Genomic DNA, 72,089 nt, shown 5'->3' on the forward strand with positions numbered 1-72,089 from the left:
GATCCCAATGTAAAGTCATCTTTCATTTGGGATTCCTTCGACTAGGTGATAACTTTCCCTTTGATGAAGTCTACTCTCATTCATTTGTCTTCCAAAGAAAAATAGATACCAGGTTCTTCTTTAGTTTTGGAACATACATCACTTCATGAAGAATAACAGATTCCCCAAAGTTCAAATCAAATTTAACATATCCAGATTCCTTTATAGGATATTCAGTATTGTCTCTAAGAATAATGTTCAAACTTGTCTCCATCTCAACTAGATTTGAGAGGAAATCTTTTCAGTAACAATAGAGAAAATCAATAGCATCAACAAGAGACACCAATTTGGTCAAAGACAAGGGAAAAATCCCATAAGGGGGGAACCCTTTCAAATTCTTCTTCTTATTAGATTGCCATAAAATGTTCAACAAAGAGTACAATAATCTAATTTCAACAATGAGTCAAATTCAATTGTTGACTATCCAATATAGAAAAACCAAGAATAACCAATGATGAGCCTCCAAATTCAATTATGGTCAACTAACAAAGTCTACAATTTCTATCCAAATAAATATAAAGCAAAGTGTGCCCTAACAGACAAAGTCAACAGTCAAATCAACCCTCCAAGAGCTCAACAATGAATGCAATCACACTATGAATTTCTGCAATCATACAAAAATTCTTGTAATCGGACACGAATTCCTGTAATAGTAAATTCCTGCAATCATACGCTAATTCCTGTAATATAAAATTTCTACAATCATACACGAATTCTTGTAATAGCAAGCAAATTATTGTAATCATGAATTCCTGTAATTTGTATGAATCAGTGAGAGGAGTAGAGAGAGGATGTATGTGACAATGATGAGTGTGTCCAAATGAGGTTGATGTAACATGTATTTATAGGCATTGGAGGAGGGCTAATTGGCCTCTTAGGCCAAACTTAAATTTTGTGCCAACGTGGGTCTTCTCACCAAAAATATATTTTTCCTTAACCAAATTGAGTGCTTCCAGAGACAATTTTGGGTCTCTTTGAATGAGGAATAATATCTAATGGAGGGAATTTTTCCTTGAGCTACCAAACTAACACTAACAAGCACACGGGCATCTTTAAACAGAGTGGGCCAACAATATCTTTCACTTAAAACCTTGTGTGCAGTGGTATCTCGACCAAAATGTCCACCAACAGGGCCAAAGTGGAGTTCACAAAGTATTTTTGAAGCATCTTCCTTCTCTAGACAATGAAGTAACACCCCATTATAACTTTTTCAGAAAAGAGCATTATTTATGAGTTGATAAGGTGTTGATCATTAGGGGAATTTTTAGGTCTAAAATGGGCCTCCTAAGGAAATTATAAAATAATAGTGGAAATAATAAAATAAGATTAGACTACACCATCAAATTTTAGAGGGAAAAAAGAAAAACCTATTTTTTCAACTTGTATTTTCAACTTATCTCCCTATGGGTTTACTCCAATTTTGAGCGGAAATACTCATTGGATGGAAAATTTGGTTCCTCATCCAAGCAGAACACATGTTTCATACTTTTGATGGACCCTACTAACGAAAAATGAGAAATACATGAAAAACATGATTGCAATAACGTTTTTTCATGTATTTCTCATTTTTTGTGTAGCAGTGTCCATCGAAAGTATGCAACATGGGTACTCCTTGGATGAGGAATCAAATTTTGCATCCAACAAGTGTTTCCACTCAAAATTTGAGTAAACCCATAGGGAAATAAGTTGAAAATACGAGTTGAAAAAATAGTTTCATTATTTTATTATTTTTTATTATTTTTACTTTTTTACTCCAAAAATGGTGAATCATCCCCCATGGTTCACATCATCATCTTGAATCCTACTGGTTCTTATAAAGTTTATTTTGGCTGTATATTTTTCTTAGGAGGCCTATTTTAGACCTCAAAAGTTCTCTAATGTTTAGCCTTAACACTCTTCTGTGAGTTGCATTGAGATGAGAGGGGGTTGTACCATGTTCTAAATAAAATCTAATGTCTGAATACCATGAATTAGGATTTTGATCTTGACAAAAGAATTCATTTTGTATTAAAAATACTTCATTGTTTAGAGATGGATCATTTGGAAAAGTGGAATGGTCGCTAGGAGAAGAAACATATTCAACGACCACTTTAAAAATACCTTGACCTTTGATGATTTTTGTAGGTTTAATTTCAAGGTCAAATTATTGTAAGGTTGTGATCCAGTGAGCCCTTTTCTTCCCAAGCTCCTTTTGAATTAAAAGGTTTCTAACTGTTGGGTATGGAACTATAGCTTTAGTTTTAGACTTAAGTAGATAGAAACATAAATGGTTAACTGCTTTATACATAGTAAAAGCTTGTTTGTCCACTGGTGCATAATTAAGATTTGCTCCCTTAAAAGTGGAGCTCATGAAAGAAACAAGGATTTTGGTATTAGGATCAACCTTTTGCATGAGTATAATAACATAGGCAAAGTTTGAAACGAGTGTATACAAAATAAACTCTTTGGAAAAATCAAAGCTAATTAATGTAGGAGCCTCCGTGATAGCTTGTTTAATAATGCTGAAGGATTGTTTTTGTCATTCTCTGCATTTAAAAACAATAAATTTCTTTACTATGTCTTGAAGAAGTTTTACAATTTCTGAAAAGCTAGGAACAAAATGTTTGATGAAATTTATCTTTCCCATGAAAGATTGCATGGCCTTTTTGGATTTTGGTGGGTTTAAATCACTATTGACTTGCGTCCTTTTGCCATTGATTCTGATTATGTCTTTATATACAATACATCCCAATAATTTCCCTTCAGTAACTGCAAAAGTATATTTTTTTGGATTAAGGGAGATTCCAATATTTCTACATCTTTCAAACACATTTTTTAAGTGCAAAAAGTGGGTAGGCCTCTTTTTTAAGAAAACAATAATATTGTCCAGTTATATAACTATGGATTTGTTAATCAAACCTCTAAAAGTGATATCCAACATCTAGTGGAAAGTTTCACTTGCATTTATCAATTTGAAGGGAATTTTCTGAGAGGTAAAGGTACCCCAAGAAGTTCATAAGGTGGTCTTTAATTGATCAAAAGGTGCTACCAATCTAATTGTAGCTTGAGAAACCATCTAAGCAGGATAACATCTCAAAGCATGGGACAAGTTGGATAATTTTCTCCATAGGTTGTACTGGGTAATGATCATTTTTAGAGTCCTTTTTTAGATTTCTAAAGTCAACACAAAAATGAGTGTCACCATTTTTCTTTCTTACATGTACCAAATTTGCAACCCATTGAGTGTGTCACATCAGAAAGATGATTTTAGTTGATAGGCGTCTACTTAATTCGTCTTTAATTACATATTCGAGAATTGGGTGCATTTTCCTAAGTTTCTATTGAAAGGGTTTGGTTTAGGGTGTCATTGGAATAACATGTTGCATGGTATTTGGATCAAAGGCCTTGAGATAATCACAAGTCCAAGAAAATTGATCTTTGTACTGCTTGAATAGATTAATGAAACCAAAACTTTCCTTAGGAGAACAATTTACTCCTAAATTAATACAATGTGAATTATCTTTTGACCCCAAATTTATGACATCATTTTCCACAGTAGAGCTATTAGTTTTCCAATCTTTTTCCCTCTTAAATTTATCATGCAATTCATATAAATTTTCCAATCTAACAATAGATTTAGGGATCAATTTTACCATCTCAAAGAGCTCATCTGATGACCGATGTTTTCTTATATGATGAAAATCCCACAAATTCTCATTGTGAGTGGTCTCATCAATAAATACGTCGTTAAAAGTGCTCTCCATATGCATAAAGTTAATTATCTATTTCTCATCATCAAACATGCTCTAGTTAGTGATGTTGTCAGGTATGGATCGTCTGAAAATCGATTCAACTGAAAATGAATTAGGTTCAAATTTTTCAGAATGGATAAATCTAGAAGATACATTAGCTAAAAAATATGCTTCTTGATACGTAGTTCTAGAAATATAATCAATATTGAAAGCACAAAACTTTGATATTAAATCCCATACATACAATTGATAAGCCTTCAAGTGAGATGAAAGGTAGTGAATATAATATTTTACCTGTCTAACAATTATCTTAGAATCACCATAAGCTCTTAGAAATTTAACCCTAATATCCAGAGCTTTCCGGAGTCCTTGAATAAGAACCTCATACTTTGCAACATTTTTAGTACATTGAAATTCTAATGTACATGTGATAAAACTTTATTTTCATTAGGATCCAAAAGCATACATCCAATACCAACCCCTTCTTTGGACTTAGAACCATCAAAATGCATTGACTATATTTCATATTTATCAAGATTTGTTACATTATTGTTAACGTGAACTTTATGATCCATTGTAACTAATGCATTGACTATTTCTAAATGATATTGCTGTTCTAAATTCAATACTAGAGAAAAATCAACAACAAAATTTCCAAAGAAAGAGTCAACAACCAAGAAATCATCCATCCTAACCGACTTATTTGAATCTAATGATACGTTTCATGTATGAATCCTTGCTATTTTTTATTTTATTAGGTTCTCCTTTGTAGGGTAGTTGTAATTAAGTCAAATCGGCAACCATAAATATGATAAGGTGTTGTAGCCAATCCCTACCCAAAAATATTCCATATACCTTAGGAATGTCAGCAATCAGAATAACTAGAATATAATTGACTCTACGGTCTTCTGAAAATATAATTGGAACACCATTAACTCCCCTACTACTTTAACATAAGTTCTATCCAATTGTACAATATTTGTTTCAGAAGGTTTCATATGTTCATTAATCTTCTTACAAATCAAAAGTCGCATCACATTAGAAGAAGCACTTGTGTTGACCATACAGTTGTGGACATTACGGTTACATATTTAAAGATTTAATAAAAAGGTGGGGTTTTCTTTTTCTAAGTAGAAGATTTTCTTACGGGTCATTTCAATATTTGAACATTTTCCAAGGAAGACTTGCCAAAAAAAGCTATATATTTACCTACAGAAGCTTTCAAGCCAACAATATGATGTTGAATTTTTTTTTTATTTTTTATTTTTTATTTTTTTTTTTTTAATTTTTATTTTTAATTTTTATTTTTAATTTTTTTTTTTCTTTCTGAATTATAGGAATTTTCCAAAGCTCATAGAAGGAGTTATTAACTTTTATTTTCTTAACGTCATATATTGGATCATATTCTAGATTTAGAAGAACACATTTTTGAGTTATAGGTGTTTTTTTATTTACATTTTATATGGTGTAGATGGTGTTTGGCCTTCAGCTAAAGATTTACTCTAGGTGAAAACAGGGCTAAGATCTTATTCAAATAAATTCAGTGAAAAATCAAGCTGTTGAGTTTCATCTTGATTTTCAAAATTAGGTTCAACTTCCTCTTCCTCATTGTTATATGAGGTTATATCAAGATCGCTTGTGAAATATTGAAACATATCCTTGAGTCCTTCAACATTCAAACCTTCATTAAGGGGACGTGATTTATGAGGAGGTGGTCTCCTAAACGATTACTTAAAATTTCCCCTGTTGCGGGATCATCCTAATCAAGCCAAGGGGTTGCAGGATCATTTTGTGGGTTGTCTTCATTCTTTTCAAGATTACCCTAGTTATCTGTCATCCAAGGATATCCTTTAGATTCTGAGGAATCCAAAGATCCTTCTCCATTGGAGAATTTGCCTGAGGAAGAGGGTGAACTAGGTGGGGAAGGAGGAGAATAAAAACCTCCAATCGTAATCAGTTGGTTGGACTCACCAACAAATATCTCAGATGTAGATTGGTTTAGGTCAATAATTGTACCAGTAATAATATCGTGCAACCTATCGTTTACTGTAATGCCAGTTTGAGGTATGCCTTCATGTGGATCTAGTATCGTGGGTTCTTGTAAGTGAAGGTTAAGAAGAGTGACTATATTTTAAGCACAATGGCTTCATGCAATGAACCTCTAACATAGCACATGGATTTGTGGCATACTAAAAAATATCCTTAATTTGACTACATATTGGAAAATACCTCTAAAAGTCATATTATTTAACCCCCTACCAATACAAACCCAGTACTCCTTCCCAATTTAAAAAATCCCTAATTGCACTAGATATTGTAGGTTTCCAATATTTCACTAGCATTTTTTATACTCTTTTATATTTTTTAATTAACTTTAAGCTCCATTTTTTATACCTATCAAGATTAAAACCCTTTGCCCCTATTATATGCTCAATATATTGTGTTATTTTTTCCTAAATATATATTCCCCAATATGAAACCACGTGGTATGGTATTGCTCCCCTAGTGAAGCCCCCATGGTTTTAAGATAATCTTCTTTCAAGGGAAGAAGTTCTTTCGAATCTCTCTTAAGTTATAGAAATAAGTTCATGAGATTGGTGAAGAACCTCGTCAATTTCAACTTGTGTATATGGTTGAGTTGAAGTAGTAGGCTCACTATTGTTCTGCTCGGGTTGTGGCTGAGAGCTAAGTTAAGTCTTAGCAAAGGGAGGATCGACGTGACTCCTGGTGACTATAGGTGAGTTAACATTTTTGCATTTGTGACTACCTTTTTCCATTTACATTTAAATGTTCCCTCCTTCTAGCGCCATTTTTTTGACGCAAGCCTTTGTAAACCGAAGTCAAAAAAGAGGAAGTGACTCAAACCGAGGCTCATTAATAGCCCAAGTCGTTTGGAGTAGTCACTCCTATGGGTTTATAGGATCCATTCGCCTTGGATCCTTTCTTCTTACGAAGGAGTGAATTCAGGAAGGACTAATCCTAATATAAACTACAATTATCCTATATTAATCTAAATTAATCCTACACTAAATTATAGTTAGAATAAACTACAATTAAATTATCAAGCTAGCTATACAAATGAAATTATGGGAATCAAACCACCTAAATATAATATAAGTATGACAACAAAAGGTTGAATGTTTCACTGTTAATGGACTATGATATACTAAATAATTCTAATTTATATATTGCATTTATAAATTAGAATTAAGAAATATAATATAGTAACTACTATTACAGAATCAAGATATGATACAAAATATACAAACTATATTACATGAAGTAAAGTAGGCAAGAACATAAAGTAAATGTCTCAAAATAAAGATGCATTGTCAATAAAATTTGTAAGTAGTATTTATGAAATGGAACTAAATTATGTTCCTAAATGCAACTACAAATCAAAACTATTTCTCAATGAAAATAATAACAGGACAAGTAACTGTAAATTTACAAGTTCCTTATCTTGGAAGACAAACACAGATAAACTATCTTTACTTTTATATTTTACATTAAGAATAAATGTAAAGGATAACTAATATATAATTCTAATTATTGCTTGGCCAAGATAAATAAAAGGTAAAACTGTAAAATATCTCTTTTAAATTCATATACTTTAATCATTGGTTTTATGAAAACAATCAGTAAATACTACTAGCTAAAGTAATGATATGAATGAGACAGTCGTCTACTACAACAACATTACTATCAATTTGAAAGGAAGAAAAGACATTTTTTGTCAACTTGAATATCTGAAAAGAAAACTCATAGAAGTTCAAATTAAACCAATGCCTTGATCAATACTACTTCTTAGGACACGGGTCATTGAAGAAGAATATCAATCAAGTGAAATGATTACAAATTGAAATAATGTTTTATCAACAAAGAAATGTGATAAGAACACTTGTTTTCTTTAAGAATAAATCATCAAGAAACATCATCTTCTAGATCTCAAAAATAATTTGTAGGAGAATAAAGAAGATGTTCATATGACCATGAAACATAATGACAAAACAACCAAAACGAGTGCAATGAAATCAATGAAGTTGTATTAAAAGTATTCCACAGTCAAAGATTTACCAACGTTTCCTTGTCCCAAAAAAAATTCCCTTCCAGATCCCCCTTTTCATCAAAATGAGGGGTATATATACGCATAGGCTCACAACCTTTTGAGATAAAATAAAAATTGTCTTTTTAACAGCCAATTACAAAATTAAAAGAAAATTCTTGTAATTTTAGGCGTTTTGGAAAAATGACCAAATTGAAATGAAACGGGTGGAAGACAGAGTTCCCATACAAAACTAAGAGCAGGAAGATGATGATAGAGAGTATCAAAAGTTGTGAAGTTTGAGACATCTTTCTTGCACGTGTGGAATACCTCCCACATAAGAAAACTAAAATTAAACAAACTCATAATAAAACTAAAATGAGTCTTCTACAAATTATCTTATTTTGTAGCTACCTTTTATTTAAAAATAGAAAAACATATTGAAAGAAAACATACCTAAAAAGCTTCACATACATAGATAAAAACAAATTCACTATTTATCTACATCATATCGCTATAATTATGAATAAATAGTTACTTTGAGATTCAAATATTTAATTATGATATTTGTGTGCTTTGACTAGGTTTTACCCTCGACATTGGGTGACTTGCTCTTTGGAGTTATCCTTCACGTCGAATGAGGCTCTCAGCTAGTTATTATCATAGGTTAGTTGGTTGATCCAATGTTCCAAACGAGGGAAAATAAACATGTATTATTGTTTCCCATACATATTAGAAATTAATTTATCTGAATGAGGGGTACCCATGGAAAAATCATCACAATTAGTTATGTCAACATGATCACGAGGAGCTTTCCCATATTGGGCCTTGTTCTTTTTTTACGATGGATCAGGATTAGTTTCCAAATCAACCAAGGGAATGCCCACAGGAGGACTTTTATGCCTAGTCCTTTTGGTTTGATTAATTCTTGTTTGAAGTTGCTTTGTATTAACCATATCATGTTTAATTTGACCAATTGTTTGTTCTTGTGTAGACTGGGCATACTTTGGTTCGGGCCAAGGAGAATATATAAAGGGTTTTAAATTATGGTTTCTTGCCACACTTTTGGTAAAGCGAAGGGAGGTTGAAATTTTTGAAATTCTAACCTGACTATCGTTTAGAAGAGGTGATCTTAGTGCTTGGACAGATGCCTCGCTCTCGTCTTGTCAAAATTCATTGTCCAGTGATGGAGTTGAACCAATAGGAGAGGGGTTAGGGGCCATTGTAGTAGAAAACTGAGTAAGAGTAAATGAAAAATGCTTACGATGGACATTTTGAGCAATAAAATAATCCTAGTTATCACCCATTTAAGCCAAATGATTCTTAACTAGCATGCAAATCAAACTATGGTGGAATATGGTCCTTTTAGGGTTCTTCTGGTCGGTTTGATATGCCTATGATATTTTCATTAAACTCTTCATCAAATAATATGGAAATTTAATATGTTGGCCTAAGAAAACCATTAAAAAATTGATATAATACATAAAAATATGTTATATTTCCCTTCACAAGTTATATACGAACGAATCAAATGCAAAAAATCACGTCATTTAGGTTTCAAAGATGATATGAACATATTTTTGACATGGTACTCACAGTCCTTGCTAGCTAGGAACTTCCTCCACAAAACGTTTTGAACTACAACATTCTTAGACCAACATTAGCCTTTAAGAGGAAGGTGTGTTGCTATTGCTAGAAATTCCAAATTAATTTTAATTTCCAAGTTTCCCACACGGGATATCCTCCCATTAAAATAGGAAACAAAGGCTTTAACGACCTCATCACTATGTCCCTAGAACAACAATGAAAATTCCCACCAGCTAACTTGGCTGAACAAAGCCAAACATTCTTCGTTGGCTTCAACAAGTTCTTCCCTAATGAGCTCGATTCGCATTACATGCGGCATGTTGGGGGTGAAGACTAGAAATAGATTAAAACATGGTTTAGGAAAACACAAAGACCAACAATAAAACCATAAGTTGCAGTGCCCTTGGGACTAAAATGACAAGAGATGAAATGGAGTTTTTTGGAGAACCCTCCTAAAAAAAGGAAGTAATGAATTCAACTACTTTCAAGTACTAGTTCGAGTTAGGGCATGATGGCCTAGGGATATTAGAAATGAGTGGTGGTTGTGGGACAATGATCCATATGACAATTTGCATCGCCACGGGTTGACACTTGGGACTTATGATTTAAGATCAATCGATGAATATATGTGATAATGTAACACATCACCAAAACTAGTACTTGCGACACGTTCGAATCCATGGTATGTTTCATATAACTATGAAATCCTCCAATGTATTTGAGTAAAGTATCTTGTGAGGAAAAATATATACCCAAATTCAAAGATCTTTTCCAAAATTCTTCAGTATAAGATTGCACATTTTTCCCTTTAGCTTGCCTAAATTTTTTCCAATCCATAGTAGCTTTTGCATGTATGCTAATGGATAAACTACCTTCTTATTGCAACAACAAAATCATTTCAAGGGGATAAAACCTTACCTGTTTCTTCATGTCCTCTTGAGTTTTGGTTTCCCACCAAATTAATGCTACACCTTCCAATATAAGAGAAGTAAGCCAAATCTTGGTTTCGTCATCCTTGATTCTTTGTATCCTGCAATGCACTTCAATATGATGAATACAATTATCTAATCTCTCTGCATTTACCTCTCCTTTGTACATAGGAAATTCAAACTTAATGTCAAGCTTAAGCAAAGGAGTTTTACCATGACCCCTTGGGGAATTTGGATGTGTTTGTGAAATGGTAGAAGAAGTTGAAGATGAGGATGAAGATGAGGATGAGGATGATGATGGAGGTTAACATGGTGGTTTTTCACCATTCCCTCCATTCCCTTTTGGAGGCTTGTCTCCTTTTCCTCTATCTCTTTTTGAAGGCTTTGAGCTCTCTCCATATAGTCTAGAATTCATCTCCTCATACAAAACCTTAACCATCTCTTAAATCTCAAAGAATTCTTTTATGAAAGTCTTCTCATCTTCAAGAATCTCTTTAGGACCTTCTTCATGTGCCATGACTATTGAAGCTTCAAGAGTGTTTTTTCTCCTTGAAACAATTTGAGATCTTGGCTCCACATGTTCTCCTTCTCCTCTTTTGAGCTTCAACATTGTAAGCATCATAAAAAGACTTGAAAACAAATCAAATCTTCACAATAACCTTGGGCTCTGATACCAAAAGGATCTGAATGTGTGTAAACTTAAAGATTTTAAACAGTTTACAAGTTAAATGTATATGTGTTTTGGGTGGAGGATTAGTTTACTAAACACATAAACAAGTAAATTTTAACCAAATTTTACAGCCAAACAGAGACAAATAAGCATATATGAAACACATAACACAAAGGATGATAAACGAGTTCAACCCTCTCTTGGGATACATTTCCCGGTCCAACTTCCAAAGTAGGGCCTCTTTCATTAAAAATGCTCAAAAGTGTGTTTACATGCTTTACACATTTCAAATAGGATAAGGATGTCTCCAATGGATCCAACACTATCAAAAACCCCCATTTTAGTTCTTTCTACACCTTATTTGGCCAAAAATTGAGAAAGTTATCACTGTTTCTTTATTTTCCCAAATTATGCTGCTAACCATCCTCCAATTCAACCTAAACTTGGCATGAGCGCCCCAAACATTGAACCAACGTGCAAACCTAGCCTATTTTCCTTGTCAATGGGAAAACTTGTAGGATGGTTAGTCTGCCCATTAAGTCCCTAGTGTCGAAAATCATGGTCACATGATGACCATAAAGACTGCATAGGGGTCGATCATTCCAGGCTCTATCTAGCCCCTAGATCTAGTGCGCGACCTTAGTTTTATGCTATGATGGTGACCGTGGGTTGGCCCCTCTCAATTTCCATGCCCCTTTCACTTCCATCGGTGGTCATTTGTTGGTCCCTCCATGCGGTAGCACCCCAATGCCTTCGTGCATGTGGTTTCGTGGCAGCATGTGCTCGAGGGCTAGCCCCTGTGGGATGGATCCTCTCCTCTGGCCTTTGGTTATATGCTTAAATCTGACTGTTTGTTGTGGTCGCGACCATAACTTAGCCTATCCCTTGGCCCCCCGCCTATGATCTCGTGGTGCTGGGGTGGCCAGAGGCTAGGGCTTAGCCCATTCCCCTCCCCACATTGGTGCATTTCATAAATTTTAAATGACATTTAATGCCCATAGTTAATAAGAACCAATGTAGGCGAGGTGATGGAACACTTGGCTCGTCTATTTGAGGTCCGGTGTTCGATTCCCCACGGGTTGTTCGAGCTTCATACAAAATTTTGGTTAGCCATGAGGAGGCCATGTGTCAGCCACTCGTTGGCCCACGTGGCACTCTCTCATTGGGCCACCACACCAAACCATCAACTAATAGAAAATCACCAAATGGAACCAACCATGTTGTGCTAAGTGTCGAACATTCATTGGCCAATGGAGGACCAATCAACCTAGCAAGTCCTGGCCCATTCACCGTACGGACTGCTGACTGGGCATCCCTGCAACCCAAATTTCAATTTTTTTAATTTTTTCCCAAAATGAATAGAACGTGATTCCAAGAGCATCCGATGCCAGATTTGAGTGAAATGAGTTGCGTTGGATTCAAGGCAATGAGATCTACGCTTTCGCACTAGTTTTGACCTAGTCGTAGCACTTTGAATTTTGAGGATTGTTTTGATCCACTAAATCAGTCTATATGATGTTATTGGAGGTTGGCTTGAAAATGCATCCATCCCACTAAGGTGGATTGATATTCCGATGAATTATCTAGCCACAAACTTGTAGATTTATTGACATTTCATAATAGAAAGGTTTGTTTTCACGTGAGTAGAAACCTTCAGTCAGATATCTCTTAGGAATTAGGGTTTTATAGTAGGTCGTATGATCTAGGTGGATCTAGAAAGATTCAATTTTTTAAATTCCCAAATTTTAGAAACATTGTCATCAAGATGAAAATATTGTTGATATGAACCGAATGGCGCAGACGACACTCAAATCCAAGCCCATATGACCAACTTATTATCGACAGAAGTTTTCAAGTAACATGGAGATGTGAGGCCCAATCTGTGTATGTGGCAACCAAATGGCCACTAAACCGTCGACACATGGCACACTAGAGTTTACTCCTAGCCCTGGATGCTCATTGATACAAACCCTATGGCACAAACAACACTCAAATCCGAGCCCGTATGACCAACTTATTATCGATAGAAGTTGTCAAGTAACATGAAGATGTGAGACCCACTTTGTGTATGTGGCAACCAAATTGCCATTAAACCACCAACAATGGCATGCTAGCATTTAATCCTAGACTTGCACGAAAAAACAAAAACAAAAACATATATTAAAAGTATAATAAAATCATAAACATATCAAAGAAAAATATTTTTAATATAAAAAATTGGTTACTTTAACAACCATATCACAAAAGTCATATGGTCAATATAAAAGAAAAAACAACGAATTATGTGTGGGGATAAACTATATTTATGGTAAAATAATTGTTACAATAACCATTCCACAACATTTATGTTACAAAGTTCGAAACTGTTTCCAAAATATAATGCAACGCTGACCGCGCCAACGCATATATGATGTAACTGTGCAACAAAACATATATCCATTAGTTCAAAATAATCGTTAGACCATGAAGAAACATTAACCATTTCCATTTCAATAATTTTGCGCCAAAACATTTTGTTAAAGCCTTCAACTAATTTGGTTAACCATCGAGCTCCCATGTTAAAATTAGGGTGGGCAGGTTTTGAACCCAACCCACTCCCCACTTAATCCATCGCGCTACTGTTAGGCCAACCACCTACTTGTTGTTATGTCTGTCGAAGAATATATACTTAAACATTGACCTTCCATTTGAAGCAAGGGGGAACCAGTGGACCATTGGACTGGAAATGCGAAACTTGGAAGCGCAAAACCATGAGGAATGGGACAGTGACCACAATATAACCTTTCCCAAGTAGAGATTCATAACCATGAAACTAGGAATATTAAGATGTTGAAATGATTCCCTTAAGGTCTAGAGATACTAGTGACAAAATTTGACAAGTGGATAGTCATTTTTGCACGTTTTCTCGCAAGGGTTCCAACCGTGTAGTCAGAATCTCCATCTGAGCAGCGAAAATGTAGGTGTCCAACAACTAAATTTCTTTAGAGAATCTTGGGGAATCTAAAAGATTCCTTTAGAGGTTGGTTTTTTCCAGTGTCAGAATGATGCCGACTTTATTGTTATTTTTCTCAGAATTTCACAAGGAGCATAGTGGTGTGCTCATAATATTCATCTGAGCATTGTATGTTCCAACCATCTTCAAGAAGGAATCTTTGGGGAATCTTCAGACCCAATATTTGATGGTGTCAAAATTGGACAAGTTTAAAGCCAATTTTGCACCACTCATCACCAAGAATTCAGTGGTGTAGTCCATTTCAGCAGCTGAGCTTTTCATTTTTTGGCCATCCTAAAAAGTGGAGGTATATGATGCAGTTATGCTATGTCTTTCTTCTTGATTTGCTGAGATGATGTTTTTATTATTAAGATCTATGATTACTATTATGTCGAGGGATACATGTATTCCATACTATGTGAGATTTTATTAGCTTTTCATGTTGAAGGAAGACCCCTTTTCAGTGAGAGTTCCTACAGGGAGAACGTCTCGGGGAGAGACATGCCACTCTTGTTGAGGGAATTTTCCCATATGAGTGAGAGTTCCTAAGAACATCTCCTCGAGAGACATGCCACTCTAATTGAGAGTATTCATCCTTATAATGAAAAATAACATACCATGTACAACATCATCATTTGCAACATTTAACGAAGCATCTTGCCCACTCTTGACAACAAGGCTTAGAGACGTAACCCATACTGGGTGAAATCCGTTGTCAATGTTTCTGTGTTCATTGATTTGATGATTGTTTCTGTGTTTTATCTGCCTTAAAGCATGCACATGTGGTTATTCAATACTCCTTTATATGTGATTTTCTTAACATCACAAAAGTAAAAGATCTTAGTTAATTCTGGTAGCTGAAGAGATTCAAATCACCGTAGGTGAGAAAATTTCTTAGTCCTTTGAGTGTATTTAAAATCCATCACAGTCAAAACCATTTATATCCTCTAGTTTGTAGTCTCAACCAAGCTCAAAACTTTTTAAAAGAAGGTAGAGGTTGTCTACTAGTCTGAGATGGAACACATTGAGAATAATCCAAACAAAAAAAGAAGCCATGGAAGAAGTTGACCACTACCATAGCAAGTTCTCTGCATCCATCAAGTCTGGGGTTGAGAAGATAAAGATATTGAGAAGGTTGATGAAGAGTTTATAATTAGAATCTTGACACAAGAATCTCTAAAAGCCAAGACACAAAATTCTTCAGAATGGTTGAGCATAAGGGCACGCTAAAAGCTTCATTGACTAAGAGCCAGTAAGTCTACTTCTTGGTAGACTCTATTACTGAAGAAGATAATTAACTTTCCCATGTGTCAATTCTTTTAGCTTTGTGGTGTCTAGTTTTTAGGTCTAGTTCTTTGGACTTTTCTTATAACATACCTATGTTTGATACAAACATACTCATTGCTTTTGAATCTGACCTTTGCATATTGTATGAAGTTATGTTGAAACTACTTAGTACTAGTTCTCTATTATGCAGATTCTATGAATCTATAGTATTTTTGTTATGGCTAGTAAGCAACTATCACTCAATAGAGACTAGAGGAAACCTAAATTGGAATAGATTAATTATCTCCAATTATAACTACATATGATAACATAAAGTCCCAAAAAATGTAATTATAGAAATATTCCCTAGAGTGCCTCCGATAGAGGAAGAAAAGGAACCTCCTTGCCTCTTATTGGAAAAACCCGAAGGCGATGAAATATTTCATACACAGAGCTACACATGCATAGTGTCAAAGAGTTGGATATATATATATATATATATATATATATATATATATATATATATATCTAAAGTGTTGATAAGTATGTTAAACTTGACAACATATAAAAGACCCATTGTAGTATAGTTAAGGCCCCAGGCCATAGTGACAATAACAATAAACCTAACCAAGGTGGAGGAGAGACTTTCTAGCCTCCTAGCCTATTGAGGTTGGTATGTTAGGAATTATCACCTTGCAAATTAATTTTTCTTTTTGGTAATTAGATTAAACTTAAATTGGGATTAGTCAAAACAATGTATTACAACAAAAAGTTTCACATTTAAATTACACAAAATTTCAAGAAAACCACATTCCTCATCTAGAGTACATGTCAATGGTTACTTCATTTACCATCGAGGAGGAAAAAAATACAGTGGATATGTTAACCATTACACTCCAATAAAACTCTCTTCTCTATTGATGTTTTCCTTGTTCAATTTCTAATGGAGTTGCGAGCACTCAGCAAGATTGTTGTGGAATTTGTGATAAAAATGTTTTTACCTTTTTAATTTTGGGGATGGTTTGGTTTTGGCCTGGACTCAATGTAGATGGCTTGGTTTGGGCCTAGACTATTTGATTTGGGACATTATAGTACATTTAAGGCACCATGTGATAATTACAATAACAATTAAAAGCCACATCCATTTAGTGTTTTTTCAAACACTCTTAGGGTAGAAAATGACTAATTAAAAATAAAATTTAGAAACCATGCAAGGGTTTTTCAAATTAGAAATACACATTCACCATGCTTGAGTGGAATTTGAGAAGAAGTGAACCTGTAGATTATTGTTTCATGAATAACAATTAGGGTTATAACCCTTAAAAGTTGAATAGAAAACAATTACAATACACGAAGGAGGAAAAATATAACCATTATACGTATCATGAGTAGCATCACACCTTTGTTCTAATTCTATGCACATTATATCACTCGAAAGTAACCAACAGCGGTAAAAATTAATAGTGATAAGAATAATTTCTCAAGTTCTCACTCAAAGAATGCTTTGAATACACAATATTCATGACAAAAGAAAAAGGGAAGTTCAAACCCTCTATTTATACTCTATAAATCGAGCAACATGGTACTAAATGAGTTTACAGTGATAGTAATTTCCCGTGCTCTCGCCAAGACCATCATTATGAAGGGAATAAATATAACATTCACTAGGATCTTGATATAACATAAGGGTTTTGTGAAAATCTAAATGAAGATTAATAACTAAAGGTATAAAACAAAAACCCTGAAAAATTATGGTCGTAGAAGTTCCAGAATTACCTCTGTGGCATCACACGAAACAAGTTTTAATTTTGAAACCCCTTTTTAGCCATGAAACTTGTATTCTTATATGGAGTTGAAAATGGACACCCTAATGTTGTATAGGACCTGCAACCCATTCAGAATAGTTAAGCACAGTTGCAAACAAGAAACAAGAATAGAAATAAATACATAAAATTGAATGAAAAGAAACCCATAATTTATACCAATGTGAGCGTATCAAGTTCTACCTAGAAATGAGAGGTGTCTTGGTGAAAATATTACAAGTATAATGAGGTCCAAGTGGTTAGAGAATTCAAGAAGGGCCTTTGATACCTCAAAACCCTCAGAGTGGTGATCTAGTGAACCTCAAAAGCCAAATGAAAGTTGAATGAGAGATAGGGTACTAGGGTATCACAATTAGGTTTCCTCCAAAGCTGTCTCAGCCCTTCGATTTCACAAATTCAATTCCCATCGTGAATATGCCAAGTACAAAGGTCACATGAAAATCTCATGGGAAGATGTCGCATAGCCTAGTATGAGAACGACAAGTATATTGTTGCTAAGGCTTTGTGGTCCATCATGAGAACGACACGTGTATAGTCGTAGGCCATCCCATTCATTTATCCCACATAAACGATATCAACATGTGAAATTCCATATGTACATGCATAGTGTGAATGATAATTGTCATAACAGAAATTTGCAAATTTCCCAAAATTGTAATCATTACAAAATAAGACCCAAATCATTTCAGTTAATTAAATGTTGTAAAAATAAAATTAAAATAATTTAAGAACTAAATTAATTATTATTTTATAATATAAACATTAGAAATTGCATTTTAATTTTTAACCAAACAACCAATTAAATCAGGATCAAATGCTTTTATCTACCTACTTGAGGAAAGGACAATAATTTAGTAAACAATATTATTATATCCAATGGAAACAAAAAAACGCGATTTAATCGCACATTACATATAAATGGCCGATGTATCCCTCGCATGGTGGTATTTTACAGGCTTGAATATTCGCTCATGGAAAAGTCTCTAATTTCCAATTTTTCTTTATATGTCATCACCATTCAGTCATGGAGCAAATGATCCAATGATTTCGTTACACCTATATTCCATATGATGAGGAGTGGATGAGCACTCAAATCCTTGTGAATTGTTTTATTGTGATAAGTGCTCTGAATATGGTCACCCATTGGGATGGGGCGCTTCATTCACTGAGTTGGTTACGGATAAGAGGGAAAGCCCTGTCGCTATTACTTGACAAAGAAAGGAGATACGCCTCTTGAAGAATAAAAATATCATGAAGAGTCATGACAACGAAGGTTGCCATCTAAAAGATAATATTTAACCTATCTTTTTATATGTTTTATTTTTATATAATATTTATATTTTTGATAAATTAAATTTTAAAATATAATTTATATGAGTTTAAAGGGGTATGTATATTTTTTTTCCTTAAAAAAAATGTATCTTTCTTGGGAAAATGTCTAAATACATTAAGTACTTTAGAAGCTAGAAGCTTATGATCCAAAAAATCTTAAAAAATAATAATTTATAGTCTCTAATAATTATGTATTTTGACTAACTTTTTAGTAAAATGATATAGATAAATTTTCTAAAAGATACAATTTTCTAATTAAATGAGACCACAAAAAACCATAAATGAATTAGCTAGTTGGTTTTATTTGATAGGATCTTAGAGGAATCAAATTCATGAAGTATAAATAAACTAGTTTCTAGATCAAATCCACATTTGAAAGTTTATCTGCCTTCATGTTTGTTCCCTATAGATATGGCTGAAATCAATGCTTTGGAATTAGTCCTTCAAAGTCTATAACAAAGTCTCATAATGAAATAAGGAGTTATTGACCACATAATCCTTATCTTTCATCGAATTGATTGTCAATAATGCCAAAGACTTGCAAAGAGTTGACTGAATGTTAGAGAGAAAATTTCAAAAGATAAAGCAGAGCACTAAAATTACCAACATTGTTTGTGGTAGGACCTCCATTAGCTTTAGAACTATAGTAGTGTGCATATAACAAAATGAGAATAATCCTAAGACCATAATTGAATATCTATCTCTACAAGCTCGATCAATAAAACCTAGGGTCGATGCTTATACAAGATCATCCTCCTCATAAATTAAGGGGTTTTGATACCCCCCAACAAGGTGCTCACTTGGAAAGCTAGTGAACATGTAAAGTAAATGTGAGTAAAAATGCCCTAGGTTCAAATCTTTGGGGTGTTAACTAGTGGCTTCATGTTGGGGCAATGAGTGTCCACCTAGGTAGTTATAGTGGTAGCTATTGGAATTGACGCCATGCCATTCGAGTACAAGGAAGGCCTAATAGTTGATTATGCTTGATACACAAAATAAAAATAAAAATCAAACCAAACAACAACTAACAAGTTTGGTAGCCTTGGTGATCTCTCTAATAAGGAAGTAAGATGCAATACATTAAATTTGGGCCTTTTTTTAGAAGGAGAGAAATACATAAAATTGATGAATTCATGAGCAATCCAAATACCCATACAACATGGAAATGAAAAATTCTCTCTTTTCTCAAAGAATACTTCTCATTCGGAGGTTTTAAAAAATCCCTTTTGGTAGAGGTTGAGCATATATCGTATTCCCCAACCATGTGTGAAGAATAATATTGTATAATAATAGGTGCTTTTGGTGCCAAAAGGTTATGCCAATATGAGGATGACGTGTTATTATGTCTATGTTCAGTGTGGAGTTGACATGTGTACCTCTTAAAATAAAACTAAAATATTTGCTAATAGAAAATCAATTTCTATAACAAAATAAATAAATGAATGCATTCTTAGTTAGTTTTAATTAAAAGCATTATAAAACATGTATAATCTCACCGTCACTATGATCATTTAATTTTTTATTGATATTACAACCCAATGTGGTAAAAAAAAATTTCTCACTCTCACTCATAACTAAAATATTTCTATTACTACATGACCTAATATAGTTTCATTGCTTTAAAAAAAAATAAAGTAATTAAAAGTACAAAAATAAAATAAAAAAAAGTGGGAATAATGTTAAAAAATAAAATAAAAAATATGAAATACCTCCTCATAAGAATAATAAGAAGGAAATGCGTAATTCATTCAATTCATAATATTAAATTAAATTTCAAGTGGTTTCACTATTTTACATTTTGCTCTCTCTTTAGGTAATTTTTTTTGGGCCTTTCATATATATATATATCAACGGAGAGAGAGAGATTTTCACCTAAAGAGATTGATCTCTCTCTGTGCATGCGAGATCTTTACTTAAGATGGATATACACTAGTTGTATTTTGCACTTGTTTTATAAAATACATAAATTCTAGGACCAAGTTTACCTCTTTTCCAAAGAAGATTCCAACTTAATACCTTACCTATCAAATCACACCACATTATATTTATAGAATTAAGTGAAGCCATGATCTTTCATGTTTTTCAACTCTGTTGGATATAGATATATTTGATACAAAACTTTTATATAAATATAATTACATAACGATATTCGCCTATTCAAATGGTATTATACAATGACATATATATAAAATAATACATCCTACAAGCATAAATGTATGAGAAATGCGATTTTATCTACTACTAAAGGTTCAAAAGGATTATCTTTATCCTTTGTCATTCATATATATATATATATATATATATATAATTTATTTTAAACATAAATTTATTATTCAATAAAAAAATGGAGAATAAAACTAAATTTATATTAAAGGATACATAAATAAGGTGCTAAAATCATAAATGAAATCATTTAATATTGTAATTGTCAGATGCACATGGAATGTGGACAGCAAAATAAGGTAAAGCGTGAATACCTTTTCTATTAACAAATGGTACACATTTATAATACATGGGAATGACCATTGGATTCCATATCCAAGGTCTTTTGGACTCCCTTTGACTATTTATCTTCCACACCATAGCCCTTAGAGGATTAGGTTCCCAACATTCCCGCCTTAATTCAAAGGGGTATGTATGAGTCCAAGAAGAGAGCTGTAATACAAAATGTGAAAAAATGCATGGTAGCACTAGGCAAAATGTGCTCTCTAAAATGTTGGTATAAGGGGGGTGGTTTAAGGATTATCACCAACACTGGAACGCTTAGTGCAGTTCTTAGAACTATTCCAAGTCTGGCATGAAATTCAGGTCTCCTGCTAGAGGAAGTGCTCCTTATGTTTTGAAGAGGGAAACCTTCAACCTTGAAAGGGAGGTCCCACCCCGCATAAAAATGGAGAACCTCAACCTGAAAAGGGAGGTCTCAACCTGTGATGGTTTAAAGATGACCACCAACCTTGGAATTCTTAATTCAATTTCTAGAACTCTTCCAAAACTAGAAAGGAGATGAAATGTTCTACTAGAGGAAGTGTCCCCAATTATTTGAAGATGTGTCTCAACCCCACATAGATGGTTTAAGGCTGATCATCAACCAAAGGCATGCTCAAGGGCATATTTGTCTCTATCTACAACTCTGAATCTAGTATGGCAGCTTGTGGCTCAGGCTCGCTTGATGTAACTTTGAAGCTAGTAAATGACCATCACTTACCCCCCGTCAAATACAAGGTGAGATGATGGAGAAAACTCAACTGCAAGACTGTTCAATACTCCAAAACAAGTTCTTACATATGAATGAAATATCTTCTTGGTTTTTGAAACCCATTGCGAAGAAGCGATCCATCTAGGATGAATCTTTGTTCTTGCAGGAGGCTTGTTTCTGAAGCATCTGTTTGAAGAGTGAGGGGTTTTATGGCAATTCTTACATGGATGAAGATCAGAACAATGATCTTTCATATGGCCAACTCTTTCACAATGTTGGCATTAAACAATCTGTTATTGTTGCTGTGGAAGAGGAGAAGAATCTGGAATAGGTGAAGGTGAAACGCTATGAAGAAACCCAACACTCCGAAATTTGATGGGTTTTGAGTAATCTGGAATATGAAAGGAAACCTCCTTATCATATACAATACTTGGTATGTGCTTGTTATGAAAAATATCTTCCCAAGGTCTGATCACTGACTTGGGAAGTGATGACTAAATTTCTGGATCTGCATGGAACTTTGCTCCTTCATTAGGTACTGGATCTGAATCAACTTGCCACTTATGGGAGTCTATTTCAATGTTCTGAATAGAAACAAGTTCAGAATGATGACTCCACTGCTGTAATTCTTCCCACTGTAGTTGAGATTCAAGCTGCAAAAACTAAATCTGTTCTTGTGCATTTTGTAGAGAGGTTTGAATATTTGTGAGAGTGTCTTTACTAAATTTAAATGCGATTTAAATAGTTGAAAGATTAGAGTTCTTAATAACTCTAATAAATTATCACTTTTGACCATTATTTCAACAAATAATACGATAATGAGGAAAATATACCCACTTGTACTCTCAACACATTAAGAAGAGGAGTATACTCCAAGTAGAAAAAGACTATAAATATTCTTCCAGATGCAAAAAAAACCCTTGGTCTTAACAAGAGAAAATGACACCCGAAAAAAGTTTCAACTCAACACAAAGCTGAGAGGAACATAAGGCATTTAAATGTATGGTCCTAATAATGAGCAGAGACAAAATGAACTGATAACCAGTAGAAACTTTCGGATAAAAGACCTACTTAATCACTGTTTCCAATATAAATTTGTCTAAAGTGTGCCGATCTAGTGCCTCTTGAACGAACTCTTTGAAAGAGCACTCTGGATCATAGTGACATGAAGTGGAGTGGTCATTACATCCCAAATAAGACTCAGATTCTTGGCACAGATCGACTGCGGCTTTAACAAAATGACAACATGGGTTTTATACTTCATTAATGGTTTGCCATATTTTCTACATTGCTTTCTTGCCATAGCAAGAAATTCGAAACCATTGTCAGTGATGAGGACAACAACTATATATGCGCTCTCCGGTTGTGACGGCACTTTCCAGCTGTACGATGCTGAAAAAATTCACAACTCATTTTCATAGAGATACACTACATAAATATGAAGACAGTGACTCAACCGTCAAGAATGAGATCTCACGTACCCATTCATCCATACATCACAACATAAATGTAGGAAATCACATTCCAGGAATAATAAGTGCTTGGCACACTAAGCAGAGTGAGTATAAGCTAGAGTGAGTATAAGCTTGAGATGTAGAGATAACACACCCAAGAAAGAGAAGATACAACTTGTCCTTGCCTAGAAAGCCTCCACGAACTAATATAGCTTGAAAACTCAATCCAAGGTAGTAGGATAATGATAAACTCATCCTACACAAAGGGATTCGTACCTTTCATCTACGAATAACTTTGACTTTGAACTCACCATTCAGCATAATACACGACCTCTTTAACAAATTCCAACGCTCAATCAAATTCATCACTTCAAAATTATGGAGGGGTTCCACGCCCAAGAGATTAATTCAATGGGGACATCAGTGTTCAATCAGCTGATTCAAAGAGATCCCACAACCCATGTGCTGCTCAGCAAAGTTGACCACCCGAGATGACCAAGCTTCTGTTGTGAAGCATTCCTCAACCATTTGACTATTCTTCTGGGCATTGAATATTGTGTTGTCACTATAGTGGAAAATTAGTGTGGTATCACTATGGAGAGTATATTTTTTTGGAGTTGTCTATAATGCGACTTTTTGAAGATTCCGGTGACGGAATCCGGCAAAGAAATTGATGTCAAATCTTGATTTCTTGCAGTTAAAATGGTTTTTTAACTGCATATTTGGATTTAGCACCCTGAAAAACCCCTGGGACGCTTTCATTGTGCAGAAACTAGCTATCAAACTTGCGATTCCAATAATTCTTGCCGGATTTCGACCGGAAAAATCCGCCGAAAAAGCTTTCAAAAAGTCGCGTTATAGACAACTCCTATTTTTTTTCACATCAAAAAGCTCCAACGTTTACTCTGGAATTACAACAAATCGATTCTAGTTCTAACGCAAGAAATTAATGCGAGGCAACATATTGACTGTTGAGGGCACCTCCATTCCTCAAATTGACGATGTCAACAATGTCAATAGGGGCAAGGATTATGATATGAAGTCTTAATGTTTCAACAAGGGAGATTGGCTACAACTATGGGATTTGAGTTGATCTAGAGAGCTTTTTCAATGATCCGAGTTGCTCTTACGTGTGTGACAACTGTTTAGCATGTCAGTTGATCTAGAGAGCTTTTTCAATGCTCCGAGTTGCTCTTACGTGTGTGACATGAAGGCCAAGATTCAAAATTTCTTCTTGACGCTTTGTAGGGGTCCCTATGAGTAGGTCTCATTTCTGATTAAAGGCAACCACTGATGGTATTATACGAGAGTCTTTAGAGTTTTCAACCACATTTGGATTCTCCTCTGCATGACTGTTGTGCATGCGTTTTTGGTGCCAAGATCAATTCTAATGGCATCGCTTCTATCTCCCTTCAAACTGTAAGCCCTTGCTGCAACATTTCGTCTATGAGAAATCTGGAATGATTCATATTTTGAGTAGCGCAGAAATGGAAAATGTAGGGTTTTCGAATGCGGTAAACGAGCATGCAAGAACGACACCTAGAGCTTCTAAGGTTATGCAGAAGAGTAATGAATAAGAGTTCTGAATAAGAGATGAAGTCTTAACGAATGCGAGGTTTTTTTTTTTTTTTTTTTTTTTTTACTAATTTCAGGATTGTATTCAAGCTAACAGATGAAGATTTGTTAAACTGCTAGGGATTTCAACACTGCTCAAAGCGGTAGAGTTTAGGTGAATTACGCACATAGACGTTACTCCACGGATTGTCAGACACCCCCTAAAAAAGCTAGAGTGTAGGAAGCTCATGCCAATGCTTATTTAAGAAGAAGTTCAAGCTAAATTGGTGATGTGCAAATTGGATGCTCTCATACCATTTCAGATGCACATGGAATGTAGACAGTAAGTAAGGTACATGGAATGTAGAAGGTAAACTGTGGATAACTTTCCTATTAACAAATGATACATATTTATTATACATTTATACATGAGAGTGACCATCAAATTCCATATTTCAAGGTCTTTTGGACTCTCTTTGACTATTTATCTTTCGCACCATAACCCTTAGAGGATTAGGTGTCCAACAATAACATATCTCCCATATGTTGTCAAAATTCAACATTATACAAAATTAAAATTTTTAATTACTAAAAACTATAATCAAAATTTCAATCATATAATTGGTAATAGAAAGATATTAAAAATATTATTTCACCATACATGAAATTTGATTTGGGAAAAATTTTAATTATGTAAAAAAAAAAAAATATTAGATTTTTAAAACATTTAAAGTTGAGGAAAAAGTCCTCATTAATATAAGCTTGGATTATTCCATACTAAATTCTAAAAATAAATACATTTTTTTTAATATTAATAAATACCTATATTTGATATATATTCTTTAAATTAATGAAATAACTACTAAATTAACTATGAAATAACTACTAAATTAACTATCATATTATTTAGTTATAGATGTTATGAATACAATGCATCTTTCTAAATATTACAGGTAAACAAAAATCACTCAATGGTTATTGATGAATGAGATATTAAATATGAGAGATTTTTCAGGGTAAATCACATTATGAAATATTTGTCCACGCCTTTCCAACCAATGAGTGTGGTTTATCGCCAAGATAAGTTGAAGAATCAGATCATGGCTGTATTTTAATAAGAAGAGAAGATCTTCCAATGACTAAGATTGACTAGGAAACATGTATAAGTGACTGGACTAACGGCTATATTTGACCATGTAACAGCCAATCAAACTGGACATGGACTAAGGATAAGGACATGGACAAATTTATTTATTTAATCTTTTTTGAATTAATATTTGTTATTGAAATATATAGTGGGTTTTGAATGTTAAATTAATGATTTTATAAATATTTCATTTTAATATTATAATGTTTAACTAACTTATAGTAACAATGTTAATAATTAAGTAGAAAGTTACTATATTTAAGTTAAAATGTTTAATATTAATATTAATCACTATTAAACATTTTAACTTAAATATAGTAACTTTTTACTTAATTATTAACATTCTTACTATAAGTTAGTTAAGCATTATAATATTAAAATGAAATATTCATAAAATCATTAATTTAACATTCAGAACCCAATATATATTTTAATAATAGATATTAATTCATAAAAAATAAATAAATAAATTTGTCCATGTCTTTATTTTTAGTCCATGTGCAGCATGATTGTGAAATATAACCATTAGTCCAATCGCTTCCGTTCCTTAGTCAATCTTAGTTGTTGGAAGATCTACTCTCCCTATTAAAATGCAGCCATGATCTGATTCTTCAACTTTTCCTAACGATGAAACACACTCGTTTGTTCCAAACCCATCACAAATATTTCAAAATGTGATTTACTCCGAAAAATCTCTCATACTTAATATTGATCAGAGAAGCCTCAATTCAACCAATAAAATATTGATGATATTAAGGAAAAAAGATATAAAAAAAAAAAAAACTCAAATAAATAAATAAATATATATTCATTTTTATTTTGATTATAATTTTTCTTAATATTTAATATTTTAAATATTAAAATATTTTTTTAAATACTATATTATTCATATTTTTTTTTAAAGTAAAACAAAAAATAATATTAAATATAATTTATGAATTTCATTTTCTACCTAATATTAAAATTGTTATATTTTAGAATTTAATTATATCTAAACATGTGTGAGGTCACCCCTTACACAATCACGATAAGTGTATTTAATGATTGTTATATAAATTAGCATTTATTATTGTTATTATATAGATATTATTTAAAATTGTTTGAAACTAATAATTATACTATCAAAATAGTAATATTTAGAAATTATCATATAAATTCAAGGAATAAAAATAATTAGAGAGTAAAATGCCACTGCTTATAAACTAGTTACTTTATTTTTCATTTAAACGATAATATTTTAAAAGCCATTAAAATGATAATACTGATATTTATTTACCATATTAATTTTCAATGTTATTCTTGGGCACATCCTTCATCACACAGTCGTTCGCGACTGGAGGAAACCAACTCATTCAGAGCCACGTATTATAGAGATTAAATTGTAAAATTACTTTTAATGAATATAATTCATTAAATTTTATTTAAAAATTAATATTTCACAGCTTCTACCTTTCGGGTCTCGTGTAGTATTATCATCATTCGTTTGTAGAATATAATTAATAAATCATATTCTTTATCATCGTTGTGCTCAGCCGATCGAAACCATCTGGGCTTGGCCTATTTAATGCTTCCCCTTCTCATCACACTGAATTATAAAAGTTGTCTCATCGTTGCAAGCATTTCGGCTTTTCGCTATGTCTGTTGCACCTCAAATCTCCTCCACTGCTCGACAGGTTCGCCTGGACCGAACGTCAACCGTAATCCCAGCTCGTCCTTCGCAGCCCCAACAATTGAAGCTCTGCCCTTCCGATTTGCAGATGCTCTGCTGCGATTATATTCAGAAGGGTCTCATATACCTCATGCCCTTCGCCGATCATGATGCCCAATTCGTTTGGGCGGTGGAGCTTCTCAAGAACAGCCTGTCAGAAGCACTCGTCCACTTCTACCCGTTGGCAGGAAGGCTCATCACTTCCTCTGATGGTGTTCTGTACATCGACTGCAACGATGCCGGCGCCGAGTTGATCGAAGCATCCGCGTCAGATGTAGGAATTCAAGAAATAACGGGGCGGAGGTCGGTCCGGTCGTTCGCCAGCTTTTTGCTCTAGATGGCGCTATCAATCTTAACGGTCATTTTCTCCCTCTGCTGGTGGTCCAGGTGAGTTCATGCCCTTTCTAAAATATAATCAATGCCCCACTGTTCTGAAACTGGATAGAACGATCCGCGATAACAGTGTGATGATGGGAAGCTCTCCCACGTTTCCAATGTATGACAATGACTTTGGATTGGGACGGTCGGTGTGTGTAAGGAGTGGGTGGGCAAACAAGTTTGATGGCAAGATGTCTGCATATCCTGCGAGGGAAGGGGTTGGAGGTGTTGATGTAGAGATCTGTCTTGTGCCTCATTTCATGGCTGCCTTGGAGACGGACGCACAGTTGCTTTTCCGTTAGAAGATCCTTCGTCTCTATTATTATTTGTTTGTTTTATATGTCTTTGATTGCATGTAGACGAGGAAAGTTCTGTATCAACCAGATGAGTTTTGGGTGTCTAAAATAGTAACCATTGGATATTTCATATTTTATGGTTCAACCGGCTTTATGAATGTTCTGTGAATGATGAGGCGCGGGTCGCGTTCAGGGTTTTCGGCGCAAAAGCGTCGTTTGTTCAGTTATTTTGAAAATTTGTCTACACAATAGTCTCCCGCACATGGCATCGTATATGGTTACATTTACTGAATAAAACTAAAATTTATAAGGACGGATTTATCAAATGTATGGAGGATGGATAGATTTTAGATTAAAATGGATTTACTATGGATATATAATATTATATAATCTTTATAATTGTAATAATGTGTCTTTTCTTATTTTCTCTTTTTTCCATTTCGCTTTCTTTTCTTTTTTACTCTTTTCATCTCTCCCTTATCACTCTTTTCCTCTCCACCTTTCTCCTTCTGTGTGTTTTTCTTCCCTCCTCTCTCCCCTTTCAATTCCATCTCTCTCACACTCTTTTTCTCCTCTCTATTGAGTCATTTCTCTTTGTCATTCTCTCCCACCACCGTCTCTCTTTCCCATCACTCTCTCTCTCTTCTCTCTAACTCCGTCACTATCTCCCTCGCTCTCTCCTGTCTCTTCCCTCAAGCTATTTGTCTCCCCCTCTCTCTCTTCGCATTCTCTCCTTATCTCTCTCCTCTCCTCTCCTCTTCTCTCTCTTCCCTCCTCTCTCCCTCACTTTCTCCCCATCTCTTGATTGTCACTTGCTCTCTCTTCCCCCATCACTCTCTCTCTTTATGCTCGAGTATCATCAATATCTCCCTGCCCCTCCTCTCGCCCTCCCTCTCTCTCTTCTCACCCTCCCTCTCTCTCTCTCTTCGCCCTCGAGTATTGTCACTATCTCTTCCCCCATCACTCTCTCTCTTCACCCTATCTCCTCCCCCATCACTCTCTCTCTTCACCCTTGAGTGTCATCACTATCTCCCTACCCCTCCTCTCGCCCTCCCTCTCTCTCTTCTCGCCCTCCTCTCTCTTTACCCTAGATTATTGTCACTATCTCCGTGCACCTCCTCTTGCCTTCCTCTCTCTCTTAAATTTGATACCATGATGTTGTGTTTAAGAAAGTATCTAAATTAAAGAAATTCAATTGTTGTAAAATATTAAGCCTATATTTTGGGTCAATCATATAAAAGAATATACAATAATGAAAAACTTAAAACAATCATGCACTATCTTTGCTCTCTTATTGTTAGTCAATTTGTTTGCTCTCATGGCTTTGATCTTGAGATTTTTAGTTAGGATGAATCTATGACGCTTTTTTAGTAACATTATTTCATGCACTATCTTTGCTCTCTTATTGTTAGTCAATTTGTTTGCTCTCATGGCTTTGATCTTGAGATTTTTAGTTAGGATGAATCTATGACGCTTTTTTAGTAACATTATTTATATTATATATATTTCACATTTTTATATAAAAAGTATTCTCATTTTTAATTTGATTGAAAGTTTGATTTAAGTTTTATCAGAATCTCAAAAGTAATGATAATATTTTTCTTTTTAGATTTAATTTAATAAATGTTATAAAATTAATTAAAATAAAATATTTGTACATGTGGTATTGATAAGCTATGGTATTGGCCCATAGTATAATATCCACGTGAATATCCATAGTTAAGAATCGTGTCATATTCTTGTAAAATATTTTGATTGTGAAATAAGTTATGGTTTTTGGGCATTATTGGCCAAAGTTATGGTAACAAAGTCCATCCATAGTTAAGAATGCGTCATATTCTTGTAAAATATTTTTATTGTAAAATAAATTATGGTTTTTGGCATGTGGAATTGATGAGCCATGGTATTGGCCCATGTTATGGTAACTAAAATATTTTGATTGTGAAATAAGTTATAGTTTTTGGGCATGTGGTATTGATGAGCCATGGTTTTCGGCCATGTTATGGTAAATAAAGCTGACTCACAAGTTAATAAAAAATCAAAATATAACAATTTGACTTTAAACTTAAATTTTTATTATTAATTCAACCAAAATTTAATAAAAAAAATCAAAATTCAACAATTTAACTTTAAATTTAAATTTTTATAATAATTTAGCCAAAAATATAAATATTTACAGCATCCGATTTTGTATTACTTTCTAACTTCTTATTTATTATTTTTTAGTTTTTTTTTTTAATATTTTGAGGCCATAAGAAAAGATACCATTAATGTAATAGTGATATTTTTGTATAAATGGCTTGTTGTAGATAGTGTAAGAGCCTTTTGGTTTTTGGTGAAAAAGAGAAGTTAAATGATCACAAAGAGAATATGTGGGATTTTTAAAGTGCACAACATATGGATGTTAAAGTCAAAAAAATAAACCTTAAGATGGTTAGATGAAAAGAGATGTTACAAATACACAATCTATCAGGAAAAATACACAATCTATTAGGAAAATTGCAGATCATTATTTAATAAAAAAAAATTACATATTTTAAGGATTCTCAATATATTCATTATATTAAAGAAATAAAATGATGAAAATTTAAAAAGGCAAAGAGCTTGCCGAGAGAGTAAATGGTTAAAATAATAGTAACGGTCAAAATATAATAAATTTTTTTATTGAAATGATTAAGGAAGAATTTGATTAATTAATTTAAAGACTAACGAATTATCTTAAATTTGATATCATGATGTTGCATTTAAGAAAGTATCTAAATTAAAGAAATTCAATTGGTTGTAAAATACTAAACCTATATTTTGGGTCAATCATATAAAAGGAAATACAATAATGAAAAATTTAAAACAATTATGCACTGTCTTTGCTCTATTATTGTTAGTCAGTTTGTTTGCTCTCATGGCTTAGAGAAAGAGTTAAGATGGATGTATGTCATTTTTTAGTAACATTATTTATATTATATATATTTCACATCTTTATATAAAAAGTATTCTCATTTTTTATTTTGTTGAAATTTTGATTTAAGTTTTATGAGAATCTCAAAAATAATGATAATCTTTTTCTTTTTAGATTTTATTTTAAAAATGTTATAAAATTAATTAAAATAAAATATTTACACATGTGGTATTGATAAGCCATGGTATTGGCCCATGGTATAATATCCACGGTGGATATCCATAGCTAAGAATCATGCCATATTCTTGTAAAATATTTTGATTGTGAAATAAGTTATGGTTTTTGGGCATTATTGGCCCATGTTATGGTAACAAAGTCTATCCATAGTTAAGAATGTGTCATACTCTTTTAAAATATTATGATTGTAAAATAAATTGTGATTTTTTTATAAAATTAAGTAAAATAAAATATTTACACAGGTAGTATTGATAAGCCATGGTATTATGGAGGGGAGCTGAGGGCGAAACTAGGGATCCTAATGTGCTGATCTCGTTGCAGGGCTGGAAGTGATCATCGCTCGTCTCGCAGCACTGTTTCGAAAAGGTCAAGAGCTGACCGACCGGACAGGAGCAGAGGGGTCCAGTGGGACCCCTACTTTCAAACAGATAATCATGCAGAAGCAGAGGCAAAATAAGAAGGAAGGGGTCAGGATTTCTGGGCTTGACAATAACAAGCAGAACGACAGGAGGAATAAGGAGAAAATACAAGGGGAAACTGACAAGCCAGACAGCACAACGGAAGGCAAAGGCAAAGTGGATGAAAGCCTGACAGGAACTAAAGACAAAATCGCCTCAATAATTAAATCATCAGAAAACGAGGAGCGACAAGCAGGAGAAGACAGGGAGCAAACAGATAATAGGCAAGGAAAGCCGGAAAAGGAGGGGGAGACAAGCACAAGCCCCAATAGATACTCTTCATCAAATGGGGTCTGCAAACCAAAAAAGACCAATAACCTCAGGGTAGTAATAACTGACCCAGAGATTCAGGCATACAGAGAGCACATGGCAGAACATGCTGTCATTTGCAAATTTATGGGCATTTGGCCATCTGAAAGGACTCTTTGTCATTGGATCAGACAACAATGGAAGCCGAGGGGGGATGTTAAACTTCATTTGGGAGCCAAGGGATTCTTCACAGTTTTATTCTCCAACCTAGAAGACAAGGATAGAATTTTTGAGGGTGGCCCATACTTTCTGGCTTCAGCTGGTCTGTACATGCGACCATGGAAACCAAACTTCGCCCCAGAGAAAGAATCTTTTACTCAAGTCCCAGTCTGGATTCGTTTGTTCTCTCTCCCAATAGATTATTGGGGTCTAAATGCCTTGAAACAAATTGGTGACCAGTTGGGAACATTCATCAAGGCCTCGGAAGCAACATTACAAAAGAGATACACATCTTACGCCAGAATCTGTGTTGAAATGGACGTTTCCGGGGCACTGCATGAGGGGCTCTGGCTGGAATATAGGGACGAGGATTATTTTCAGGCCATAGACTATGAGCAGATTCCCTTCCGGTGCTGCAAATGTCATGAACATGGGCATTTGATGAGAGATTTCCCTATGATTAGGAAGGAAGCAGAGACCGAAACAGCACAAGCCAACAAAGACAAAGAAACCTTCATAAAACCCAAGTCTAGACAGAGAGCTAATAGAAGGAAGAATATCAAAGGTAATACAGACAAAAACAACCACAGCAACTCGTTTGTGATCTTAGATCTTGAAACAGATTCGGAGGACAAGCACAAAACCCTAACATCAGATGCAGGGCATGGTGAAAAGGAAGAACCAACCAGGGAAGGAACGGATGAAGGAGACCTCAACAACGAAGTTCAAATGCAGGAGAGAACAGAGGAGACGGAAGAAGAAACTGATATGCTCACCAGTGATGGCGGAAGTGAGGATCAAGAGTGGGAAGAGGCGCTAGCCAGGGAGGGGATGAATCTACCAGTAATTGCTGAGAACTGGAAGGCTCGAGGAATAGAAAACGCACCGGAAGAAGAAATCAAGAAGGTAAACGACCTGTTCATAGCAAGGCAAAAAGCAGAATTAGAAAAGCAGAATAGGAAGCTAGGTATAGTAAAAGGCAATAGCCTCCACTCGAAAAGTCTCCTATGGAAAACATCCAGCTCAAAGATGAAGAAAAGAAGAGGCCGTAGAACTAGTGGTGAAGTTCTACAGGAGCTAGGCATGATAATGATAAACTCAGGGAAGATGAAGGCACTTAGCGCCTTCCCGTCCTACCAAGAAATTTAGTTAAACATGAAGATCATCTCGTGGAATGCAAGAGGGCTTAACAGCCATGCAAAACACAGAATCTTAAAGAGGAAAATCCAGAAATACAGACCGGAAATTATATTCTTACAAGAAACTAAATGCAGCAACTCTAGCATGAACAGTCTATGTAAGAAGCTTGGGAGAAATTTAGAAGTCTTAGAGATTGAAAGCCAGGGATGAGAAGGAGGCCTTGCAACACTATGGGATGCAAGGGAAATCTAGTTTTTATCAGCTGAGGCGAACAAACACTTCATAGCGGTGGAATTTCAACCCACAGGTAACTCTGGGTCCTTCCTTTGCATCAATATTTATGGTCCTCAGAAATTAGAAGATAAAATAAATTTTTTGAATTCAATAACCAGACTTATTGAACGATATCCAAGGTCTAAGTGTATTCTGGGGGGTGATTTCAATATGATAACCACCCTTCTGGAAAAAAAAGGGGGTCTTAGGAAACTTAATAGGGATGCGGAAGCCTTCACAAGTTTCATTGAGACTGTCAGATTGGTGGACATACACCCCAAGAGTGGCATGTTTACCTGGAACAACAGAAGGGGGGGAGAGAGGTTGATAGCCTCTCGCTTGGATAGATTTTTGATCTCAGAAAGCATAATAATGGATGGTATAACAACAGAATCAGATATCCTTCCCAGTGGTGGGTCGGATCATTGGCCAATCTCGCTTATTGTCGAAGTTTAGGGTACTCCTAGGAACAAACCATTTAGATTTGAAAAGTTTTGGTTAGACCACCCTAACTTCCTCAAGATGGTTGAGAAATGGTGGTCTGAACCTTTGGAGGTAAGAGGTTCCAAAATGTTTAATCTACAAAAGAGGCTGAAAGCAACTAAAGAAAAGATAAAAGAGTGGAATAGAACGGTTTTTGGAAACATCTTCCAGGAGAAAGCCATTCTAGAGAGCAAATTGGAACAGATTCACAGAGATGGGGCAGCAGGCATCCACAGTGTCGAAGCTGTTGAGCAGGAAAAAGATCTTTCACAGCAGTGGCACAACAGATGTATGCAAGAAGAGATTCTTTGGAAACAGAAATCTAGAATCCAGTGGCTAAAAGAGGGGGAGCAGAACACGAAATTTTTTCACAGGTCGGCTCTAGACCATAGAGGGGCTAACAAGATTCTTGAGTTAAAAAACAATGCAGGGGAGATATTTAAGAATCACAATGACATATCTGCTCTGCTCTCAGATCACTTCAGCTCAATTGCACAGGAACCGCCTATAAACAGAGAGGAAGCCATCAGGGAACTCACAGCAGCCATTCCTAAATCCATTACCTCAGATCAGAATTGGGCCCTTAGCAGGGAAATCTCTCTGGAGGAGGTGGAGGAGGCAATTAGGAGTATGCCTAACGATAAAGCACCAGGTCCAGATGGATTTACCATCAACTTCTACAAGGCTTGTTGGAACACTGTTAAGCAGGAGGTCTGGGAGGTAGTTGAGGATTCCAGACGCTCAGGAACTATTCTAAAATCCATCAACTCCACCTTTTTAGCGCTCATTCCTAAGGTTGAAGAAGCAAAGACACCTGATAAATTCAGACCTATTGCCCTATGTAATGTTATCTATAAAATTATTTCAAAAGTCATAGCTAACAGACTAAAGTCGATTCTTCCTGGTATCATTTCGGAAGAGCAATCGGGCTACGTTGAGGGTAGACAAATTCTAGATAACATCTTGTTAGCGCAGGAGATGATCCACTCACTTCATTCGAGAAAAGAAGCAGGTATGCTAATGCAATTAGATCTATCAAAAGCCTATGACAAAGTAAGCTGGAGATACCTTGAAGCTGTATTGGATGCATTTGGTTTCTGCAGGGCTTGGATCAAGTGGATTCTTGCTCTCATCAAATCTCCAAGATATTCAATACTTGTCAATGGCGCTCCCTCAGCCCCTTTTACTCCTTCGCGGGGAATAAGACAGGGGGATCCTCTATCCCCTTTCCTATTCGTTATCCTAATGGAAGGATTAAGCAGAATCATAGCCAAGAAGAAAGCAGAAGGATCCATAAAAGGTCTGCAACCGATAAGATCGATACCAGCCACAACACATCAACAGTTTGTGGACGATACCATGTTACACGGTACACCCACTGTGAAGGAGGCTTTGGCTTACAGGGGCATCCTTGATCTCTTCAGCCGAGCCTCTGGCATGGAGATTAATTTCTCTAAGTCTACAATTTTTTTTTTCAACACTCATCCGGCAATTCAAGCTCACCTGTCCCAGCTTCTTGGATTCAGGATTGGTTCCCTGCCTTCGAAATATCTAGGTGCTCCCCTGACTCTAAAACCCTGGCAGAAAATTCACTGGGAGAAGGTTCTAGCCAACATGGAGAAAAAGTGCAAGCACTGGACGCACAGAGCTCTAAACCTGGCGGGTAGACTTATCTTAACCAAGGCTGTTCTACAGGCAATTCCGCAATATTTACTTTCTATACTTCCAGCTCCCAAGGGCATTCTGCAGCAAATGAGAAACATACAGAGATCCTTTTTATGGAATGGGAATGGAGATAAGAAGAAATGGGCGTTGGTGGCGTGGAATAAGCTATGCCAGCCAAAATCTATGGGGGGGCTGAACTTAGTAGATCCTTTTGTGGTCAACAGAACCTGTGGAGCTAAGATATGGTGGAAATGGATTAAAGAACCCAATTTACCTTGGGCGAGGCATTGGAAGGAGAAGTATACTCCAGATTGTGATACTCAGGACCTCATAAGACTACAGGAAGTCCCGGAAGGTTCGTCAATATGGAACCATGCCAGGAATAATAGGAGCTTAGTACAGGAGCACAGCTTTTGGGAGATTCGCAACGGAAGGCTTGCCATGTTCTGGGAAGATGCATGGCAACAATTCCCTAAACTGGACACCCCAGAGCTATCCACCCTCAAGCGAATAAGTCAAAACGAGGGTAGATATAGAGTTAATCAATATTGGATTCAAAGCAGTAGGGATCCGATATGGAGGGACTGGATTAATTTAAATCCTGGGAGCACAGAGGAGAACAACGAAAGCATTCAGCAATTCAATGAGAGAATCCTCAAAAGAAAGATTCAGAAAACTGAAGAAGATGATAAGCTGAGATGGGGTTTAAAAGGCAATGGAAATTTCTCATTAAAAGAAGCTAGGGATATAATAGAAAAGGAAGAACAGGTAGAAGCCGTGCCATGGTGCAACAAAGTTTGGGACAGCCTATTCTGGCCGAAAATCAGGACCTTCCTTTGGCTTCTAATGAGAAACAAAACTTTAACCTGGGACAACTTGTGCAAGAAAGGATTCAGGGGACCCTCAAGATGCCCTATGTGCCTCGCGGAAGAGGAAACTATCAACCACCTGTTTAATGCATGTGAATGGGCAAATCAGTTATGGAGCTGGATGGAAGGGATTCTCAGCAGTTCTGACCGCGATAGAGAATCCATTCACAGAACCATTCTAAATTGGAAAAAAGACTTCTCCAACATCCTAAGAGTCAACAGCATATGGAAGTCTGTTCCAGGCTTCTTACTATGGTCTATTTGGAAGGAACGTAACCGTAGAATATTTCAAGATGAACATAGGAACATAGAGTTCTCTAAAGACAGTATATTAACTAACATTCAACAGTTAATTCAAACGAAATGCAGAGAGGAAAGTAACGAGAAACCTTCAGCTCAAGACTTACGCATCCTGAAATGCTTTCGACTGGAAGCCACCAGCAGCATCACAGCTTCGAGACACAGAATGCTTCCATCCTCACAGATCGACAAATGGCAGTGCCCGCCGGAAGGGGGCTTGAAGCTAAATTTTGATGGGGCCTCGAGAGGTAATCCCGGGATGGCAGGAATTGGAGGTGTAATAAGAAACCAGGATGGAGAAATTCTGCATATATATTATAGAGCGCTTGGGGAAAGCACGAATAATGAGATGGAATTTGCAGCGCTTGAGCATGGTTTGAGAATTTTAAAATCCCTTCGAAAATGCAATGTAATTGTGGAAGGGGATTCATCACTGGTTATATCAACAACTAAGAGAATTCAAGGAGGCACTAAGGCGAACAAAGCCACAAAACACTGGCGGCTCGCCAAGGTGACGGAGAATATTGCAGAACTTATGGCCAGAATGAAAGGTTTAGTCTTTCATGCGGTAAGGCGTAAGGCAAACGGGCTGGCGGACTACCTGGCGAATTGTGGCATGGACAATCAGGACAGGGGGTGGGACAGTTGTTGGCAGGAAGTGGACTGCCCGAACCTGAAGGCGAGATGTTTACAGTTGGCACAGCAAGACTTAAACGAAACCGACCGGGCTTGACCGGCAACGGTTTCTGTTTCCGGCGCCGTATAACTAAAGATACCGGTAACGGCATGGGTGTTCATCATGGGAGCTGGACGACTAGACAGAAGCGGCGGTGGTCTTTATGGCAAGAGAAGGCCAAATTTGGATACTATCATTATAGTTCTTGCCACGAAAGACACCGTAGAGTCCGCTTGAGAGGAAGGGACACTTGGCACAACCTTGATGGGAAGGATTTCAGCAACATTTATGTCAGGTCAGGGAGGAGCTGTTTGATCTGTGCGGATATCCTCCGATTTAATTACGAAAGTACCTCCACTCTGCATCGGAGGGGAGAGCGCATTATGGGAAACTTTATGGAAAATAGCTATTTAACGGAGAGTCGAGGCTCTGGTTCTTTCACCTCAGTTCAAGGCATTGCGAGAGACCGCCACTTTCCTGTCTGTAGAAGTGATCACCGCGATAAGATTAGAGAGCATAGTATGGAGGCGGGGAGTTGCAGGTGTTCGGCGGCTAACCAAGAGCTACGAACAACGCAGAATATGTACGAGACCAGAGCAGCAGCCAGGGTCAAACGCAAGATCGCGGAACTGGAAGCTTCTGTGAAAGAGGAAGAAGCGCAGCGAACCGAAGGTATCATTGCGGAGGAGGTTGACTGGTTACATGACCCGGGCACTCCCTCCAAAAGAGCCACTCAATATGTTCGGACTAAAGCGGAGAGCTGGAGAATCAAAACCCTCCTTGCGAAAGCCCTGGACTCAAAGGACGAAGGGAAGCAGCATTCTGGGAAGGGGAACTCCCTATCGGAGGATCAGTTAGCAAAAATTCATGAAATCCATGAATCGCTGGATCGAAGAATTTCCACAGTGCATGATGCAGTGGAAACTGTCAACAAGAAACTGACTCTGCTCATCAGGCTTCTTCGGCAAACTCTGAGCCCGGATCCCCTGGTGCAGCAGAACAAGATGAAGGAAGCACAGGAATTCCAATCCATGCAAGATATGCAGGCCAGAGTTGACAAGCATGTTCTGGACGTGGGCTTAGACACAGTCAGTCGAATTGGCGGTTTTCCTCGTACTGGCGGGTTTCCTTAGTATTTTCTTCTGGTTTTCTTTTGTCTTCTGTTATGGCTTCGGCCTTATGTAAGTTCGTTATGTTACTCTGCTTCTGTCCAAGTTTTGATAGTGTCGTGGCAATAAGTAACAACGTTAAGAGTAGGCCGCCCTGCAAGGTGTGCAGCTTGGTTTTGAAAGCTAAGGGCTTGCTGTCAGCCCTGGTAAAATGGTCTTTCTAAGGTCTCGTTCTGCTTCGGCAGACTTTTTTGTAACATATTTTGTTCTATAATATACATATCTGACTTACAAAAAAAAAAGATAAGCCATGGTATTGGCCCATGGTATAATATCTACGGTGGATATACATAGCTAAGAATCGTGTCATATTCTTGTAAAATATTTTGATTGTGAAATAAGTTATGGTTTTTGGGCATTATTGGTCTATCCATAGTTAAGAATGTGTCATACTCTTGTAAAATATTATGATTGCAAAATAAATTGTGATTTTTGGACATGTGGTATTGGTGAGCCATGGTATTGGCCCATATTATAGTAACTAAAATATTTTAATTGTGAAATAAGTTATATTTTTTGGGCATGTGATATTGATGAGCCATGATATTGGCCCATGTTATGATAAACAAAGCCTATTCACAAATTAATAAAAAAATCAAGATATAACAATTTGAATTTAATTTAAAATTTCCTTAAATAATTCAACGAAAATTACTTTCATCTTTTTAGTTATTATCTTAGTTTTCATTTTTTTTATAATATTTTAAGGCAATAAAAAAATATACCATCAAACAATTAATGTAATAGTGATATTTTTTTATATGTAAATAACTTGTTTCAATAATGTCGAAGCCTTTTGGTGGACACTCCACCCATTTTCATGGAAAAGAAAAGTTAAATGGCCACAGAGAAAATAGAAAAGTTAAATGGCCACAGAGAAAATATGTAAGATTTTTAAAGTGCACAACATAAAGAAGTTAAGTCAAAACATAAACGTTAAGATAGTTAGGTAAAAAGAGATGTTACAAATACAGAGTCTATCAGGAAATCTGCAGAGATCGTTATCTTTACATATTTTAAGGATTCTCAATATATTCATTATGTTAAAGAAATAAAATGAGGAAATTACATGTTTTAAGGATTATCAATATATTCATTATATTGAGGAAATTTTAAAAGGCAAAGAGCTTTAGGAGCGTAAATGATTAAAATAATAGTAATTGTCAAAATATAATAAAATTTTTATTGAAATGATTAAGTAAGAATTTAATTAATTAATTTAAAGATTTATTATTGAAATGATTGAGTAAGAATTTTGATTAATTAATTTCAAAAATAAGGAAAAATGGAAGGGAAAAGATGAAAAGAATGGAAATGGAAAAATTAGAAGGGGAAAGGCAATAAAAGAAAAAAAAACAAAAATAATGGAAATAAATAGAAATTATAATAAACTATGGATATAAATATAAATTATTTATAAACATTAAAAATAAGGGAAAATAAATAGAAATTATTAATAAATATTAAAAAGAAGGAAAAAAAAAAAGGAGGATAAGGAATTTTGAAAATTCAATGTTTAAGATTATGAATTAGAGGTAGTCATGAATGGCTTAATTTGTATTTTCTTCTCCATTAAAGTTATTTGAATATTTTTCAGTTGTGAAGGCTTCACAAATAATCTAAGTGGAATAGAAGGGGGTTGGGCAAGAAGTTTAATTTGATCAAAGCATATAAGATGTTTAGATTAAGAAAAAATGTGAAGTTGGGTTACATTTTTTGCTATTTTGGAGAAAAAAAATATTTTTTAGAAGTTTTTCAACTTTCAACAAAGCCAAAACAATTTTTCTGTTTAGAATTTTATTTTACAATAAAAGAAAAATTGTGAGAAATTTTATTGGCTTTCTATTTCTTATTTTCTAAAATATTTTTATTTACAAATGATATGTTAACTTGAATTGTTTGAATGTGTATTCTTTAAAAACCAAGGGATTCATAAACATTCATGTTTTTTGGCACTAGTGTATGCTTTGTTAACTTTGTGTTTTTGAAAAGAAAAATGTGTTGCAAGAATCTAGACAGCCATGTTTTTTTGGCACTAGTGTATGCTTTGTTAACCTTGTGTTTTTGAAAAGAAAAATGTGTTGCAAGAGTCTAGACAACCTCTGACTATATTTACAAAACCAATAGATGCAAATCATAATTACTAGCATTTTTTGAATTGAACCAATATGAAAAACAACATATTTTTAAGATGTTTAACATAGTACCATGTTTCTCAACATATTAGTTAAAGGCTAAAAATCTAAAAACTACCCATTAAATTACTAGCATTTTTTGAATTTAACCAATATGAAAAAACAACATATTTTTAAGATGTTTAACATAGTACCATGTTTCTCAACATATTAGTTAAAGGCTAAAAATCTAAAAACTACCCATTAAAGAAGATGAACCAACGTAATTCACTATAGATTTTCCATATTTTTTCACAGTGTATTTTGGAAGATACAAGAATTTGATTTCAGTGATTCATAGTGACTTTCAAATTTTTTTTCATACAGTTTACTATAGAATTAATGAAAATTAACAAATATCTATGAAATTCCATAAAAGTTATATCTACTAAAAGTAGATTCAATTTTGCAGAAAGTAAATTCACCATATTTAATGAAGTTTAATAATTTCGAACTTGGAAAAAAGTGATTAGAGTCTAGTTGTTGCAAAGGAAAAATGAAAGAGAAAAGATGAAAAGAATGGAAATGGAAAAATGAGAAGGGGATAGATAAAAATAAAATAAAATAAACAAAACAAAAAATAACGGAAATAAATAGAAATTATTAATAAATATTAAAAAGAAGAAACAAATAAAAATTATTAATAAATTATGGATAGAAATATAAATTATTTATAAACATTAAAAAGAAGGGGAAAATAATTAATAAATATTAAAAAGAAGGGAAAAAAATAGGGAGGATAAGGAATTTTGAAAATTCAATTGTTTAAGATTATGAATTAGAGGTAGTCATGAATGGATTAATTTGTATTTTCTTTTCCAATGAAGTTATTTGGATATTTTTTAATTGTGAAGACTTCACGGATAATCTAAGTGGAATAGAAGGGGGTTGGGCAAGAAGTTTAGTTTGATCAAAGCATATAAGAAGTTTAGATTAAGAAAAAATGTGAAATGTGAAGTTGGGTTACATTTTTTGTCTTTTTTGGAGAAAAAATTCATTTTTAGAAGTTTTTCAACTTTCGGCAAAGCCAAACCATTTTTTTTGTTGAGAATTTTATTTGACAATAAAAGAAGACTTGTCAGAAATTTTATTGGCTTTCTATTACTTATTTTTTAGAATATTTTTATTTAAACATGATATGTTAAGTTGGCAATTGTTTGAATGTGTATTCTTTAAAAACCAAGGGATGCATAAAAATTCATTTTTTTGGCACTAGTGTATGCTTTGTTAACCTTGTGTTTTTGAAAAGAAAAATGTGTTGCAAGAATCTAGACAGTCTCGACATGACTATATTTACAAAACCAACAGATGCACATCATAATTACTAGCATTTTTTGAATTGAACCAATATGAAAAAACAACATATTCTTAAGATGTTTAACATAACACCATGTTTCTCAACATATTAGTTAAAGGCTACAAATCTAAAATTTACCCATGAAAGAAGATGAAGCAACGTAATTCACTATAGATTTTCCATATTTTTTACAGTGTATTTTGGAAGATACAAGATTTTGATTTTAGTGATTCATAGTGACTTTCAGAAAAAAATTTCATACATTTTACTATAAAATTAGTTAAAATTAACAAATACCTATGAGATTCCATAAAATTTATATCTACTAAAAGTAGATTCAATTCTTCTCTGAAAGTAAATTCACCATATTTAATGGAGTTTAATAATTTCGAACTTGGACAAAGGTGATCAGAGTCGAGTTGTTGCAAAGGAAAAATGAAAGGGAAAAAATGAAAATAATGGAAATGGAAAAATTAGAGGGAGAGAGGTAAAAAAAAAAAAAACGAAAATAAATAGAAATTATTAATAAATTATGGATATAAATATAAATTATTTATAAACATTAAACAGAAGGGGAATATAAATAGAAATTATTAATAAATATTAAAAAGAAGGGAAAAAAATAGGGAGGATAAGGAATTTTGAAAATTCAATGTTTAAGATTATGAATTAGAGGTAGCCGTGAATGACTTAATTTGTATTTTCCTCTCTATTAAAGTTATTTGGATATTTTTCAATTGCGAAGGCTTCACGGATAATTTGAGCAGAATAGAGGGGGGTTGGGCAAGAAGTTTAGTTTGATCAAAGCATATAAGATGTTTAGATTAAGAAAAAATGTGAAGTTCGGTTACATTTTTTGACTTTTTGGAGAGAAAAAAATCATTTTTAGAAGTTTTTCAACTTTCGGGGAAGCCAAAACAATTTTTCTATTTAGAATTTCGTTTTACAATAAAAGAAAACTTGTCAGAAAATTTATTGGCTTCCTATTACTTATTTTTTAGAATATTTTTATTTACAAATGATATGCTAACTTGACAATTGTTTGAATGTGTATTCTTTAAAAAACAAGGGATTCATAAAAATTCATGTTTTTTGGCACTAGTGTATGCTTTGTTAACCTTGTGTTTTTGAAAAGAAAAATGTGTTGCAAGAATCTAAACGGTCTCTACTTCGATATGATTATATTTACAAAATCGATATGATTATATTTACAAAACCAACATATGCACATCATAATTATTAGCATTTTTTGAATTGAACCAATATTGAAAAAAACATATTTTTAAGATGTTTAACATAGCACCATGTTTCTCAACATATTAGTTAAAGGCTAAAAATATAAAAACTACCCATTAAAGAAGATGAAGCAACGTAATTCACTATAGATTTTCATATTATTTCCCAGTATATTTTGGAAGATACAAGATTTTGATTTCAGTGATTCACAGTGACTTTCAGAAAATTTTTGCATATATTTTACTATAAAATTAGTTAAAATGGTTAAAATAAATGAAAAAATAATCGGTCAAACATTTTTAAAAGTTCGATTGAAAAAATATCCATAATTTCAGTCGACCGGAAAATTGAAAGGGTGTGACCCTTCGATGTAAGTGTTATGGCCAAACACTATAAACAAACTCAGACGAAATATTATTTTTTCACCCACATTCTTCATGTGCAACTTTTGAATTCCAAACTTCTATGAATCTAATTTTTAGGCAAAAAAAAATTGGGTTGAATTTTTAAAGTAAGTTTTTAAGGCTGAATTTTGAAAATAAGTCTTTTGGCCTGAATTTTGAAATTGAGCTTTTTGGACTGAATTTTAAAAATGAGTTTTTTGGGAAACTATTACAAAAGAAAAAATGAAGAACACTTAAATATTGAAAGGGTAAATAAATCTCAACAAGAAGTTCAACCATGTATGAAAATGTAAATATTTAATAGTGTATTGTGGAATTTAATTTTTCTTTGATGAAATAATATGAAAAATATTTTTCAATTTAAACAGAGAGATAATTTCCTCATAACATTGAGGATGAGATTGAAAACGTTGAAAGAAAAAGTGAAAAAGAAAGTGAACCATTGATTGATGATGTTGTTGAAAATGTTGAAAGAGATTTAAGTGAAGAAGTTGAATCACCCTTAGATATGTATATATATGTCATGTATTATTGAAATTATACATTTTTATTAGTTTCAATTTCATGAACTCTATTTTTTAATTTAATTATTTAATATATATTTATATTCATTTACATTAAATTCTCATATGTATAGATGAAATTAATATTGATGACGACATGTTAGAAAATGTTGACACTAACACATATGGAAATAAAAAAATTGATCACGTTGTACAACGTCATGTTAAGCTCATTTTTTATAAGTTCTTCAAAAATGAAAATGTGACAGTTCAAGCTTAAATTTTGAGAGGTCTTTGTTAGTAAATTATATATTATAGAGGAATGGAACACATAAAATATATTGTAGAAATATAAACACAGAAAACACATAAAACACGAAAGATATTAATATACGTGGTTCACCCAATCTGGGTTACGTCCACGGAGAAACAATCAGTCCTTCCTTTTATATTATCCAGCAAAATGAAGAGATACAACTTACAACATATCCATTGTAATTCCCTCTTCGCTCTCACACAATATCCTCTCTCTTTCTCAATTAGAATACAGATCTACATAGATGCAACACAATTCCCTCATATATAGTGAGGTCTTTCCTTCTAGGGCCAAAAACCCTAAATTAAACATAACTTCTATCATCATTTCTTCGCCTAATGAACTACTGAGATTGACTACGAAATTACAACATTTTACAAGGTAATTTTACATATGTTTTTAGCTTTGGGCTCGCTGCCCTCAATCCCCCACTGGGGGGGGGGGGTTCCCAAAGATCACAACCGCCTTCCCCCTCCTCTCAGACCCCCATTGTAGTGTACATTTTATGGGTGGCATTGCCACCACATTACGAACTAAGGTCCAATGTGGCGATACCTCTAAATAAAGAAGATAATCAGGCTCCACACCCAACAATCTTCCACTTGGAGACTGATTATAGCAACTCCACCGATGCTTCATTTGCTGGAAAATGACTGCACTTTAGACCTGGTTATTTCTCATCTTCTTCATCATACTTGAAGACCAATTGAAACTTAGCAGAATCTCAATTTCTCCCTGGTTACAACTTTTGTTACCATATTTGCAGGATTCTAGCTAGTGTGTATCTTTTCCAGCTTCAACTGTCCATCTTCCAATGCTGACTGTATGAAATTGTATTTGAGTTGTATATGTTTAGTCTTGGAATGAAATGCAAGGTTCTTTGAAAGATGTATGGCACTCTGGGTGTCACTATATAACCTATGCAACTCTTGCTTCTTACCCAATTAATCATTTCTTTACTAGCCTCTATAGTGGCAACATACTCTACTTCCATTGTTGAGAGTGAAACAACAATTTGTAGTTTTGAGACCCAACTAACAGCTGTTCCACATACAATAAACACATATCCTGTCGTTCTCCACTTGTTATCTCTATCACCTGCCATATCTACATCAACATATCCCTGTAGAGCAATGTTTGAACAACCAAAGCATAATTCTTGATTTGTGGTACCTCTCAAATACTTGAGAATCCACTTCACCACCATCCAATGTTGTTTCCCTGGATTGTTTATGTACCTGCTTACAACTCCCACTGCATGTGCGATATCAGGCCTTGTTCAGATCATTGCATACATTAAGCTTCCAACTGCTGATCCATATGGAACCTTAGACATATAAGCCATTTCTTCCTGAGTTTTGGGACACACCTCCTTACTTAGTTTGAAATGGGTAGCCAAAGGTATAATAACTGGTTTTTTCTTTTGCATATTTAATCTTTTCAACACCTTTTCTATGTACTCACTCTGAGACAATGTTAATTTGCAATTCTTCCTATCTCTAGTTATTCTCATACCAAGGATTTGTTTTGCAATACCCAAATCTGTCATTGTAAACGAGGTTCCCAATTTTCTTTTGAGCACATTTATTTCTTGCATGTTAGAACTTGCAACAAGTATGTCATCTACATACAATAATAATATAATATAGCTGCCATCATTTTTCCTTTTGAGATAAACACAATGATCAAAGTGAAAAATCGCACCCTGACAGTGGAGCTTTCAGTATGGTCCAGTTCATGCCAGTTCTGGATGGTTTTTCAGGTGGAAATTTTTGGGAATGATGTAATTAGTTGACCATGATCTTTTAGGGTATGAAACAACAATTTTAGGGGTTAAAGAGCCTTAGTTTATCGACATATAAGATTGGGGTTGAAGTGCCCAAATATGTCTATCACAGTTACCCCGTAAAGCATGAAGTCGTAAATCTTTGGTGTCGGGTGAAATGCTTTAACTTGAGGATCTGAGGTTTTCGAAACTGGAAGGTGACCTGTATAAGATACAATACAATACATCATCATCATATAATTTTCATGATCTAGCTGAGGCGGGCATTCCCATGCTCAGCTTTATAAATTCATTTCATGTACATAGAACAGATAATATCTGTAGTTGCAAACTGGTGATTCTTCATATGAAGGGTCATCGTCCCTGGCTTGGATGACCATCTGTGCAGCTTCTGTGTACATTTGATGTCTTTATATTCCTGAATATATCGCAGCCCAGATGGATGAAACTAGATCCGGGGTCTTCAAACTCATTCAATCTTCGCTAGATGTACAAATTGATCCATATGAAAAGATGTTCTGAAGTCGAACATGGAAAGACATCGCCTGATTACCAGCCAATAATGTAAGTTGTTAACAGACGCAAGAGAAATCACCAATAATGATAATGACCTCAAGGTACTACAATACAATTCACGTGGTGTGAAAATATGATCCGATGTTGAACACCACCCAAAATCTTTCAGTCGAAGGCCATTGATGTCAACCTATCACCAGAAGTGAGAAACTTGCCATTAAGGCATGCAAGCTTCAAAGTACTGAAAGGGTTGTTTTTAAGTCAACTTCTTGGATAATGAGCTGATGTCGACAAGATGTGACCCATTGTAGGAGGGTCTTAATGTATCCCACATCTATGACACAAAACGAAAAAAATGATTTTCTGGAGGTGAAAACGATCGACGACACAAGGTTTAGGAATGTTGGTCATGAAAAATGGAGGTTGAAAGTATTGCAGTGGATGAGACATTAATTGGATGGTGAATTCTCAACTGAATGACTTCTCTTGAACATATCAGTGACACTGAGATGGATTGGTAGTGTTAACCCCAAAAATGGATGGTGTGAAAGACCAATGATGAAATGACCGGTGAACATAATAACCCAACCCGACTCAATCATGGTGATGGAATGAAAGTGTGATGTTCAAGAGCGACTTGCCACCATAAAATTCTTCAAGTTTTCTTCCCTTTTTCCCCAGTCATTGCTGACCAGTACCTCTTTATTTTTGTCAAGCTTGAGGAGGATAACATATACTTGTTCTATAATTTGCGCTTCAGGCAAACCTGTTGCTATTGTTTTAACGAGTTTAACGACAAAGATAACTCGTTCCTTTTCATGTTTAGAGAGTTTGAAAAGGGACGAAAAGAAAACCCCAATAGTTCTTTTTCGTACCATAATCCCTTAGGTCCGGAAAACATTAAAATAATACAAAAGGGATGACTTTTCGATCACTCTAGCAGGCCGAAATAGACAAACGCTCAAACTTTTTCGCGAGATAATCCCTCAGGTCCGAAAAAGATTAAAATCTAGATGAGGGATGGCACTTTCAATTACTTTAGTGAGCTAGAAAGGCCAATAGCACAACAATATTTTCATATTTAATGAGTCTGCAAAGGGTTTAAAGAGGACTCATTTTTGAGGAATGAGTGGTGTCTAAGATAAAAACTGGTTCCGGGTAAGCTTGGAACTTTCTCAAAATATGGTGGTGTGAAGAGGGTGGCTAATAGGACCACTCGTCGCAGCTATTCGTCAAAAAGGTAAACAATCAAGTGGAAGCATATGATCGACCAAAAGAATGGAGGTGATGGCAGGAACACAACCAAGGCTTAAAAGGTTGATGTAATGGTAATCACAAAGGTTATTTATCGACAGTGGGTTCATTTTTTAATGAGCTTGAACCTTGCAGAAACTATGCTCAGTCAAGTGGCCAAAGATGTTCAATTTACTGTCTACCAGATGAGATTATTTCGACGATCGTTTAACCTGTTCAATCACTCAATCAAATTGATTAGAAATACATATATATGTACAAAAAAATGAATTAAAACTAACATTTTACTTGAAGTACGTGAATAGTAAACATAAAAAGTAGTTTTACCTTTCATTTTCATCATTTCATTTCAAATTTGGGATTTTGGAGCTCTGGAGTGGTTTTCCCCCTCAAATTTCATCAATTGATTTCAGGAGATCCAGTGGACTATTTTCTACGCCGTCAGGACCAGGTAGGAGCTAACCCTGAGCTCTTCATTTTCATTCCATCTTTTCTTGATTTTGAGCAAGTTTTTCCATTTTTCTGGGCCCCTAGGGTTTGAAGAATTCGTTCTCCAACCATCGCACCTAGCCTATATCAAAAGGTGCGATGCATACTGAGCTATACAGTTTCCAGTCAGTATGCATCTCACCTTGCTTAAAGGCAGGGTATGATGGGTTTATAAGGGAAACTTTATACAATGATTTTTCATGTAATTTTTGCCTATTTTTGCTCAAATTTGGATCCTAACTCATCTTTTGTTTGCATTTCAGATTTTTTTTGGATCAAGATGGTTGTCACGTGGCGTGAATGTGAACATGAAGAAGAGGACATGATTGCTTTACATGACCAGGGCACAGTTGCTGCATTACGAAACCGTGGTTTTCTAAAGTTCTTCCGCATATTGAGCATGAGGCAACAAATCAATTTGTTGCAGTATTTTCTCAATGCTTGCGCTCTGATCGACCAGGTTTTCCAGATTAGAGGAAAATCTATTCCATTAACAGTCAAGGATTTACTTTTTGACGGGGTTATCAAGGTGTGGTGCCTCTCTCTCACTAGTAGGATCCACCCGTGGGGGTGAATCTGTGAAAGATTACATTCATCAGTTCTGTATAGATGGATCTCAGCCCAGCAGAGATGGCAACATCAATATCTGGTATGTCACTGATCTTCCCTTGAGGACCATTTTATTTAATTTTTCTAGACTGGCTGGTAGCGTGGCTTTACACTTGGCAAACAGATCTTACATGCAGTATGCCCTGGAATGCCTGGAACTGAAGGTGTTCAACTGGTGCGAGGTGGTACTTCCTATCATAAAAGAGTAGCTCTCCAAAGAAAAGAATGGAAGATTCAATAATTCTGGCTACGGTTCCATATTGACTGCTTTCGCTTTAGAGAGGATTACACTGATGCAACCTTAGAACATTTCATTGGGATTGCCAGCACCGAGGGAACCACAAATGCAGAGATGGGTTGATCTCATGGCCAGACATGCCAGTCAGTCACATATTTTCTTCTTTGATCCCTTTTTCCAGTGGTTTGACCGTTAGGAGATGGTATTTACAGAGTATTCATACGTCGGGATGGATTTCTGAGGCGACCCAGATTTGGCGTTACCAGCTGGCGAGCAGTGGAGTGCTATAGGTAAAATGATTCGACCACATCTTTGTTTATCAGTTTTATAATGTTTTTGTTTTTTTTAATGCTATCAAGACTAATCAAACTCATATGTGAGTGGAGATATTGGGCCAGTGCGACCAGCAGCACACCCATGGACGGCAGCTAACGCTCCAACAGAGAGGCTGTAAGGGTGGACATCCTTCGGGATTTGGACAAATCGGAGACCCTGGCAGTTTTGCATGATCACGTCGAGGGCCTCACTCTCGGTATTCAAGATGTCATGATTGATGAGTTACCTTTGAGGTTATAGCGCCATACTATTGGTGTGCCAAGTCAATGGACCAGACTCTTGCGCATGATCACACAGGCGGTGACATGTTATCACCAGCATCATTAGTCTAGGATGCTTCTTTGCATTCATTTTTGAGTTTCTTGGTCGCATGACTGATATTGTCTTGGACACAAAATTTTTTGTAAAAACTATAAACAGTTATATATTTTTTATTTTCGGAGTTTTAGTTTGGTTAAGTTATGAAATTCTGATGCAGATGTTAATGTAAAATGCTTTCTTTACAAATGTTGCAAATGTCTATCTAACACATAGTTTTCTAATGAATCAGTCAATGTGTTTAAGTTTCTGGAAATGTGTTGATATTAAATAGAATCAAACTGTCTTTCGAAAATCTTGACTCTTAGGAACATGTAATAAATAGCTCGGTTCCGAATGGAATAAATGCCAGTAAGTTGTAGAATGATGAGCTGTGAGTCTAGCCTGACAATAATTCGGCATATACCACGTGAAATGGCATCAGAGAGAAGTTCAATCAACACGCTATATTCAGTGATGTTGTTCATTGACTGGCCAATACATATCCCCCTGAAACTCACTAAGTCGCCGCTTGGAGCGAAAATGGCCCACGGTGCAGAAGATAGGTTCTGCGTTCTACGATTAGCTCCGTCGGCGTACCCAACAAATGGTTCCAAAACGTTTGACATCTGCAACAAATGCGAAGTGGATTACCTAACCAAAATAACAACTCTAACAGAAAACACAAAAAATGCAATAAAAGCATATTTACAATGAGTTTACTACACTTAGTCAAGCATAGTAACGTTTAAGATACAACCCGTTTCAGGGTTGCGACAACGGAATCCCATCATAATCGACCAGATTATAGGCTCCTTTTATCAATACCTGTTTGGCAATGTAGGGGCCCATCCATAATGGTTCGAATTTCCCCGCTCCTAATTTGTCAGAGTCTTCATCGTAAAGCAAGACTAGGTCACCTTCTGAGAAGACACGAGGCTTGACATTTTTGTCAAATTGCACCTTGACACATTTCTTATGTGCTTCGTTAGCTAATGCGGCATCACGATGGGTTTCATCCAGGTGGATTAGTTCCAAGAAACGAGCCTCTTTGTCAGAAGTTTCGGGAAGCAGATCAATCACAAGCTTGAGGGACGAGATTTAGCAATGAATGGTAAAACCGCTTCCAGACCATACACCAACTGAAAAGGCATAAATCTAGTCACATATATCACCGAAGTCCTATATGACCACAGCGCTAAGTACATGATTAAATGATGATTCCGTTTGTGGACTCCAATCATTCTCTGCAACATGCGCTTTAGGACCTTGTTAATCGCTTCAACCTATCCGTTAGCCTGCAGATAATATGGAGTAGATCTGTTGTGGGACAGCCCTAATTTGGCAGTCAGTTCAATCATCATGTGGCTGTGAAAATGCGAACCATGATCTGTGACTATCGCCTATGGAACACCAAATCTATAAACTATATGATTAAAAAAAAAAGAGCAGTTGTTTCACCACTGTTGTTTAATGTAGGCATCGCCTTGGCCCATTTTGTAAAATAGTCGACAACGACTATAAAATACCCATGCCCCTCGACTGAGGTGGGGTTACATGTCATGAAGTCAATGCCCCATTTACTGAATGGCCCAACAACAACTACTGGATGTAGTGGTGTAGGTGGTAATCTGGTTTTGCGATAAAGAATCTGACAAGCATGGAAACATCTGACTGTAGTGATACAATCTTTGAATATGGTGGGCCAGAGGTAACCTGCTCGTAGGATCTTTTGTGTAGTAGCGTAACCAGTTAGATGCCCCCCACAAGCACCTGAATGACAATCATTTAGAACTTTTTCGGCTTCCTCATGCATGAGGCACCTTCATAGAACTGTATTGACACCACGATGGTAAAGCGTATCACCAATGATCAGGTAGCCTTTGGCTTGGTATCGAGTACGTCGTCGTTCAAAGTGAGAGGTGTTAGGCCTAAAAGTTTGGGTTTGGAGATAGACCAGTATATCCCCATACCACGGATCGCTTGACGATATCAGAAGCAGAGTCTCATCCACGATCGATGCTTTGGTTGTTAAATCGTTGGATGACGAGGGAAGGTCACAAAGTAACTTCGCAAAGATCAAACTCTTGCAAAATGGCTATCCATTTGGAATATTTGCCCCCCAGCAATTGACGCGATAGAATGTAGGTCATGGTGTTGCAATCTGACACAATGGTAGTGTTTGGTCAATTTAGTGATGTCTAAATTTCAACTTTTAAATGTCAACCCGGGGCTCGTAAGCTGATGAAGTGAGGTGTACTATATGTACTTAGGCAACTATTTCTTAAGCTTTTGTCGTTTTTAACTTTTTAAGTTTGTTTTCAAATATATTTCTCCTACTGTGATGTGATGGAAATGAAATAAAGCGAGTGAAGTGTGTGTGATTGTGATGAGTTCTAAATGATTTCTTAAAACTTAAAAGTATTCTACAAGAAAGCTTTGAACAACAACTGAAATGAAATCAACTCTTAAAGGAAAATGAAGGCATCAAATAAAAGACTAATGACATTGGCCCAGTATCTCTGCTGCTGCAAGAAAATGAAGATGAAATCTATGTCAAATCTAGCTAATAATAAAAACTAAGCAATGTGAAACTGAAGTAAATCTACATAAAAGAAAGACTAGTCACAAATACTTTAACTTCTTCTTAACCTCTTGTCTTTTAACTGAATATATCATGTGAGAAACAGTTAAAAATAAGCCAAGCAATTGTGAGTTCTTGAGCAACTAAACCAAGCTGTGCTAAGTGATATTTTGGTCCTCAATAAAGATATTAAATTATGGAGAAGAAACCATCAATAGGTAAACAACTTGATGTCTAAAAGCAGAAAGCAACTATGCACATTAAAGAAATGATAGTAAGGAAATAAAGGCTGCAAAACAAAGAAGGTCAGCAACATAGACAAGATGATCACAAGTGTCACTAGTTGTGAAAAAGAAAAGAAAGAAACTGTCCCGGGCACGCCTAAGAAACCTGCATAACACACTGATCAGTCATGGAAAAGTGCAGAAATATAAATAAGCAGAATTCAACGTTTATATACAGCTATTGTACATGATCAAAACGCAGCAATCAAAGGCATTCTGTACAACCATTATACATAAAATGAGAAAAAGAAATGCAGGAAATTAAAAAGCACTATACAGGCCTTAAGTAAACAGGGGCCCTCTGCCTACTCCAGCCGGCTCAATGATCAGTTACACGCTCAAATGGAAAACAATCTTCTCATATATTATGTATCAAAATAGAAGTACAGTGGGGAGTTCAAAATTACATATCAGCGGCTAACTATCCAGCGTTCAAAGACGCTTTATTTATAACAGAGGAAAGCAAACTAACTTAACGAAAACTAAGCTATTCTATCAGCTGTGTAAAAACACGTAATCTGGCACTGTCCTCGGATTTAGGCAACGGTCGTTATGGGCTATCAATCTGCTGTTGGATTCTTGTTTCCCACGGTCCTCGTGGCTGAGAAAGAGGCCAGCTGTTCTTTACGTGCTCCAAACTGAACACGCAGAGCCGTGCCACCGTCAATGACCTCTGTTTGACCGAATGTGCTTCCTCGTTGACCACGTGTTTTGATGACCGGTTTGGATGAGCTGGAAGGACACACACCATGTCCTTGATCCCACAAACTTGCCCATGTGGCTCTTCTACCCGGAGGACACCTGGAACATAGCATTTAAGAAAACAGCTGCGGAATCCGGGGTTGGCTGCGGAAACCGGGATCAGCTGCGGAAACCCTGTGTGAGCTGCGGAAACGCAGCATTTTGAACCAAAAATCTAAACCAACAACACAGTCATTAGCATAATTAGCAAATCATGTAAAAAGTCCTAAAATACAATGATTTGAGCAATTTGATGGAGGGAATGAGTGGCAAAAGAAGGAAATGAATAGGAAAAGGAGGCTGAGAGGATGTGTAAAGAAGTGCAGGTTTGAGGCTCAATAGGTAGTTTTGTGAAAGAGAATATAGTGTCAGAATCTCTATATATCTTGAACGGCTGTTGAGGCCATTTTTTCAACATATGAGTACTTTCTTGCTGTATGATTAAGATTTCAAATTCAATAATATATAGGATGTTAGATTCCATTATCTTCTTGCACTAAAACCATTGCGATGGTCATATCTGTAGCGGCGAGATACAGGTTAAAGTCTTTTTGATGGTCAGGAGTGTACATTAATTATGCCTTTATCAGGGAATATTTTAAAGCATCAAAGGAAGCTTATGCAACCTGATCCCAATGGAAGGGTACTGCTTTTTTCAAAAGACGTGTATGACCTTTAGCGAGTTCAGCATAATGTGGAATGAACCTCCTCATAAAGTTAGCTTTGCCTTGGAGTCTATGAATCTAGAGTAAATTTGAAGGTGGAGGCATGTCAAAGATTGCCTGAACCTTAAAATGGTTGAGTTTAATTCTGTCCTTAGAAACCATGAAACCAAGTAGTCGACCAGAACCAACACAAAACACACACTTGTGCAGATTGAGTCGTATCTTATAGTGTCGACAATGTAGTAATATGGATTTCAAATGCTATGGATGATCAGTCTGCTTTCGCAAATGAGTCGGTAGATCGTCGAGATATGGTTGAACGATGTGTTTTTTGTCATGGAAGGCGTAGTTCATTGCCCTCTGAAAAGTTTCCCCTACGTTCTTCAAACTGAAAGGTAATTTACGATATGCGAATGTGCCCCACGGACATATAAATGCAGTCTTCGACTGGTCCTGTGGGTGGATATTGATTTGATTGTATCCAGAAAATCCATCCTTGAATGAAAAGATTTCTCATCTAGCACATTCATCAATTATCTGGTCGATGAAGGGTGTAGGATAGTTGTCCTTCGGACATGCTTGATTCACATCCCTATAAGCGATGCACACTCTATTTGTTCCTTGTTTTTTCATTACAGGAACAATGTTCGATACCCAATCAGTGAGAGGAACAGGGTAAATGAAACCAGCATGCAAAAGTTTTTCAACTTTTGTCTTAATGGCAGGGGCTTTCTTCGGATGGACAGGTCGAGGCTGTTGTCGTACTGGTTTGACATCTGGATACATCTTTATTTTATATTCACCAATTCTTGAGTCAATGCCTGGAATTTCCTCATATGACCATGCAAAGACATCTCTGAATTCGCGAAAGAGAGTGCAATAAATTTCCAGTTATGTTGGAGAAAAAGATTTTCCAACATGAATATTCTCTACAACATTAGGTTTGGTTGAGATATTAATGGTGATAGTTTCTTCAATATTGAATAGATTTTGCTCGGAATCCACTGTATTTTCAGTATTTGATAGAAAATCAAAAACTGAAGGATGATTAAGGTCGCTTGAATAATCTTCATTGTTATCTTGAATGTGGGAACAGTGGTGGTAATCTTCCCACGGTGTCCCTCCTATCATCATTGACTGGATGATTCCTTCGTTTGTAGAATGTACTGGGGACCAAGGATCGGAAGAGGTACCTTACTCTAAAGACCTATCTATCCAAACACTTGTTGAGTGTTGATTTGGGTTTTCTGCCTAGGCCTAGAATATTGATTACTACAAAGATTATATGGGGCTTGGGGGCGAAACCGCACGGTGATCCACACTATCAAAATGGTCAGAGTTCTTCTTAATATGAGATGATGTAGAAGAGATCATATGACAGGTTTCCACTGTGGCCACTTCCGTGAGTCCAGGTGGAGGCGGGAGGGAAAAAGTACCCATTAAGGATGGGTCTTTTAGGAGACCTACTTTGACATTTTGAAGTGATTGAGAGATTCCATGGATCAATGGAATGCTTCCAGTAGCTTGTGAACTGTTAGGAAAAAGGGCTAGTTGGTCAACGATTGTAATTTCACCTTGGAAGGGAAATGAAATATTTCTAAAATATGTAAACATAATGATAGCCATAGCATAAATCTAGGGCCTTCCTAGTAAGATATTATAATCAAGGTTTCCATCAATCACCTCGACTTCAATCTCTACTGTCTTGCCCCCCAATTCTACTTGCAAGTTACTTAAAATCCCATATGGTGTGTATGTTCTTCCATCGAATGCCTTTAATGTCATTGATGATCGTGACAAGGATGGTGAACCTAAATCTTTCCAAAAACTCATTGACATAATACAGGTAGATGCCCCCTCATCAATGATTATTCGATGAACAATTTTATTGAGGGCTTTTACCTGTATAATAAAAGCGAGTTGGTCCGGTAACTGAGATGTATATCCTTTATGATTAAAGGCCACAAGATTAGAATCCGTTAGGTCAATTGCACCTATTGCTAATAACAAAGCCTATTTTTGGGAGGGGCAATTTTGCAGTACTTCAAGTGTCGACATAGCAGATGGCGATTGAGCCATATCCTCCACTGTATTATAATTTTGTTCAACTCGTGCACGAGCATTAAATGTCGACTTATGAACGATTGCCTTTGGTGGCTTTATTGTTAATTCAGGAATGATGGGTGGAACAACTTTAGGAAAAGTTGTTGTCAAACTACTGGGTTGATTTGTAGCCTTGTTGTTCGACGATGGTGGATTCCCATAATATTTATTCCTTGTCGATATCAAAGCATCATTTTGCTATTTTGAGATGGATAACATAAGCACTTGGGATGGGGAAGCTTGATTGATAGCAACTAGATTGGTTTTTGGGCTCGGAAATGGATCAGTCAACACCGTTGAGGATTTGAAGTCTTTAAAAATTTCGCAACCTCAGCTCGATGTGGAAAATTTCTCATGAAATGCTCATCGTTGCATATGAAACATGGATAATGAGGTTTCTTTTGCCTAGTAGGGTTTTGAGAAGATTTTTCAGGAGTTGCATTCTCCTGTTTCTTCTTATTATTTTTCCCTTTCTTCTTGCCCCTTGGTTGCTTTGGATTCTTGCCCTTGTCAGATGACATAACATTAATCTTCAAGGCAAGAGGTTTGTCATTTTCTTTTTGACTAGAAACTGCAAGGGATTTTTTAGATGGAGCCTTCGCGATTTGCGTGTTTGTGGCACCTATCACACCATCACCGACATGAGAGTCCCTCTTTGATTTAGGAGTGTGTGGAACGGAAATTCTGGTCTAGGAGCATCAGGAATTTTGTCATAGAGTGTGCCAGATTGAGTATAGATCAAGTCTAAATATTGGGCACAAGTAATGACTTGCTCTTCACTGACAACTCCTCCTTTCGCCATGTCCTCAGTTATAGAAGGCAATAAGGACTTAATAAACCACTCAACTAAAAGCTGATCAGGAACATATGTCTTTACCATTCGACGACGATGTCGCCACTCATGAATATGATCGGATATGTGAGTGACCATGGTCTGTTTAAAATTGGTAAGGAGTTCTGTTCTTGTTTCGTACCTTATGGGTAACTGAAAGTGGGTTAAAAAAGTAGTGGCAAGGGCGCTGAAGTTATCGAACGAAGCTCTAGGCAATTCAATATACCATTTGGCTGTCGGACCAATGAGCATTCTCTAAAAAAGGCAAAACCTAATTGAACCATCATTCAGGGTGTTAGATGAGCACCACAAATGAAAAGTCATTATGTGATTCGATGGATCTTCTTCATTTCGATTTCCATTGAATTTAGGAATATTGGAGGGAAGTTTATGAGGAATCGCTGGCCACCAAGGGGCGTATGTAATTGGATCATTAGTCAGCCAATTCAAATCTGGTAATTCTAGAGTTACCACAAAAGGCAACTGTTGATTCAAGTTAGGTGAAACATACTTAGGATAAGATGGAATCGCCTGAACAGTAGGTATTTGCATACCAGCATAATGTATATGATGCTGGTAAATTTGATAAGGTTGTTGGACATAACCATTATAGTATGGTTCTTGATAACCATTTTGAAAATGCAGTTGTCCATTACCTACAAATCCTTGTTGCTAAGGTCCTCGATAAGTTTGCTAGAATTGCGGTTGTTGGTATTGTACCAGCCATGGTTCTTGGACCATTTGCTGTTTCCCAATACTAGAAGATTGACCAAGATGTGGAGTGATTATACTCGTTTGAGCCTGTGTCATTCCAGGTAAGGAAGCACTAACCTGAGGTTGTGATTGAGCTGTAGAGACAAGAGGTTGTTGTATTGCAACCTGAGAGACTTGAGGTTTACACACAACACGCAATGCTTGTACTTGTGACACAGTCACAATAACAGGTGTAGTGGGAGTATTCAATACAGGTTGGGGTGGTTGCATTGAATATACAACCCTTGGTTGTTGAGGCAGTATTGGTACCCAACCGCTGGATGTAATTCCAGTTTGACTTGAATTTTGCTGTAAACTCTCATATGGTTGTTCTCCAGGAGGGAACAATGAAAAAGAATACTACCCTCCATATGGCAGCAGTCCAGTGTTCAAAGGATATATCGGTCTTTGGACACCGGTTTGCTCAAATTGATACTGGCATGTCGGATCAACTTGCTGAGTTTCAACATAAGAAATACCAGATGGGACTCCAGATGAACAATATGAACAGACCATATCATTGAAACAACCCTTGAATGGACTCCAGCTAATGATTGGTAACTAGCCGGAACAGATGGTATACCAGAAAACATCGTAGGAATGGCAATAGGAGGCTCTGACATAGCTGTATCAGATGATATGGTTGCTCAGACATATTTAGTCTATCCAAAAGATTTTCTAGTGATTCAACAAGAACTTGCGATGAAGGATGATTAAACGAACCAAACTCAGGAGTAGAAGGATACAAATGGATCCCAGTCCCATCTACCACCAAGTGGTTAATCATGAAACCTATCGCAACTCCATCTTTCAGCTTAGTTACCTGATTATTATCAAATTTAGAATGTAAGAAAGAAAAAGAGAAAATTAGTGATCTTATTCCCTGATCAAATGAATTCAGATTTTTCATTGAACAAAAGGAAAGAGAGGCATTTTTCCTTTTCAAAAATGATAGGGACAAAGCCTCTCCTGTTTGAGCTCTAGATAAAAAATGAACAATAATTTTAAACACTACCTAAGAAATTTTAGAAAGGGCATGAACTCACCTGGACCACCAGTGGAGGGAGACAATGACCATTATGATTGATAGCGCCATCTAGAGAAAAAAGTTGGCGAACCACCAGACTGACCTTTGGCATCGTTATTTCTTGAATTTTGACATCTGATGTGAATGCTTCGATCAACTCGGTGCCGACATCATTGCAGTCGATGTACAGAATGCCATTTTAGAAAGTGATGAGCCTTCCTGCCAATGGGTAGAAAAGGACGAGTGTTTCGGAGAGGCTCTTCTTCAGGAGCTCCACCGCTGAAACGAATTGGGGATCGTGATGGGTGAAGGGCATGTGGTATATGAGACCCTTCTTAATATAATCGCAGCAGAGCATCTGCAAATCTGAAGGGCAGAGCTTCAATTTTTGGGGCTGCGAAAGGTGAGCTGGGATTACAGTTGACGTTCGGTCCAGGAAAACCTGTCAATCAGTGGATGAGATTTGAGATGCAACAGACAACAAAAAACTTAAATGTTTGCAATGATGAGACAACTTTTATAATTCAATGTGATGAGAATGGGAAGCTTTAAATAGGCGAAGCGCAAATAGTTTCAATAGGCTGGCACAAGCTTGTGCTTGATAAAGAATATGATTTAATAATTATTCTATAAATGAATTATGATAATCCTACACGAGACCTTCCCTAAAGGTGGTAGTTGTGAAATATTAATTTTTTAAATAAAATTTAATAAATTATATTTATTAAAAGTAATTTTACAATTTAATCTCTATTGTATTAGAATAAATACATGTAACATTAAAATCCAAATTTAGTATTCAATCTTTGAATCTGGTTTGAATAATTAAATATACTTGAAACTTCAAGATTAATAGACTTTTTCAAGAATAGTTGGCTTTGAATTAGTTGGTTTCATCTAGTCGCGAACGACTGTGCCATGATGGATCTGCCCGAAGAATTATATATATATATATATATATATATATATATATATATATATATATATATATATATATATATATATGATTTTTTCCTAAATAATTATCAGTATTATAATTTTAATGATTTTAAAAATGTTAAGGCTTAAATGAAAAATAAGGTAACTATTTTATATTATAATTACTTTTATTATCTTTCCAACTAAAATTATGTGAGATATTTTTTATTTTTGTATAAAATATTTTTTAAATATTATTATTTTGATAGCACAATTATTAAGTATTGAGAGGTTTTCATAGTGCATTATATTGGATATTATGATTTTTGAAAAGTCCACTTAGTATTACTAGTGAAATGAATCACATAGCATCAATCATCACTTTATATCCACTTTATATTAAATATCATGATTTTTGAATAGTCCACTTAGTATTGAGGAGTTCACTTAGCACTACTAGTGAAATGAGTCTCAACACTTTATTTCCACTTTATATTAGATATCATGATATTTGTGATTTTATATCCACTTTATATTGGATATCAATCATCACTATATATCCACTTTATATTAGATATGATGAGTTTTGAATAGTCCACTTAGTATTTAGGGGTTTTCACTGTGATTTATATTAGATATTATGATTTTTGAATAGTCCACTTAGCATTGAATAGTCCACTTAGCGCTACTAGTGAAATGAATCACATAGTAGGACTTACTGGGATCACCTCTAGCTCAAGCGTGCTTAACTGTGGAGTTTTCCCCACAATCAAGCCCACTTAGCTTGCTACCCCATTTGCAAAACCTTAGCATGTATTATGCCTCATGGGATTCAACTAAGTTAAGTAAGTCATTCATTTATGACCATTTCCATAAGAGGTAGTCGTAACTGACTACTTTCTCATAATTTTTGAATAGTCCACTTAGCATTCATTGCATCAGGTGAAGAAGTGGGATTGAAACTAGTGAAATAAATCACATAACATTAATCATCACTTCCGGGGCTTGCACTTGGTAACCAGGACGTCCCTGGAGGTCACCCATCCCAAATCACCTTTGGCCCAAGCGTGCTTAACTATGGATTTTCCCCACAATCTAGCCCACTTAGATTACTACCCCATTTGCAAAACCGTAACAAGTATTGTGCCTCATGAGCCATTCAAGTAGAGCTTCGTTCACTCTTTTTTATTTAAGTATTGAGGAGTTTTTGCAGTGCATTATATTAGATATCATTTCTAGGATTCAACTATGTTAAGTAAGTCATTCATTTATGAACATTTCCATGAGAGGTTGTTGTAAATGACTAATTTATCATGATTTTGGAATAGCCCACTTAACACTCATTGCATCGAGTGATGCTCACAGGGGTGAAGAAGTGGGATTGAAACTAGTGAAATGAATCGCATAGCGTCAATCATCACCGGAGGTTAAGCTAAGTGGGCTTGATTGTGGGTAAAACTCCACAATTAAGTGTGCTTGAGCCAGAGGTGATTTAGGATGGGTGACCTCTCCAGATGTCTTGGTTACCAAGTGCAATCCCCAAAAGTGATGATTGAAGCTATGTGATTCATTTCACTAGTTTCAATCCCACTTCTTCACCCGAGTTCTAATTGGACTATTAAAAAATCATGAGAAATTAATCAGTTACAACTACCTCTCATGGAAATGGTCATAAATGAATGACTTATTTAACGTAGTTGAATCCAAAAAGTGATATCTAATACAATGCACTGTGAAAAATCCTCAATAATTAAATATAAAAGTGTGAAGGGAGCTCTACTTGAATGGTTCATGACGCACAATACTTGCTAAGGTTTTGCAAATGGGGTAGCAAGCTAAGTGAGCATGATTGTGGGGAAAACTCCACAGTTAAGCACACTTGAGCCAGAGGTGATCTTGGATGGGTGACCTCCCAGGAAGTCTTGGTTATCGGATGCAAGCCCCAAAAGTGATGATCGACGCTATGTGATTCATTTCAATAGTTTCAATCCCACTTCTTCACCCTTGTGAGCATCACACGATGCAATGAGTGGTAAGTGGACTATTCAAAAATCATGAGAAATTAGTTAGTTACGACTACCTCTAATGAAAATGGTCTATGGGATTCATTTCACTAGTTTCAATCCCACTTCTTCACCCCTGTGAGCAGTGGACTATTAAAAAATCATGAGAAATTAGTCAGTGATGATCGATGCTATGTGTTTCATTTCAATAGTTTCAATCCCACTTCTTCACCCTTGTGAGCATCACCTGATGCAATGAGTGCTAACTGGACTATTCAAAAATCATGAGAAATTAGTCAGTTATGACTACCTCTCATGAAAACGGTCTATGGGATGCATTTCACTAGTTTTATTCACATTTTTTTTTTCACTTTTAATTACTTTAGCTCTTTTTAAAGTTGATATGAAACTATATTAGGTCATATTGTAATAGAAATATTTTATTTATGAGTGAGAGTGAGGAGTTGAGTTGTAATATAAACAACAAATCAAGTGGCCATAATGAGAGTAAGATTAAAGATGTTTTACAATTATTTTAATTAAAACTAACTAAAAATTCATATTCATTTTTGTTTTTTTAATATAGCTTACATTGCTTTTATATTTAAAGAAAATTTAATTTTATTTGGAAAATTTTTAATTTTTGGTACATGTGTCAACTCCACCCACACAGATAAAATGAGAATGTTTGGATATACTAATATTGTTTATTAATAGAATGAGAATGTTTGGATGTACTAATATTGTTTATTAAATTATTAAATAAGTGGATAAAGAAATTTATATTGCATTAAATTGTTGTTTGGTTGAAAATTAAAATGCAATTATAAGGATTATAAAACCAAAATTAATTTGGTTTTTTAATTATTTCAAATTTAATTTTAATTTATTTGATTGGATGAAATGATTTGTGTCTTATTTGTAATGGTTACAATTTTGGGAATCGTATAAACTCCAGGTACGACAATCACCATTCACACTGCACCTTTATATACAAAATTTTACACCCAATGTCGTTCATGTTGGATAAATGAATCCCGTGGCCTACGACTACATGCTTGTCACTCTCGTGATGGACCTCACGGCCTCATCGACTATATAATTTTCGTTCTCATGATGGAACACGCAACCTCTTCCCATGTGATTTTCATGTGTCCTTTGTACTTGGCATATTCAATGATGGGGATTGAATTTGTGAGATCGAAGGGCTGAGATGGCTTTGGATAAAACCTAAGCATGATACCCTAGTACCCTAGTTCTCATTCGAATTTCATTTGGCTCTTCAGGTTCAGTAGAGCGCTGCTCTAAGGGTTTCAAGGTATCAAGGGACCTGCTTGAATTCTCTAGACACTTGGCCTCATTATACTTGTAAGTTTTTCTCTAGGACGCCTATCATCTCCAAGCAGAGCTTGATACACACACATTTGTATAAATTATGGTTTTCTTTGTTTCGTTCAATTTTATGTATTTCTTATTATTCTCGTTTCTTATTTGCAATCGTGCTTAACTACTATGAATGGGTTGCAGGTCCTGTACAACATTAGGGTTTCCGTTTTCAACTTTGGATAAGAATACAAGTTTCATGGCTAAAAATGGGTTCTGAACGTGAAACTAGATTTCTTGTTTCGTGTGATGCCATAGAAGTAATTCGGGAACTTCTACGATCATACTTTTTAAGGGTTTCATTTTATAACTTCAGTTATTAATATTAATTTGGATTCTCACAAAACCCTGTGCTATATCCCAATCTTGGCGAATGTTATCTTTGGTCGCTTCATAATTTTGGTTTCAGCGAGAGAATGGGAGATTACTCTCACTGTAAACTTGTTTAGTACTGTGTTTCTCGATTTATAGTATGAATAGAGGGTTTGAAATTCCATTTTTCTTTTGTCAGACTCCCGTGTATTCAAAGTATTCTCGGAGAGAGAAATTGAGCAATTATTCTTATCACTGTTGATTCTTACTACTATTGGTGAATTTCTAGTGCTCTGATGCGGACAAAATTAGAACAAAGGTGTGGTGCTAGGTATAATGGTTATATTTTCCCTCCTTTGCATATTGTAATTGTTTTCTATTCAACATTTAAGGGTTATAACCCCAATTGTTATTTGTCTTCGCAGATATGGTTATCGGCATGATGGCTTCTCGTTGGATTTAAAAAGTTAATTTCTTGAACACTTAATTCGAGTAACATTGATCTATACCCCACTTTTTATTTGTCTTCGCAGGTATGGTTCTCGGCATGATGGTTTCTCGTTGGATTTAAAATGTTAATTTCTTGAACACTTAATTCGAGTAACATTGATCTATAGGTTGAGTTCCTCTGAAATTTCCACTCAGACATGGTTAATGGATTTCTATTTCGAAAAATCCCATGCAAGGTTTCTTTAAGTTATTTTGAATTTGTCATTTTCTACCCTAAGAGGGTTTGAACTACACTACACGTATGTGACTTTTAATTCTTATTGTAACTATGGCATGGGGCTTTAACTATACTACAATGGCCCAAAACAAACAGACTAGGCCCAAACCAAACCATCTACACCAAGTGTAGGCCAAAACCAAACCATCCGCAAAATTAAAAATTTAAAAACATATGGATTTATAATTGGAAATAATTATTCTATTCCAATTCATGTTGCCTTTGGTCTCTATTGGGTGATAATTGCTTACTAGCCAAAAGAAAAATACTATAGATTCATACAATCTGCATAATAGATAACAAGAATAGTACTAAATGGTTTCAACATAACTTCATATAATATGAAGAGGTAAAATTTAAAAACTATGAGTATGATTGTATCAAGCTTAGCTATGCTACAAGGAATGTCCAAAGAACTAAACCTCAAAACTAGACAACAAGAAGCTAAAATACTTGACGTATGGAAAAGATAATTATCTTCTTCAATATTAGAGTCTACCAAGAAGTAAAATTATTGGCTCTTAGTCATTGAATCTTTTAGTGTGCCAGTATAGCTCAACTATTCTAAAGAGTTTTGTGTCTTGGCTTCTCGAGAGTTATTGTGTCAATATTCCACTTAGAAGCTCTTCATCAACTTCCTTAACAACTTTATCTTCAATTTCCTTAACCCCAACCTTGACAAAATCGAACCGCTTATGGTAGCGGTCAACTAATTCCATGGCTTTAATTCCATGCCTTCTTTTTTTGTTCAGATTATTCTCAAATCGTTCCATCTTAGACTAGTAGACAACTCCTCCTTTCCTTTAAAAAGTTTTGAGCTTAGTTGAAACTACAAACTAGAGGATATAAATGGTTTCAATCATGATGGATTTCCAAATAGAATCGAAGGACCGAGAAAGGTTGTCACCTACGGCCGAGTGTGAAACCCTAATTCCTAAGAGGTATCTAACTAAAGGTTTCTACTCAAGGGAAAAAAAGTTACTATTTTGACATGCCAACGCAATTCTTGGACAGATGATTCACCAAGAGATCAATCCCCCTTAGTGTGATAGATTTATTTTCAAGCAAACCTCCACTAACATCATAAAGACATAGTAAATACCAACATAGTTTCAACACTATTAACCTTTACTGCAATGTCATAAGGTTCCTATGGTTTCTCTTTGCAATTAGTATATGCTCAATTTGAACGGAGTGACCATGTGATTTCATCATTGTGACAAGGCATTTGAATTCTTGATGTAGGTGGTGATGAGAGCTCCCAAAACAAAAAACCATAGCTTCCTTATTTAAGGGAGTGACAATGTGAGTTCACCACTATGGAGTGACCATGTGAGTTGACCACTATGACATAAAAACCATAGCATCCTTGTTCAAGGGAGTGGGAGTGACCATGTGAATTCACCACTATGACATAAAAACTATAACATCCTTGTTCAAGGGAGTGGGAGTAACCATGTGATCTCACCCCTATGACATGACATTCAAATTCTTGATGTAGATGGTGAGAATTCATATTAACACCATTTTCCATGACACAATCCCACTACCCGTTCTCACTATTATTGACGTATGTACTCTTCTTCATCTTGATGGTGATGGTGTACACCATCACATGTATCACAATTATAAACATCATTGTTGTAATAGCATGAGGCAAACACTATGAATTTATTTGAATTATCTTTCACAAACATAGATACATAGATGTCATAAGCTTAGTATTTGTGGTTCATGGTATTGATTTTTTTAAAGTTTAATATAATTATTATAATTTTTTAATTTAATGATTTATATTAAATTAGTTAATTTGTAAACAAATTTAATTAATCTGAGAGATATTGTTTCATATTAGTTTTTTAATTAGTAAATTACATTGAAATATATAAGTAAATGTATACATTTATTTATTTTTTATGAGTTTTGTTTTAAGTAGAATTTTATTTTATTTAATTAATTTATTTAAAATTTAAATAATTATTCTAATTAAAAAATGAATAAACAATAAACACAATAAAAAAATCTTTAAAATTATTTCCAATTTTAATTGTGAATTTAAATTGAGATAATATAAAGATGTTAATTTTTTACTGAATTATTGGAAACTAAAAGAGTAAGTGATTTTGCAAAATATCATAATATTAAAATATTATTACATTTAAATTTAAAGAAAATTTGTAATGGAGTAAATAATTATAGGATAAAGAGAATTAATATATTATAATGAGTTAGTTTTTTTCAAAAAGAAAAGTTGTATTGTATTATAATGAGCGTGTATAATAGATCCTTCATACATGATAAGAGGAATGTAATCCAGATGAGTCTGAACATAGCATATAGCCTAGACACATTAGCAGTCCGTCCATCACCAAAAAGACGGAAATAGTTGTGACATAAAACATACACAAAACATATGCTTAGACGGTTCTTGACAACCTAAACAGATGTAAACATTTGCCTAGACAGATCAAAGGAGAAAAACATAAGAAAAGGAGATCAGAATCCCAGGATACAAAATTCTTGAATGTTATATTATTCCTTGCCAACAGAGATTTTCAAGGACCAAGCAACAGAATCCATGAGGAGCGCCTCCTTAGATAGGTCGTCCGCATACAAGTTCCAAGCCCTGTAGATATCCTGAGTTCTTGATTCCGGCAAATTTTTCCAGAAAAACATTATCCGATCCATCCACACAGAGAGATGAGGGCAGCCTACAAAACCATTTCCATTTACATGATCCACCATTGTTTTGGAATCCCCGTAAACATAGATGGGCTTGATGTCCAGAAATAAAAATGATCTTGGGGTGTTGACTAGTGTAAAGAGAAAATAATATTGTTGACCCTTGATAGTTTCATGGATGGATTTGATTATTTTTAAGTTACATCTAAAGTAAAGGGATTGTACCTTTTCATTTCATATGAAATAAAAAAAAGTACTTTTGAAAAAAAACAGAGTAAACTAGCACAAGTTATATTGTGAAATTGGACATTGAACAATTCCAAAAACACTTTGAGACAAAAGAATCTATCATCTATGCACTCTATATACCCAAATTAGATCCAATTTCAAATTATTTATCACCATGCTGATCTTTGTAACATTAAATCATCAAAACTATGATGACCTTAAAATGCTTCTCTTAATGCTTTTCCACCACATATTTTTTTTAAAGAAATTAAAGTAATATTTTTCTTTGCTTAAATATCAATAAACCAATTCTAATGGAATAAGAATCAATCGTCATCATTAAAATAAGTGATATCCACCACAAATAAAATTTTATAGTAAAAAATAATTAATTAAATAAAAATAAAATCTTAAACAAAAAATTATTTAACTTAGAAAATATTTGAGTTTATCTATTGAGCAACTTAAATATTTTTGAATGAATATATTTCTTTTAAATAATTCTAATTAATATTATTTTAAATAGATTAAAAAATAATATCTTGATAAAGCCTGTATATGAAATATATCAAAAGCTTAATTGAAGGATGATTTCATAAATAGTTTGAGAATATTGTATTTTTTATCCCATAGGTTAATGGATGATATATAATTATGAGAGTTGATTTTATGAAAAGTAAAATTAATATATTTTAGATACCATATACGTTAATGGATGGGATATAATTATGAGAGTGTATTTTATAAAAATAAAAATTAATAGATTTTAGATATTGGAGTTGTATTGTATTAAGAATAAGATATAAAATAAGTATTTATTAAAAAAAATGGTATACATAGTAAAGGTAGGAAATTGTAAAATGTGTTATTTTTTAAAAATTTAAAGGTTGGATGACTTTCCAATTTTGTCAAGTGTAAATAGTCTAATGAGGTGATATATTAATCAAATTTTAGAAGATGAAGAAACTAGAAATAGATTGAGGGGAAGAAGTGAAGGTAAAAGGATAGAAAGAATAACAAGCCCCTAAAAGGAAAATGGTTACGAACCACCCTCACTGTGAATTTGTGAAAGAATGTATGGATTAGAAAAGACATATAAAATTAATTTAATTAGTCTTTTTATTTAAAATATGTATTAGAAAAATGTTTATTAAAATATTTTCAAATATATTAAAGGGAAAATGATTATGAAGCACCCTCTTTGTCAATCTGTGAAAGAATGTATGGATTAGAAGAGACATATAAAATTAATTTAATTAGTCTTTTTATTTAAAATATGTATTAGAAATTTTTTTATTAAAATATTTTCAAATATATTAAAGGGAAAATAGTTATAAACCACCCTCACTCTTTATGAAAAGATATATGGATTAAAAAAGATATAAAAATTAATTTAATTAATTTTTTATTTAAAAAAAAAAAAAAACATTTATTAAAATATTACAATTTATTTATTTATATATTTTTCAAAATAATTCCTAAAATTTGAAAGGTTTTGTACACTCTTTTTACATTTACATATTAACATTATTTCCCAACCAAACTTAAACCCTAAAAAATAATTTAATGCAGAACCACCTTCTTTCCCACAAATTTGACAATGTTTTCCCACTATTTGACAAAGGTTATTCAAATTCAACTTCAGTTTTGAATTTCAAACATTAGGATCTAAGGACTCTTCTCGTAAGATAAATGTGAGGATACACACGTACGAAGGGGTTTCTGAATCTAGAATTTTGGTACCAGTTAAATAAAACGATCTCTCTTAAAACATTAACCACTACGATGAACAACGAACATGCTAAAAGTTCTCTTACCGTCATAGGGTAGTGAATGCCTCCAATATTTGTGATGGCCCAGCCCTACGGTGACGTGGACAACGTAACCACGTGGTCACTCTACAGGTCCTCGGCGGTCGCTGTTGCGTTTAAAAGTCAATCTCCATAGATCTTGACCTACCTCCAATCTGCAGCTAATTAATACACCCCTCTTCCGGTTGGTAAGGCCACCTGCCGGTTCACCCGGTCTATGTGTTTCCCGCTCTTGTTAAACCCTAAATGTTGTGCCTCGGGTCATTTTTACACTTAGTCACTCAGTCGAGTTTTGCTCTGTGTTTCTTGTGGCGTTGCTCTCCGGACTCGAACCTGGTCCGCTCCTCAGTCTTTTCGATGGACACTATTCTCTGTCTATGACTTGGGTTTCACCCTGTTGCGGGTTCTAATGATATGCTGTGTCCTCGGCTTTCTTTGCTGGGTTATTGAGGTGTTTGGGCACGCATGACTCTGTTGGTCTTCACTGTGTATAATGGTAAGTTTCTGGTGTTTATATGAGCTCTCTGTCGCCTGATTCTTTTCGGCTTTCGTTACTTAGTTGTGGTTCTGTACAGATGGCCTGCAACTTCGGCGCTCCCGCTCTGCTGAGTTCCTATTCGCCTTCGAAGGTAATTTGTTGTTCTATGATTTACTCGGCTCCTGCTTCTGCTACAACTACTCACAGCTCTTGTGCCTTTTCAGTTATGGTTATTGGGTTCTGTCTCGGCGGTCTCCTGGTCGACTTGGCGGTAAGTTCTGTGACCTCCTCACGCTACACACCTCTTGTTTCTTGGCTCTCTCGTTTCGTGATAACCCTGGTTGCTATTTTTCTGTCTAACCTTGCTTTGCTCTGTACGCAGGTTGATCTGGGGCTTGCTATCGAGGGTTTTGGGCTCGTACAACCTCCGGCTCCATTCGACCCTGTCTCTCTTCGCAAACTGGTAGGGTTTGCTCCCGCTTTAATATGTCTGTAGATTTCTTTGATACAGCTGTAGATTGTGGAGGGTTTGAACAGCTTAGTGTTACCCTGCGTCGGTTGTTTGGGTTCGGCCGTGCCTTCTCCGGCGTTTGTAATTTCTATGTCTCTGTTCCTTGGCAACAACTTTGCGGTTTCGGCCTTGGAAAGGCGTTTAGTAATTTTATAGTAGCAAGGGTTTGTATGACACTGTAGTAGCAAGGGTTTTGTAAATTTTAGACACAGTAATGGTCCGTAATCTTGTGGCGGACTTTGTTCAGTTTGCCTTCCCTTCTGAATACAATGGCTATGTTATTTTTTAATGAAAGTAAATTGAAACAGTGGTTATGTTTATTGGTACCTGTTTGCCCTTGTAAGGTTCTGTAAACTCGTTTGTTGGAGATGTGTGACCGCGATGTCTCTTCCGTGCTTCGGTATATCGGTTGTCTGTACAATGCTGGTTGTAGACTTGATTTCTACTAGATGCCTGTAACGTCCTTAGTTATTTCAATTCCTGTTACAGTTAGAATCTATTTGTTTCCAGCTCATTCTTAAAATACACAGTAAAGATTGTATACAATGTATGGAAAAAATATCAGCAGTAGTTTATCTCATTTGTAAAATAGAATAACTCTGTACAGAGGTTTTTGTCTTGCTATCTGTTACTCTCCTCCTGAGGGGGTCTCTCCTCGTTCTATTCTTTTTTTTGTTTTTAAATTACATGGAAGCATAACTGCTTATTGAACTGTTCTACCTGAATCCTGTAACTGTCATTTAGTTTCTTTTAACAAAAATTTAACTAAACATTTTTCCTTTCCTAAGCTAAACAACTTGTAATTTAAAATGTTCTGAAATAAAATGAAACAAACAATAATTAAAGAAAGGACAACAACCAACTTGGTGACCTGTCCACCCAATCCTGGAATCTTTGTCTTGTTTCTGTTCTCCCGTGAGTCAGTCAACTGTCATATGTCTCCTCGGAGCTGGATGCTCCTGCATCAGGCTCCCGGGGTGGTAAAAAGTCATGGCTCCGTTCCATGAGGTCGTCAACAGAATAGCCCGCTTTTTGTATCTGCGTTGCGTTGAGCCATGAACTGTCCTCTATTGGACGGTTCTGCCACTTGACCAAATACCGCAGATATTCCTTCCTGCGTGTGCGCCTAGCTACCTGTGTATCCAGAATTCTTTCAATCTCAAGGGGTGGTGCCGTTGGCAACTGTCTCGTCCATGAATTTTCTCCGTAGCTGGTGTTCCGTGGTGTTGTTGCTGCTGCATCACTCTCCGAATCAGCGACATAGGGAAACAGATCTGCCACATTAAAAATGGGAGAAATACCAATCCCGGGTGGCAACTGTATCTCATAAGCGTTCGCAGAAAATTTTCGGATGATTTTGCAGGGACCGATCTTCTTGAATTTTAATTTGTTGTACTCCCGTTTTGGAAACCTCTCCTTACGTAAATACGCAAGGACTTCATCCCCAACGTTAAACTGAACTTCCCGACGCCTTGTATCAGCTCGCTGTTTATACCTTTGACTACTGTCCTGCAATTTCAGCTTGACCTGCTCGTGTAAATTGCTCATCGCTTGAGCGAAATCTTCCCCATCAGCGCTTTGTTTCTCGAGTTTCCCCAAATCTCGTAATTCATGCACTCCTCGTGGATGCATGCCGTTCAAAATCTGGAACTGACTGTAACCAGTGCTGCGGTTAGGTGAATCGTTGTATGCGAATTCCGCCTGAGCAAGTACACGGTCCCACGTCCGGGAATTTTCCCCTGTTAAACTCCGAAGTAAGTTTCCCAGACTTCTGTTTACTACTTCCGTCTGACCATCAGTCTGCGGATGAT

General features: G+C 35.3%; 1 protein-coding gene and 1 pseudogene across 1 annotated transcript; both read left to right on the forward strand.

Annotated features, from left to right (window-relative positions):
* The first annotated feature begins 27,382 nt into the window (after positions 1-27,382).
* Positions 27,383-28,127, forward strand: LOC149148595 (putative acetyltransferase At3g50280; annotated as a pseudogene).
* A 6,014-nt stretch (positions 28,128-34,141) lies between these two features.
* Positions 34,142-37,669, forward strand: LOC149148596 (uncharacterized). The gene has a single exon (XM_089442216.1). It carries the CDS (start codon positions 34,142-34,144, stop codon positions 37,667-37,669), a length of 3,528 nt encoding a protein of 1,175 aa, XP_089298342.1.
* The last annotated feature ends 34,420 nt before the right edge of the window (positions 37,670-72,089 follow it).

This window comes from Pinus tabuliformis, chromosome 9 (genome assembly GCF_031772625.1).
Source record: "Pinus tabuliformis cultivar Carrire ecotype Pingquan chromosome 9, CPIR1, whole genome shotgun sequence".
NCBI lineage: Eukaryota > Viridiplantae > Streptophyta > Pinopsida > Pinales > Pinaceae > Pinus > Pinus tabuliformis.

What these genes read in the sequence shown, in the direction of transcription:
- LOC149148596 (XM_089442216.1), top strand. Translation starts at nt 34,142, where the DNA reads ATGGTTGAGAAATGGTGGTCTGAACCTTTGGAGGTAAGAGGTTCCAAA.